The 72089-nt window shown below is 35.9% G+C and overlaps 2 protein-coding genes and 3 pseudogenes across 2 annotated transcripts; 3 read left to right on the top strand and 2 right to left on the bottom strand.

Moving 5' to 3' along the window:
• The first annotated feature begins 18442 nt into the window (after positions 1-18442).
• On the top strand, positions 18443-19634 carry LOC125819223 (F-box/kelch-repeat protein At3g23880-like; annotated as a pseudogene).
• Positions 19635-27164: 7530 nt separating this feature from the next.
• LOC125819222 (uncharacterized) lies at positions 27165-27629 on the bottom strand. The gene has a single exon (XM_049498689.1). It carries the CDS (start codon positions 27591-27593, stop codon positions 27165-27167), a length of 429 nt encoding a protein of 142 aa, XP_049354646.1. The 5' UTR covers positions 27594-27629.
• Positions 27630-31853: 4224 nt separating this feature from the next.
• LOC125819221 (uncharacterized) lies at positions 31854-33567 on the top strand. The gene is made up of 3 exons (XM_049498688.1): positions 31854-32047; positions 32303-32419; positions 33000-33567. Exons 1-3 carry the CDS (start codon positions 31854-31856, stop codon positions 33565-33567), a joined length of 879 nt encoding a protein of 292 aa, XP_049354645.1.
• A 41-nt stretch (positions 33568-33608) lies between these two features.
• LOC125819220 (uncharacterized) lies at positions 33609-34582 on the top strand (annotated as a pseudogene).
• A 1003-nt stretch (positions 34583-35585) lies between these two features.
• On the bottom strand, positions 35586-40553 carry LOC125819218 (uncharacterized; annotated as a pseudogene).
• Between the last annotated feature and the right edge of the window lie 31536 nt (positions 40554-72089).

The following is a 72089-nucleotide window of genomic DNA, read 5'->3' as shown; positions in this document are numbered from 1 at the left end:
CCACTTAGAAGGAAAGGGATGGGAGAAGGACATGTCCATTCCTCCCACGAGCATCAAAAGCCAAAGGATTTTGAGGGTGGCCGGTTTAAGGATATGTTGTCTCGTATTCTCAACAAGGTTTAGGGGTTTGATAAAATTTTGAAAGAAATGAAGGAAGATGTTTCGAACCTTATCCAGACGGTTACTTCTTAATCCATCTCTATCAAACAGTTGGAGACCCAGATGGGTCAAATTTCATCTCATTTAAACCCAAGACAACAAGGGGGGTGGCCTAGTAACACCAAGGCCAACCCCAAGAATGATGTTTGAGTGAGGACTTGCATCGTGCCACGACATTAACTAAGGCGCTGCTTGGGAGGAAACCCAAGTTTTATTTTCTTTACTTTTGTTTTAAACATAATCATGTGTTGATTGTGCAAGTTAACGTGTGGAATCTATTTGAAAAGTGCAAATTGTCGAGCCAAATATCCAGTTGGGGACTCGCCAAAGAGGTCGACGAGTCCGACTTGGACCGCCGTTGGACTCAAAGTTTTCTAACGTTGGAGTCTGTATAACTCGCGCGATCCCAGGAGCAAATTGGCGTGTCACAAAACAGGTCACCGATCGAGACTTTGTCCACCGTTTGGACCCTTACATTAATTGGAGCATATAAAAATCAGCGTGGTAAGTGCCCACTCAGAGTGTCGCCAAGTGGGTCGACGAGCAAAACTAATATTGCCAAGAGGGCGAGATCTGGACAGTTTTAAAGGTCAAAGGTTCAAAAGGTCAAAATCTTTCACATTCCCTCACTTTTTAACTTCCCAAACTCACACCCGCACTATATTTTCTTGTATTTTCACATTAATACTACTAGTTAGTCGTTGATTGTGTGTTCAGAGTTAGAATTCTTTGCCGCCTAGCTTTTCAAACTATTTATTTGGCATTAAAGGTTCGTTTTCCGAACCCCAAACTTGTATTCAATGGTTTTTACTCATTTGCAATTGTTTGATCTTAGTGATGTGTGTTGGGCCTCTCTGATTCCGTGTTTTTGTGCTAATGTGCCTGTTTTAATTTGAATATCTTGCCTAAACTACTAATATTGTTGATTTCCCGAATTTTCATGCTTAAAAATTGATCTAAAGTTTTGGGTTGTGCTAATTTGTTGTTGGGTCTAGTCGGGTAAAGTCTGAGTAACCTACATTTGTACCAAAGGACATGCTTTGCCTAATGATAGAGTTGTTGACGTCATTCTTAAGGGCTAAATTCGTCAAATGGCCAAATTTTGCAAAACCCAGAAAAGTCTGAGTATCGCGGGGGGCATGGGTAGCATGGGTCTTAGTCTAATTGAACTAGAGTGTGCTTTGATTTTGTTTTAGGGGGATGCGGGGTTGATTTTTGAAGTCGAGGTAGAAAATAGGCACGTTGGGCAGTTTGGTGAGTTGGGTCGAGCTCACCGAACCACTTGGTGGTTCGCCGAATCCCCCTTGATCGCCTTTAATTTTATGCATTTATTGAGTTTAGGTTCTGTAACTTTCGGCGAGAAGCCTGAGTTCGCCGAGTGCACTCGGCGACTCGCTGAAAGTCTTCTTTTATTTCACTTTCCGTGCCCCTAACCCTTAAAATACACTGTAACTTTCGGTGGGCTGGTCTGTGCTTGCCAAATACTATCGGTGATTCGCCGAAAAGCCCTTCGCATCGCCGACATGCCAATTTTTATGGGAAATTTTGAGGCAATCCTTTCGGCGAGCCCGATCAGGCTCGCTGATCAGTTCGAGAAGTCTGTCTACAACTATTTTTCTGCAACTTTTCTTGAAATAAATCTAACTCTTTTTTATGATTTTGCAGATATGGATAGAACCAACCTCGACATGCCACATAGTAAAAGAGCACGGGGTTTAATGATCAATGAAGGGGGAGCCAATCCTCCTAAAAAGGGAAGGACAGAGCCTGCAAAGGGAGGCAAGGGCAAGGGAAAGAGGCTCGTGACTGAGGTTCCGGAGCACAACTCGGACAGTGAGGGAGAGTCCTGTGACTCCCAAGATGCATTCTCGGAGCCAGATGATGACCACCCACTGCAATCCAGGTGAGGAAAGATTCGTGCTATGTCTCGTCCTGACTCATCGATAGCTCTAGCAGCCACCCCTCCTACAGCAGATATAGTGCTAGCTCCGGCACCACCTGTGGCCCCACTGCCACCAGTACAGATTCCTCTTCCCCAGCTACCGAACAGACTAAAAGCCGTTGGGTTGAGGACAATTCTAGAGGAGAAGCTGCTATCCATAGAGGGCTTAGTGGGTAGATATTCCACTGTGAGGGACACCCTCCAGTGTCACCGGTTCGAGCAGTTCACCAAGCCTCGAGGCCCCTATATTTTTACATGGGTCTAGGAGTTTACACAGCATACAGAGATTTGGTACCCAAAGGCAAGAAGAAGGTTAGTGCTTTCAGACAAGTGAAGTATGTCATAGTCCAAGGAAAGGAAGTAGGGTGCAACAGTGATTACATTATTATTGTACTCGACAGGGCTCTAAGTTCGACACTTGCATATGAGGGTTTGCCTACAACACGGTCCCTTGATGACTTAAATTGCTGGTTTGCACGCTTCATTTCTCATACAACCCCGAGGTGGAACGAGGCTGGAGCTCCCATTGAGAAGAAAGATGTAAATATTGCCGCTAGTTACTGGTTCGGGTTCATCAGCAACTCAATTATGCCCTCATAGAATGGGTCCATCCTTTGCCACCCAAAGGCGGCCTCTCTTGGATCCATCATTTCGAGGAAGACGATCAACTTGGGACTCATCATTGAGCAAGAGATGTCCATGAGCGCAAAGCAGCATCAGACACCCCTTCTATTCCCGATTTTGATTATGAAGCTATGTTAGTGTGCAGAAGTTCCTCGTGATGAGACAAAAGATAATAAGGTCATGATGTTAGCGTAATCAAGACATAACTTTCGATGCAAGTGTCTACGATTATACAATAGTTTAGTAACCCAACCAGGGGTTGGGATCGATCCAAAGAGAGTGGTTTTGAGAATTAATAGAAAAATAAAATTTCGTTCTAACTAGTCGTAGCTAAAGACATTAACGATTAAAAACATTGTAAATTAAAGGGGGACACAAAAGTGTCAATTAACAATGGGTTTTATCACTAGTAATTAAAAACAACAAAATAAACAAGGATTTCTAAGTAGTGAGAGGGGATCCTTGGGATGTGACGGGAATACGGGTTAAGCAAGATTATTGGGTACATGCTTTTAATAGAAGATTCATAGAATAATTGTGACTAGGCTAAACTTTAAGAGGGATAACCTCTCTCTCGAGCTACCTACCTCGTTTCAAATGCATTCCTCTAGGACACCCACTTGGCGCATGAAAACCAGCCTACGCCTTAACCCACTCACTCTCTCAAGCTGAGTGTGTGGGAATAAGGCTAGGATTAACTCTCTCGAGCTGAACCTCAAGTCAACCCACTCCCACCGGCCATCAATTTAGTAGTTTTAGTTTTACGACCTCTCTCTCGAGCAAGATGAAAACACATAAATAAACTTGTATTTGCAACTACTAATTCATTAAATTCATCGACAACTACTAAACGGAATCACAATTAAACTACGATTAAACTATCAACAAGAAAGACCCAACAATTATCTTAACCCAAATTCGCTAAATCACACCCCAAGAATTGGGGGTTTTAGCCACACCTATATAAGAGATAGAAATTTATACCAAATTGAGCTCGCATTCAACTAGGTATGAAGATTTAAGTCTGGATACAGGCCAAAATTGAAGAATCGAAGAGACCCAAATCCAAATCTTGAAGATTAAACCTTTTGGATCTTCAAGTCTTCAAATCTCTCTCGAACTTAGAGCACAAATATCAAAAAGTACTATTCTATACGAAAATTCTGATAATTGTTTGACTATTAAAACTACAACTCTAACTAGTATTTATAGTTTCCACATATTTGTGCTGCAGCGGATCATTTGGCGTCGTTAGTCGGAATTGTCGATCAACTCGGCGATTCGCCCTTTGGTGTAGTTCATCGCTATCTTGCACCAGCCTTCAGCATCGTCGTGCTCTGTATCATTGGGCAACATGGTACTGCTTTGCAGAACTTCTCGGCGATGCGTCGATTGCTCCCTTTTTCCGCCGACATGATCCTTTCCTTCAGGGATCAGTACACTAGAACAAAATGCGAAGTAAGACCATTCGGTGACTCGCCAAGTGTACTCGGCGATCCTCTGGCCTTTATTTCTTCGTTCTTTTCAGCCTTTTCATTTCTTTTTGCGACGTAGTGTCCATGTTTTCCTTCAAAATTCCAATACATAAAACTTAAGGGTTTTCATCAGATATTGAGATAAAATAAGCATTTAAGGACACAATTTCTATTTAAATATAGCCCTAAATGAGTCTAATTTGTGGACTCATCAACACCCCCAACTTAAACTTTTGCTTGTCCTCAAGTAAACTCAAGTTCAAAAAGGGTGTCTTGAACAGTACTACACAACACTCGATCATGAATGCACACAACAAGACTCAATTTACTTATTCAAAGATCAATTGTGCACTCAAAGATTCAAGTAGTGACTCACCAATATCAAAGAATCTCATGTTCACAATACTTGCCCCAAATTAAGTTCAAGCTCAACCAAAGTGTTCGACTGCCCTCACCAAAAGAATGATTCCATATTCGCACATAATGGTTTACACATTTAAAGTTCCGGAATCAATTTCAACGCTCACTATCCCAAAGACGAAAACAATGCATGCTTTCATCCATAGGTCTCCCCGTATTTTCCAATAGACATTTGTTTCAGCTTACTCAAGATCAAAAAGGTCTTTTTAAAGCTTGTAATGGGGCTAAGTGCGAAGGTATGGTCATTTAGGCTTAGTGTCTTTCATCCTCATGAGATGTGGTATTCACAACACTTCCCTTCCTTTCCCTTCATAATTTTGCTAGTGCTCGTAAGTCATCCCATTATTCACTTCACATGGATTGTTTGGAATCCCCATTTTTTGATACTTTATTCCACAATTTTCTCTTTCTTTTCTTTTTCTTTTTCTCTTCATCTTTGTTTTTATATGGAGGGGTTCCCTTTTTCTCGACACAACAGGTTAAGGGAGACCTTTCTTGCACTTCTTGACTTTTCCTTTTCGTTTCACCACACCCCCAACTTAGGCTTTTGGCCTAAGTTGGCTATTCAATTAACCACAACTCAAGAAGATTATAGGTAGTGGATAAAGAAAGGTTTAGTATTCATCAAGTTTCTTCCAAAGAAAGGTCAGGCTCAAGAGGTGTTCAACAGAGGTTCACACATGCTCACAAAGTAGGCCACAAAGGGGTATATGTCAAATTTGTTCACACTCTTTAAATCACCTAAGATCACATCAAGAGCTAGCCTTACTTAGTCGATTGGACCAATGGGGTAAATTCTAGGATCTATCATGCATGTTTTAAAGTAAGCTAATCACACTAGGCATCGATACAATAGTCAAACAAGACCCCAGTTTGCTAGTGTGCAACGGTCATTACAAGAGACTCGATTCGCTACTAGGCTAGTCAAAACGAGATGCAAAGAGTTCACATATTGACTATGAAACTTCATTTGGCCTCATTATAGCTGCACACTCATGTTCGTTCGATTGTAAGCACTATTCAAGTCATCGGTATTGATCGAAACCAAAACTCAAATTTGCCAAGGAATAGCCACAATCAACACACGAGAGGTGGCACAAATTTTTTGGACGGGTCAAAATCATTTTGCAATTTAAAATAAAAGGAGCCACAAGTTCAAACATCCACAGAAAAGCAGTATTAAAACCATTTTAAATAGAACAGCTCAAATATATACACAAAACACAAACAAAAGTAGCACACAAAAGGTGTGTGCCTCACTCCGCCACAAACAAAAACATTTGTCCTCAAATGCAAATTATCCAACAAGTCAATTAAAGAAAGACAGAGAGGGAGGTAAAGAGGGGATCATTTCTAAGTAGTCAATCCATTTGTCTGGGCAGTGTCTAGAGTGTCACTCTTGAATTTGATAATTGTCCCCGGAGTCTCTTTAAATTATTCAGCAGCAGCTGACTTACTACGATTATCCAAATCATGAGCCGCCAGAAAGGAGTGGATAGCTGTGAAGAATCCACGTCTCCATGAGGGAATAGTGGGGTTTCGGTGATTTGTTTTTTTGCTTGCATTGGGCTTCTTGCCCCCATTACCTGTTTTGAGAGGATCTATCGCCTTTATATTTTTCCTGAATTGCTTTTTTGCTCTTGTTTGTCGGGGTGACATATCTCTTCCAGCTACTTTTGGTCTAGCCATTTCTCTTGCGCTGACTAAAATGGACTTGAATCGCTAGGCCGAAATGTAATACAAGTTTCGAGCACAAATCAGCAATTAAAATAATCAAAAAGTGCACGAAATATAGAGACTAGAGTGCAGGTGTGAGTTTGAATAGATAAAAAGTGACGCAAAGTAAATGAATTTGAAACTTTTAAACCTTTGGCTTGTAAAACCGTCCAGTTGTCACCCATAAGGCGATATTACTCCCGATCACCAATCTATTCAGCTTAATGCAAAGTAGTCATTTACCTCGCCAAAGTTTATAGAACCCCCTATTTTGTGGGAGTCCAGAAGGCGGTCTCTATCGGGATCGCAAATACGGTCGACCGTTTGCCAATAATTTCCTGTGCTCGCCGAGTTTTACAGACTACAATGCAAGATGGTGTTGAGTTTAATGGCGGTCTAGTTCGGAGTCACCAAACTGTTCGGCGATTCAGTGATTGGACCTGTTGTTCACCAATCTGCACTTTTTGTTCACTCTCCACACTTCCATCTGCACAATCAACACACCATTATTTTATCAAAGAAAAAGAAAGCAATAAATGTTTTTGGGTTGCCTCCCAAACAACACCTTAGTTAACGTCGCAGCATGATGCAAGCTACTAGTCAAAAATCGTCTCTGGGTTTAGACCTAATGCCACTAGGAAACCCGCCTTTACTACTTGGGTAGAGATGAGGCAATATGTTGTCCAAGAGGTCTTCAATTAACTTGATTGATCATGAGTGGGAGACACTCATCTGATTCAGTACATCCATGCTCTCCCTCATCACCTCGAGCATTCCATCTTGCTCATGAAGCTTTTGGAGAATGATTAATAGTGTATCCTCGATACGTTTATTTTCATTGCTCCTAGAATTTTCTCGCTCATAAGGAGGTATGTGCCTCATTTGGCTCTTGCACTAGTTTTCCACCTATGAGGTTTTGGTGGCTAAGTCGTTCAGCTGAATTACCAGTGCAGCTAACTTGAAGTCACCCTCGACTTCTTGGTTCGCCTTAGCTAACTTGCCAACGCTTCCCTCAGCCATGCTGAGGGTTTATGCATACAACAACTTGGAGAAAAACAAAACTAAAAATAAAATTAGTAAACTACGACTAAGAAGAACAAAAATTCTACTAATCAAAGAATTCTCAAGTAACACCACTCCTCGGCAGTGGCGCCATTTTGATGTTTGCGTAATCAAGACACAACCTGCGATGCAAGTGTCTACGATCGTACAATAGTTTAGTAACCCAACCAAGGGTTGGAATCGTTCCCAAGAGAGTGGTTTTGAGAATTAATAGAAAAAAAAATTCAGTCTAACTAGTCGTAGCTAAAGAGATTAACGATTAAAAACATTGTAAATTAAAGGGGGACACAAAAGTGTCAATTAACAATGGGGTTTTGTCACTAGTAAGTAGAAACAACAAAATAAATAAGGATTTCTAAGTAATGAGAGGGGATCCTTGGGATGTGATAGGAATACGGGTTAAGCTAGATTATTCGGTACATGCTTTCGATAGAAGATTCATAAAATAATTGTGATTAGGCGAAACTTAAAGGGGGATAAGCTCTCTCTCGAGCAACTTACCCCGTTTCAAATGTGTTCCTGTCAGACAACCACTTTTCGCATGAAGACAAGACTATGCCTTAACCCACTCACTCTCTTGAGCTGAGTGTGTGGGAATGAGACAAGGATTCTCTCTCTCGAGCTGAACCTCATGTCAACCCACTCCCACCGGCCATCAATTTAGTAGTTTTAGTTTTACGACCTCTCTCCCAAGCAAGCAGAAAACACATAAATTAACTTGTATTTGCAATTACAAATTCATTAAATTCATCCACAACTACTAAACAAAATCACAATTAAACTATGATTAAACTATCAGCAAGTAAGACCCAACACTTATCTTAACCCATATTCGCTAAATCACACCCCAAGAATTGGCGTTTTTAGCCACACATGTATAAGAGATAAAATTTTATACTAAATTGAGCTTGCATTCAACTGGGTATGCAGATTTAAGTCTTCATACAGGCCAAAATTGAAGAATCTAAGAGACCCAAATCCAAATCTTAAAGATGAAACCCTTTGGATCTTCAAGTCTTCAAAACCCTCTCAAACTTATAGCAAAAAATATCAAAAAAGTACTATTTCATACGGAAATTATAATAATTCTTCGACTCCTAAAACTACAACTCTAACTAGTATTTATAGTTTCCACAGATTTGTGCTGCAGCGAATCATTCGGCATCGTTAGTCGGAATCATCGATCAAATAGGCAATTCACCCTTTGGTATAGTTCATAGCCTTCTTGCACCAGCCTTCAGCATCGCCGTGCTCTGTATCATTGGACGACATGGTACTGCTTCGCGGAACTTCTAGATGATGCGTCGACCGCTCCCTTTTTCCGCCAACTTGATCCTTTCCTTCAGGGATCAGCATACTGGAGCAAAAGGCAAAGTAAGACCCTTCGGCGACTCCCCAACTGGACTCGGTGATCCTCATGCCTTCATTTCTTCATTCTTTTCAGCCTTTTCGTTCCTTTTTGCGACGTAGTGTCCATGCTTTCCTTCAAACTTCAAGTACTTGAAACTTAAGGGTTTTTATTAGATATTGAGATAAAATAAGCATTTGAGGACACAAATTCTATTAAAATATAGCCCTAAATAATTCCAATTTGTGGACTCATCAGGTCACTCCAACATCCCCCACTGATATCCGACATATTGAGGCCTAGTACACTCAGGAGGAGGCAGACAGGAGGAGAGCGACTCTGGTGGACACATCCCTAGAGATTGATGTTGAGATTATTCCTGCAGAGGCACCTTTGCCTACCCCGGCCTTCGGGACTATAGGTACACCTGCTCCCACTTCTTCCTTCCAATCTCCTAGTAGTTTTTCCATTGCCCAGCCCGCCAGAATTACTCAGGCTATGATCCTAAGGATGGGTAATTCAGCTCATTTAGCGGATATGACGGCGACTCTATTAGAGGTTGCGGTACCATGGATGATCGAGAATGTTATCCTCATTGCACGGACACCCCTACGAGTATCTATTGACATTATCACAGCGAGAGTTGAGACTTGTGATAGTAGATAAGGGGAGACTTTAGAGGTGACAGCTTTGAAAGCCGAGGTGGCAGATTTGAGGAAGGATGTGGACTACTTGAAGTCCACAGAGTTCACTTCACTATTAGAGGCAGCGGATGATGTGGATTCCCCGATGACTTCTGAGATTCCTCTGGTCACCACCAGAGATGTACATCAGGATGATATAATAGCTGATGAGTCGGAGGCAGAGACCGATGAGAAGCAGATAGAATGTCGGTGGAGACCATCTATAGAGACCTTCCAGACCTTGTGGAGACGATTGTATGGTCAGAGACATCCATGGCAGGTCCAAGTGGATCGAGAGGTGCTGATGTGACACCAGGTACTAATGCCCCGACAGATGGAGTGATTACGTAGACAATATTCTCTTGACCTCCCTCTCTGCCTTCTTTATTGATATTTAATATTTTATTGCATTTCAGAAAAGAAATTTTTTTTTATTTGTGTTAGGGTGAGGTATTTCCATACCTACCTCTCGTGATTATTATTTTTGTTTATATATTGGGATTTTGGGTTGTAAATTTTGTTTTGGCACTATTTTATGGATGTTTGAGCTTGTGGCTCCTTGTTTTAATTGAAATGATTTTTGGACCCTCCTGAAAAATTTGGCCACCTCTTGATTGCATTTGAATATGGTTGTTCTTGTGCAAATTTGAGTGTCGGTCATGATCAATACCGATGACTTGAATAGTGCTCTTAATCAAACAAAAATGACTGTGCGGCTATAATGGTTCCAAGTTAAGTTGCATAGACAATATGTGAGCTTTCTGAATGTCGTTGTGACTAGCTGGTTATCGAAATGAGTCTCTTGTGATGAACATTGGACACTAGCAAAAGTGTGGAGTCTTGTTTGATATTGCTGCCAATGCCTTGTGTGATGAGCTTACCGTGAACTATGTGTGATGACACCTAGAATTTTCCCCGTTGGTCCGGTTGACTAAGTGAGGCAAGCTCTTAAAATGATCTTAGGAAACAATTTTAAAGAGTGAAACAATTTGACATTATACCCCTTTTGTGGCCTACCTTGTGAGTATGTGAACATTTCTTGAACACCCTTTAAGCCTTACCCTTTTCTTGGAAGAAACTTGAGCAAAAGCCTAAGTTGGGGTGTGGTGAAAAGAAAAGGTAAACAAAGAAGTGTGAAGAAATCCCCCTTTACCCATGGTTTTGAAAAAGATGGAACCCCTCCGTACAAAAAAAAAGAGAGAAAAAGAAAAAAAGAAGAAAAAAAAGAAAAAGAATGAAAAAGTTGTGGAATAAAGTTGTGAAAGTTGCAAAAGAAATGGGGTGTCCGGTATTCCATGGAAAGTGAATAATGGGGTGAATTTTGAGAATGAATGAGGATGATGAAGAAAAGGAAAGAAATTGTTGATCATACCACATTTCATGAGGATAGGAGACACTGAGCCTAAAAGACAATACATTTACACTCAGCCCAGTTACAAGCCTTGAAAAGACCTTTTTGATCTTGAGTGAGCTGAAACGAATGTTGGTTGGAAAATAAGGGCAAACCTATGGGTGGAGGCATTCATGTGTTCATCTTTGTGAGTGTGAGAGTTGTAAGTAATTCCGAAGCTATAAAGTGTTGAACCATTGTGTGTGAATATGAAATCATTCTTTGTGTGAGAGCTTTTGACTACCTTTGTTGAGCTTGAACTTGCATTTGAAACAAGTATTGTGAACTTGAGAATCTTTGGTAATGGTGAGTCACCACTTGAATATTTGAGTGAACAATTGATCGTTGCATGAGTAAGTTGAGTCTTGTTATGTGCATTCATGATTGAGTCTTGTGTAGCAGTGTTTGAGGTATCCTTGTTTAACTGCTGAACTTAAGGACAAGCAAAAGTTTAAGTTGGGGGTGTTGATGAGTTAGAGATTTGGACTCATTTAAGGCTTTATTTACAATGATTTAGTGTCCTCAAATGCTTATTTTGTGTCAATAACTGATGTAAGATCCTTGATTTCCATGTATATGTATTGAGGAACAAATGAAGGACACCAATTTGCAAAAAGGAACAAAGTGAACTGAAAGAATGAAGAAAAGTAAGCTTGGTGATCGCCATGTTTACTTGGCGAGTCACCGAATGGCCTCTTGATCGCCTAAAGTTCAAGTGTGCCAAGCCCGGAAGGAGAAAATCAAGTTTGCCAGAGAAAGGAGCAGTCGGCAAATCACTGAGTGGTTTCGCGATGCATTGTTGGATCGCCCAATGTTATAGACCTTTAGGATGCTAAAGTTCAAAGTAGAAGGGCGATGGAACTGGCCAAAGGGCGGATCGTCGAGCCCGACTTACTGCGCCGAAATGGCTCTTCGCAGCTCATTTTTGGCGACTATAAATACAGTTTTGAACATTTAGTTTAGGATATTAAATTATCATATTTTCATTACCTTGAATTTTAGTTTGAACTCTGAGTATTGAAACAAGTTTTCTCTAGTTTTTCCTAAGCTTTAATGAATTGAAGTTTTTCACTTTTGCGAAATTGGAAGTGGGTATTTCAGATTCTTCGACTTGGAGCATTGTAAGGACGAAATTAATCTTACCCAGTTGATGGAAACTCAATTTGGTAATGATTTTTATCTTTCTATGATGACTATCTAAAATCTCAATTCTTAGGGTGTGATTATGGGCTGATTTAGTTTATGGGTATTGCTAAATGTAAGTTTAAATGATGTTTAGAAGTGAGTTCAATCATTAATTATGGTTTAATTTAAATAATTGTAGTTGCAAATGCAGTTCTACCATTGTATTTTTGGCTTGCTCGAGAGAGAGCTTTTAAAACCAAGATTATTGATTGATGGTCTATGTGTATTGGGCTGTCGAGAGAGTGAATCCTATACCCTTTTTCACACATTTAGCTCGAGAGAGTGAATGGACTAAAGTGCAGGTTGTTTTTATTTTGCATGCTTGTCGATGTTCGAGAGAAATCAACTTGATTTGGGTTAAATTGCTTGAGAGAAAGTTTATCTCCTCTATAGTCTAGCTTACTCACTAATATGTAGCTATTTTCTAATAGTTGCAATTACCCATTTGTCTATATTAGACTATAATCGAATCACATCCCAAGAACCCGTCTCATTATTGTCATTTTTGTGTTATTTGTTGTTGTGTAATTGATAATTTCAAACCAAAATTCCTTTATTTGACATTCGTGTCATCACCTGATTTGAATTATGTTTTTATTCGATAATGTCTATTCCTATGGCTGATTTGAATATATTCAGACTTTCTTATTGAATCTTAAACACGTACCACTCCATGTGGGATTCGACCACAACTCATTTAGTTGGGTTATATACTGACTAGCGATTGTTGACACTTAGAATTGGATAAAGTGTCCTTGAAACGTTAATCAATATGCTGAGAGCATGCGTGTTGGATTTCACAGGGAATTGGGATGACCACTAGCCTGCTATAGAGTTTGCATATAATAACAACTATCACTCTAGTATTCAGATGGCTCCGTATGAGGCACTTTATGGGAGAAGGTGTAGATCTCCTATTAGCTGGTTTGAGGCTGGTGAAGCTCAGTTGACAGGACCACACATAGTTCATCAATCCATGGAGAATTTGAATATAATCCAAGAGAAGGAGAAAACAGTGCAACGCCACCAGAAATCCTATATAGATGTTAGAAGAAGAGGTATAGAGTTTGAGGTTGATGATTGGGTATATCTAAATGTTTCACCTGTGAAAGGTGTTAGGAGATTCGGTAAGGAAGGAAAGCTTAGTACCCGATAAATTGGTCCTTATTGGGTATCTAACAGAGTTGGTAATGTAGCTTTTGAGTTGGAGCTACCGCCAGTGTTAGTACAAGTCTATCAGGTATTTCACATCTATTTGCAAAATAAGTGTTAGGGTAATTACTATTATGCTAATTTCGATTGATTCATTAATAGTAAATTAATAAAATTGTCCTTCTTATTTATGATTTTTAAGGAAAACAATTAGTTCACTCCCTCTATTTCATACTCATATGTATCATACATTCAAATTCGATAAAGATAAGATATATAAATACATTAAAGCTATTGATGGAATTATCCAAAGAGGGATGAACAAGCATATATGAGATGAACATGACATACTGAGCAATGACATAATCTGAAAAAAGATATAAATACTGAAACATAACTTAAAAGTTAAGTTGAATGCAATGACCAAGTACTAATAATAAAATAACATGTTGAACTGCATCCTCATATAAATGGTGAAAACCTGGTCAATGCAATAAAAATCTGACTATGAGAGCTACTATTAACCGACATAAACCACATGAGCTAAATGTGGAGTCTGATGTATATGCCCCATCGAGAGGACCCAGTATACCTTGCCAGGGGTATAAAGGCATGATTGTGGCGTGATCACTAATAATGATACCCAACAGAGGAGACTTATAATCCTATGCGGGCACGTAGTTCTGGGACTTTGAGGGTACGCTGAACCCTAGTCCAACTCAGTGTTAAGTCTACTCCCAACTGAATGTATATGATGCTAAAATGCACTAAGTACTAAGTAGCTCAAAATATTGGCATACTAACTGAGAATGCAAAATTTATATATACTGAAAATTTGACATTGGAAATCTAACTGAAAATGCAAAATTTATATATACTGAGTATTTGATATTGGAAATCTCAAGCATGATTCTCTTTCTAACTGGCCTATAAAGTATAATTGATGAACTAAAAGAATTTAAACAAACTTTGGTTCTGAGTTTTATACAAGGAATTAAGAAACGTTTCCAAGAAAATATGTTATTTAGACGATGGCTACTATGGCAACTAAAATCACAACAATTTTCCAAGATTTTACAACCCTAAGTCTAAATAGGCTATGTAGAATCAAGGAACTAACTGAAATCTAGGGACATAATGGGTGAAAGGAACCCACTAGTGAAATCTGACATACCTGGTGACAGAATATATGGAGAAATCCTTTGGATTTTGGCACTGAACTTTGAAGAACACTATTGCTTGTTCTTGAAAGACACCGATGACTCTTTCTCTTCTTTTCATTCTAACTTGGATGATTTTTGCAGAATGAGGGTTCTGGGTATGCCTAACTATATTATTAGGCTTAGATTGAGTAAAACGACATAGTTTAGACATCAAACGACGTAGTTTAAGTGCCCAAAGCATAGGAGAAAAGACCAAAACGACCCTGAATTAAGATTGACGAAGTGCCAACTACTATGAGAGTGACGGACCGTCATTCGAACCACGGCCCATCAACTAGGTCATGGTTTGAGGTATGCTCGAAATGGATTCACTAAAATGAGCATAACTTTTTACTCTGAGCATGGATTTTAGCAAATTCGATGGTGTTTTTACAATGATTCAATTATTATTAATTTTATAGGTCATGGGACACCTAATTTATTTTTTGCTAAAAGATATGACCATTTGAATTTGACCCAATAACCCTTTCTTTCCATATAGTTGTCGGTCTCCATTGACAATCCTACCTACGGTCTGTTGGTCAAACCACGGACAGTCCTGATTGACCGTCGATGGTTTCAAAGACTAGTTCTCTACGCCTTAGAATGATGGGACCCACCAATGATCAGTGGTTCTACCTATGGTATATGGGTGGTTCCGTTGGTACTGGCACTGAAAAACTAGGATTTTCTCCATTATGAGATCTGAGGTATTACATCCAACATGAGGATTGTTGTCAATATTTACAGTTTGAGAACTGATTCGTTAAAAATACTCCATGGGCAGCTTCAGGGGATCTTTCTAATAAATCATTTGGGTAAATTTGTGAATGGGAAGCTTTATTGGATTGCATCTACAGGTATTGGTCATGATGATGATGCACGCAACAACATTCTTTTGATATAGCAAACGAGACATGGAGAAGCTTGGAGATTCCCATTTGTGGAGAAGACAATTCTAATATCAAACAGAGAGTAGTAGGAAGTGACATGTCTATGCTTTATACTTTTTATTTATCTACTACTACTTCTGATGTTTGAATTTTCAAAGATTCTAAAGTTAATGTGTCATGGACAAAATGGTTCACCATCAAATATCCTCAATATGTTGTGTTATTTATGCTTTGTCCACCCATTTTCACATTTCCTATATACCTTCGCAAGTTAAATAAGGGTTACATTCTACTTTAGCTTCCAGGATTAATCATGATATTACATGGTTCAACTAAAAAACTAGAGCACGTTGTTACTGTTGGGGAATGCAATCATGCAGAAAACATTGTTAATCCCTAACGATATCCAGTAATAATTCTGCTTAATTTTGTTGAAATGCTCTTTTTGCACTTCTTTTTATGTCAAATATAAGACGAGACATTGAATATGTTTTTCTTCCTGACAAACCATTGAATATATATGAATCCATCTGTCATATTTTCCTGTAGTTCTTGTATGCATTTCTCCTTATTATACTACTTTCTAGATACGTGTATTGCGCATAGTCCTCTATGGTCAATTATTGTATTACTGTTTGTATTCAAAAGTAGTAAATCATTCACAATATACATGTTTCAAAAGCAATTTTTTTTGAATTATTGATTGCTCAAAAATGCTACTACTAGTGGTATATCTTAAAACTACTATAGGAAACACGTGAATAAAAGTGTTCAATTGGATACCGTCAGAATGGTAATTCATTTATTGTTTTACCAAATAATGATTCTTAGAGAGTATATCTTCACGCATTTTCTCGTAAACATAAAGATTTCATAGCATTTTCTTTGAACTTTTATTTTTTTCTTGTTTAAAACATAAAATTCAACTGAACCCTCCACCTTCGAGTGTAGTTAAATATGATATAAATATATTGAGATACTTTTCGGAGATAACACGCCCCCGGTTCACGCTTACTAGCTAGGCTGGGAGCGGTCTGATTGTCTGGCGGCCTGGAATGATTTGTCACTCTTACTAGATGGGTTGCGAGTTTACTTTGGTCATGGTTACTTGGACTGGGAGCCCGACTTTCACTTCTTGGGTTCTGATTCGTGACATTTCTCTAATGGTCCTATTTTATTCTCTACATTCATACGCATTGCCTATCACCACAAGTATACTTGTTTTATTATTTTACCCTCTGATTTATGGGGGCTAGTTGGTTTATGTTTGTTATAAATACCATTCAGGCTGATGGGGTCGATTAGGTTATTGTTTGACTATATTTTGTTATATGTTATTATTTTCTTGTTAGTTGATAGGCTTTGACTTTAGAATTGTGATTGTGGGTCCTCCTGACCTTAGGTAGTTGACTTAGTATCTTAGTTGCTTGCAATTAGGTTATCGGCTCGTGTTCTAGGTACATTCTTTACTCAGCTTCTCACTCCTTGTATCCAGTTTCTAGTCTTTATTGTCTATGTACTATAGCATTCCTTGTTTAGTTACTTGCGTTATGCTCTCCTTATTTCTTGTTGATTTATGTTTGTGTTTATCTTTTGACCTCAGTTGGCTTGCCTACTGAGTACCCATTTGGTATTTATACTTTTTTTCTGCTCCCTGCATATCACAATTTGAGTTATTGGTGTTGATTTGATGTCGTGAGGAACAACTTGGAGTTTCAGAGACTAAAGTGAGCTCCTGACATCCGGAGCTATCAATTTACGTCTGTTTTGGCTACGTTGAGTCTCTATATCACATTAAGAGATAGTCTATACTTATGTTGTATTTGTGAAAGTCTTGTACTCTGTTTTGGATTAGATGCTCAAGTACTGACTGTTGTCAGGTCTTGAGGTGGTTTCTGTATTGTTTTATGTTGATTCTCCTTTTTTTGCTTTTCTTTAAGCATTTTGATTTTTGTGGTTGACTTTTGCTTTGTAGTTTGTTAGTTATGACTCTGAGCTAAGGGTTAGACTTACCTACTGGTGGGGTGTAGTAGGTGCTATCATGAACTAAAAAATCGATTCGTGAAGTTACCTAGTTTAATCTAACAAGAAAATTAGTATTCCTTAATTTGAGTGTACTTTCCTCTTATTAACGTATCACACATTTGTCTAGATACTATTTCAGCTACAATTAAGAGTGAATTACATCCATATAATTCATCTTTGCATTGAGCCAACAATAATAACAAACTCAGTGCAGTACCACAACGAGGTATGAGGAGGATAGAGTGTACTTAGATCTTACTCCTACCTCCTGTAGGTAGAAAAATTATTTCCCAAAGATCTTCGACTCAAGTAATGCACATCAAAGTAAATATAAATAAAACACACAAGTAAAGAGGACATAGCAAATAACGGTGAATGCATAACATAGCATTCCGAAAACATAAAAAAGCATTCTGAAAACAGGGGCAATAACAATAACTAAATAATGTGATGTTTAGTAGGAGTCACAAAAATTGTACGGCATGGAACTATGAGAAAAATGCTACTACTACTGGAATATCAAAATTATGTTCGGAAGCAAGTGAATTGAAGTATGTAAATGGATACATGTCTACTTTATATAAGTTTAAGTGTCTACATTATACAAGATTAAGTGTCTACTTGTGTAGAACAAAAGTTGCAGAAAAGAAATATGAAATGAGGCCAAGTTAAATGTCATATTTATGTATTATGCTAATTTGGATTGATTCATAAATAGTAAACTAATAAAATTATCCTTCTTATTAATTATTTATAAGGAAACACAATCAATGTATTTCTTCTATTTCCTACTTATATATATATATATATATATATATATATATATATATATATATATATCATACATTCAAATTAGCTAGAGATAAGATATAGAAATACATTAAAGCTATTGATGGAAGTATCCATTTGACATCTGAATATGTGGGGATCAAAGGTGGACCCAAAGAGGGATGAACCCCTTTAATAGAAAAATACTAACGCCATTTATACATGATTAATATTATTTTATATATAATAGATATTGGATCATGTTGAATCTCTTTAAATTCTTCCTTATATTATTTTTTGCATAAACAGAAGAGTCAGACAAAGTCATTTTAAGTGAACACAATTGTAGTGAAAAAATTCATAGAAGAACTTCCTCACTTCAGTGATAACATTCGACCATGTTTTCATTTCTTTCTTTTCGAGATTGGATTCATCAAAATTTTCTATTAAAATTCATTCTCTCGTGGTATCATTTCATTTTTCACTATAAATCATGATTCGATACTCCCAAATGAAATCATAACAAATATTCTCTTAAGGCTTCCCACAAAGTCCTTATTGAAATGTATGTCTGTTTCAAAATGTGGCATCAACTAATATCTAGCCCTCATTTTGTCAACACATATCTCAAATTAAACAAAAATCATAGAGTTGTATTTCCAGGCAGTGAAAAATACAAATTTTGTTCACCCCCTCACCTCTTTAACAAAGAACAACTCACTGAGGAGCTACTTCACACAGATCCATCTACTTTATCATCTCTTTTTGTGCCTTCTGCCAATGGGCTGATTTGTCTTTGCAATTAAGAAAGGGAGATATGTATATGGAATCCCACCATTAGCAAGTCAATGAAATTATTTAATTTTCCTTTGGTACCTCTTTCCATACTAAATATGGTTTTGGATACGACGACTCATGTGATGATTATAAAGCTTTATTTATTAATCATTATCATCATTTTTACAATGTTAAGGTGTACAACGTGAGGATTTTCATAAATATTTATAGTTTGAGGAATGATTCTTGGCAAACACTCCATGACCAACTTCAAAGGATCTTTCTAATAAATCATTCGGGTAAATTTGTCAATGGGATGCTTTATTGGATTGCATCTACGGGTATTGATGATGATGATGATGCACGCAACATCATTTCTTTTGATGTAGTAAATGAGACATGGGGAAGCTTGGAGATTCCCATTTGTGGAGAAGATAATTCTAATATCAAACTAGGAGTGTGGGAAGTGACCTTCTTGTGCTTTATACTTATCATATATGTGCTACTACTTCTGATGTTTTAATTTTGAAAGACTGCAGAGGTAATATGTCATGGACGAAACGGTTCACCATTGAATACCCTAAATATGTTGTGCTATATATGTTTTCTTCACCCAATTTCACATTTTCTATACACCTTCACCAATCAAATAAGGGTGACATTATACTCTGGATTCTGGGATTAATCATGTTATTTCATGATTTAACTAAAAAATTCAAATACATTGGTGTTGTTGGGGGATACAATCCTGCAGAAACTTATGCAGAAAGCATTTTTAATCCCCTAACGATATCCGGAAAGAATTCTACTTAGTTTTGTTGGTATGCTCCTTTTGCACTTCTTTTTCTGTCAAATATAGGACGAAACATTGAATATGTTCTTCTTGTAGTTCTTGTATGCATTTCTCCTTATAATTATACTAGTTTACAGATATGTGTGTTGCACATAGTCCTCTATCGTCAATTATTAGAGCACTGTTTATATTCTAAAACAATAAATCATTAACAATATACATGTTTGAAAAGCATTTTTTTTGAATTATTGATGGCTCAAAATGTAAACAGATAATTTTTCATCAAAGATAGATCTCGATTTAGAAATAAGTTGATGTAGTCTGCGACATCTTTCACCAATTTCATGTGAGTGTTTATATGGCATTCTTCGATCCTTGTGTAGGTAGAAGGATTGTTTTGAATCATACTTGACTCGAGGAATGCACATCAAAGAAGATAAAAGTAAAGCACAGAAGTAAAAAAGACATATCAAATAACAACGAAAGCATAACATAACAGTCAGAAAATAGGAGCAACAACAAATATTTTCAATACAACTACAAGAATATAGTATGCTAAAATTACTGAATTTTGATGAACACATTGGTGAAGTCTAGCTCCACCATTATCTCTAAAACTACATCAAGTTATATATGATAAGTAGATCCACTTCTTCTTGATTATAATAAATGAGATTATTTTCTCAGTTTGTAATTTAATTTAATAAATGATATTTACACAAGTATGTCAAATATGGGTCAGTTAGAGATCTTTTCTTTTGTGCATATATGTACATTGCAGTTTTGTTTCCTTAATCTCACGTACTCATTCAAATTGTTAGTACTTTCATCACAATATTTGTTAGAGTAAAACAAGATTCGACAATTAATTCACCAAAGAAGTAAAAAGAAAGAAAAAAATTGTCACAAAGAAAAATTAATAGTTTAATACAACAATTTACATCAACTAGCTTGAACTTTAAAAAAATAATATTCTCCATGACTTTCGTTACATGTAAAAAGTGACAACATAAAAGGAGGAATTCTTATAAAGCTACACACAGTCCAAGCAAATATGATTAGAGATTCATAGATATTCGTTGTTTACTTCTATGGTTGTTGTGACATCATTATAAACGACGCTAGTTAATGTTCCAGTCTGAAATAAAGTAGGAACTAATAATAATTTGTGTACAAAATTAGAAAATAATTACCATTTGACAATATAGAGAGCATTCACTTCAATTACAAAAATGACACGTGACTTAAAAAAATGAAATAGGGTCAAATATACCCATGTATTATTAGTAATAGTTTCAATATGTTCTTTGTTATAACTTTGTTCAAATATGTCTCTCTCGTTATACTTTGACAAAAAATTGTCCTTAATTTTGATGGAAGGACACATGTCGAGTTTAAACTCAAATGATACGTCCCTAATTAAAAATACCTAATTTTTTAGAAAAACTCACCAATTTAACCCGATCTTATAATAATATTTTCATCTCCTTCTCTTTTCAATAGACAAAGCATCAACGTTGTTCTTCCTCATTAATTCTCCATGTCAATTTCTGTCACGACCCGAGCCTACACCCTGGATGTGGATGGCACTCGAGAACCATTGCTACTCCCTAAGAAAACCCTCATCCTGGCTTACTATAAGTGGAAGACTAACACAAGCATACATAAGCATCAAATTCAAAGAAGCGCTATAAACCGTTTACTGAGTATGAAACATAAGTTTTAAATAAAATATATGAAACCGAAAAATCTCCAAAACTATCTATTTATGAAGCTTCTGCTATGCAAAGATGAGTGTTGGAACAAGACTCATGACTCGTAAAAAGAACTACTACTAGAAACTCATAAAATTGGAGTTCTCCGCAAGCAAGGAAACATCACTCGAAAGCTGACGAGCAGATGAAGTAATCTCAATAGACTCTTGTTGAGGTACTTAAGAACCTGTATCTTCATCATTAAAAGATGCATGTCATATGACATCAGTACATTGAATACACGAGTATGTAATATAGCTAAATAACAATTAACTGAAAGAAAGGACTAGAATAGATAACAACGTACTCAGGCTGAATGTAAAGAAAAAAAGGAGTTAAATTATTTAAAACTTTACTAAATACCTTCTAATCTCTGAAACTCAACATATTATGTGACATAAAAAACTACAGCTTTAACTCTATTTGGGAGATTCTCTAACCGACAACCATCACTATGAGCTATGTGATGATACAACGTCTCGCCCACGCTACCAGAACTATCATATACCTTGTCGGGGTATATAACACTTCAACTAAGTGGATCCACTAAGATATGCTTAAAAAGCAATAAAGAATCATCTAAAAAGTATGACTCTTTACCCATGCTGGCATACATGGTTTATGAGGACTTTTAGTTGTCTCAACTCGTCCCCATATCGGTACTAAGTACTACTCCCAATAATATATACTCATTCTCTTACGTTTAAAAACATAAATCTTCTTCTAGTTTGAGATAATTGCTCAAACTACCCTCTTAAAAGAGATAATTGCTCATGAAATATCTTTTGAACTCATAACTCAAACTACCCTCTTAACGAGTGTCGTCATCGAAAAATGGAGGGTGGAGCTCTGGGATTAGGGGCGGTTGATTATACTAACCTGGGGTTGGAGCCGACGAGGAAGGTGAATTCCATAGATCCGTTTGGGAAATGAAATGAGTAGGGCTCACTTGTTGCACTTCCTCCCCAACGTCCGGTGCAGGGGACATGTCCAAAAGTCCTCTGAAAAAAGAGGACAACAGGGGAGAGGCTGATGCGGCAGAGTCATTTTCCTCGGATAAGTTGAGGTACTTTTGCCAATTATCCGACCCCGACCCTGAATCCACTCCCTTCCTCCTACAGAATTATCCTCCATGTCAAAGTTGTTGCAACCGCCTACCAAAGTGATGAGTGAAAGAAGAAGAATAGGTATTTCCAAACCAAAGAGCCTAAAAAGAGCACGTAAGACATTGAGTAGAAAAGAACCTTGGAACCTCTCTATAATAAGGTAGGGATCAAAGCCAATCCAATGAGACAGGAGACAGGTAGTCAAAACAAAGGTAGAAAGGAGAATCATAGAATGAATAAAAGGGAAGGGTTGAAGGACTTTTAGAGATCCGATCTGTGTAAACATGATATAAAAAAATTGTCCTTTCTTAGCTTCCCCCAAAAAAAAGAGAAACTTGTAAGAAATCGCCTAATGGACGGATACATAGATAGTATTCAGAAAGATCTTGGGAATACATTCGTCATACCAAATATCTTTAGCAGTCGCAAAAGTAGTGACGGGGCTTAAATGAAGTAAACAAGTCATCTGTTATGGTCCCCTGCTATGGATTTGGTTATGGGGCGTTGTAGTGTGAAATCAAATGTTTTCTTCCTACGACCTATGATGCTGGTTCGTTAAGAGAGAACCTGCAATCTCTTGAGTTTGAAGTACTCAAAGACTTGGTAATTTTCTGCCTGACATTTCATTGAATTCAAATACATTAAATACAACACTGAAACAAAGAAAGTAACTGCCTACTGCCTACTACAACTAAATGAGAAAGTGGAGGAGTAACCTCCTTACTGCAATAACTGCTACACAGAAAATAAAAACATATATACCAAAAAGCTATAGTAAAATAACTTATAAGCTAAAGTAATCTATTTTCTAATTTCCTTAAATCTCCCATGTGTAAACCGTTGGTAGACTAAAGGGGTGCTAACATTACTCCCCCCTTTCAAATCACGCTTGTCCTCAAGCGGGAAGTGTGGAAAGCGTTGCTGCATAGAAGAAACAGTTTCCCAGGATGCCTCAGCTGGAGAAGTATGCTGCCAATGTATCAAGACTTCAGGTACATTACGAACAACCCGATGTTCAAGCACAATTATAGGATGGGGTAAGGGAGCTTCTGGAAAACTTGAAGGAAAAGTAGCAGCTGCTGGAAAGTCTCTTTCATGAAAAAGCTTCAATTTAGAGACATGAAAAACCAGATGAAGTTTTATACCAGGTGGAAACTCTAATTTATAAGCCACAGGCCCAATACGCTGCTCAATTTTGTAAGGACCATAAAACTTGGGCAACAATTTCTGGTGATGACGAGCACCCATAGAAAGCTGTTTATATGGTTGTAGCTTCAACAGAACTCTATCCCCCACCTGAAACTCAACATGTCGATGTTTGGAATCAAAAGTAGCCTTCATTCTCTGTTGAGCATGCAATAAATTCTGTCTTAAGGACTGCAGAATTTGATCCCGAGTACGTAACGCTATATCCACTGCATCTAGTTTGGAAATTCCAGGGGAATAAGGCAAAAGACGTGGCGGAGGACGCCCATACACCACTTCAAAGGGTATCATTTTCAAGGAAGAATGAAAACTGGTGTTGGATGAATATTCTGCCCAGGACAACCAGTCCATCCATTTGGTAGGATGTGCACTGGTAAAGCACCTCAAGTACATCTCCACAGTCCGGTTGACAACTTCAGTTTGGCCATCAGATTGAGGGTGATATGCTGAACTAAAACACAACTTGGTACCACTCAGGCGGAAGAGTTCTCTCCAAAAAGCACTTGTGAAAGTTACATCCCGATCACTAACCATGCTTACTGGTAAGCCATGTAATTTGAAAATATTGTCAAAGAAGAGTCGGGCAATACTTACTACTGAGTATGGATGAGCAGTTGACAATAAGTGGCAATATTTAGAGAAACGATCTACCACTACTAAGATTACATTTTTCCCACGTGAAGTACGTAAGCCTTCCACAAAATCCAATTAAATATCTGACCATATTTGCTCCGGAATTGATAAAGGCTGAAGAAGACCAGCAGGTTGCAAAGTTTCTGTTTTATGTCGCTGGCAAACACCACAAGCACGAACAAAGTCGCGAATATGACGCTTCATACCTGTCCAATGGAAATCCCTTGTAATCCGAAAAAGTGATTTTTGGTACCCCTCATGTCCCTGGTTATGCAAGGCAGTCATGACTGTCTGAATGGAAGGAGAGTTTGAAGCCAAGAATGTTCGGTGTTTATACAGAAGCAACCCATTTTTTACGCTCCACTGATCTGATGCAGTACCATCATGGACAGCAGATATTAACTGCTGGACATCAGGAGAGTTTTGTTGTTCATTTCTGATGTCATCAAAAAGGCTTAATTGAGGCATGGAAATGGCAAGAAGCATAGCTTCATCATTATCTCGACGGGATAAGGCATCAGCGACAGTGTTTAAACGACCAGCATTGTATTCAACTGAAAATGAGTAACCCAAAATCTTGGCCAACCAATGTTGTTGCGGAGGAGTTAGTGCCTTTTGTTCCAATAAAAACTTCAAACTGTAGTGATCAGTACGAACTATGAAGTGTTGCCCACATAAATAAGAACGCCAATGCCGAATAGCTTTCACTAGACCTATCAATTCTTTTTCATAAGCGGGCAGTGGCTGGTGTCTCCTTGCCAATACTCTGCTAAAAAAGGCAATGGGTTATTTATTCTGCAATAAAACAGCCCCAATACCCAGATCTGAAGCATCACATTCAATAACAAAAGGTTGAGAAAAATCTGGAAGTGCCAATACAGGTGTAGTTGTCATAGCAACCTTGAGTTTTTCGAAAGCTTGTGTTGATTGATCTGTCCATATAAATGAATTCTTGCGGAGCATGGCTATTAATGGTTCAGCTATGGATCAATAATTTTCCACAAACTCACGATAATATCCTGTGAGGCCTAGGAAACCTCGCAACCCCTTAAGAGTTGTAGGTTTGGACCATTCAGTCATGGCTGAAATTTTGCTGGAATCTGCAGAAACTCCATCAGCAGTGATGAGGTGGCCCAAATAAGCAATTTCATTTTGGGCAAATGAACACTTTGATCGCTTCAGAAAAAGATGATGATCGGAGAGTAACTTGAAAACAAGTCGCAGATGATACATATGTTCGACCCAAGTGCGATTATACACAAGAATATCATCAAAAAACACCAAAATAAATTCTCACGTGAAGCTGAAATACCTCATTCATTAATGATTGAAAGGTAGATGGAGCGTTGGTTAAGCCAAAGGGCATAACCAAAAACTCAAAATGCCCATGGTGAGTACGAAAACCAGTTTTCTCCACATCATCCTCTTTCATCCGAATTTGATAATAACCTTGGCGTAAGTCTAATTTAGAGAAATATTTAGCCCTAAACAATTCCTCCAACAATTCTTCAATTACTGGAATAGGAAATTTATCTTTGATTGTTTTTGCATTCAACTCACGATAATCAATGCACATACGCCAAGAACCATCAGATTTAGGAACAAGAACCACCGGGGAAGAGAATGGAGACTGACTTGGCCGAATTATTCCCTGCTTCAACATCTCTGAACATTGTCTTTCAATTTCATCCTTTTGATTATGTGGATATATATATGGTCGAACTACAACAGGTTTTGTTCCTGGTTCCAGAACAATTTTGTGGTCACAATCACGTTTAGCAGGGAGCCCTACTGGTTCATGAAAGAGGCAAGCAAAATCTTTCAAAATGATTTGCAGGTCTTCCTGATTATCTTTGTCAGCTAGCATAACATGAGTTGTTGCTCCTTGAGTTGGATCAGGAGACTTAACACCCTGTAACTCCACTTGTTTTCCATTTTTGAAGAATGGCATCCACATATCTATAAAGTCCCACAGTATGGGTCCTAAAGTTTTAAGCCAATTCACACCTAGAACCACATCAAATCCACTTAGATTGAGGACATATAAATCAATATGGAAAGCATAATTACCAAACCATATTGAAACTCCTTCGCATTGTCCCGGACTTCTGACCCGTTCTCCATTTGCCACCACTACTCGTAGCCCTTCTCGCCTCTCAACTTGAAGATTGAATTGTGACACAATTTTAGAGTTCACAAAGCTGTGAGTACTTCCAAAATCGACTAATGACACCACTGGATTCCCTGCCAGTTGGCCTTGTAACCGCATATTTTGTGGAGCTGTGACACCAATGATGGTTTGCAAAGAAATTTCAGGTTGATCTATATTAGGATTTGTCTCCTGTTCCAGAGATTCTTCCTCTTCGTCTATGGAATCAATCCAAAATAATTTCTTGCACTGATGGCCCCGAGTGAAGACTTCATCACAGTTGAAGCAGAGACCCTTAAGTCTCCTTTCATCCATCTCAGATCTAGTCAATTTCCTTACAAATCTGGTGCGCTGTGGAGGTGAGAAATCTGATGTTTTGGATCTGCGACCATCTAACAGTTGCGAACGAAAAGGTTGTCCCTTGCGTTCATAAAGCCGGGATAAACTCATCGTCGTAGCCAAATCTAGAGGATTATGTAACTCAACCTCAATTGCTATATAATCCACAAGACCACTACTATAAAGTTCTATCTTTTGCGATTGTGTGAGTGTACCAGCCCGGGAAACTAACTGCTCAAACTTTTCTTTGTAATCTGCCACAGACCCAATCTGGCGCAACTTAGCCAATTCTCCTAACTTCTGACTTCTGATTGGTGGTCCAAAACGAAGGTTACAATAACTTTTGAACTCATCCCAATATGGTTAAGGCAGATCTATCTCTAGTTGAAGAAACCAAAGTTGTGCATTCCCCTCTAAATGAAAAGAAGCAAGACTAACTTTTTCTTCATCCGGAGTCTGTTGATGTCGAAAAAAGTGATCACATCTGTTCAACCATCCCAAAGGGTCCCCTTGGCTAGTAAACCGTGGAAAATCCAACTTTGTATACCTAGGAATGAAGGAACTTCCTCCTGCATCTGATTTTGACCCTTCTGCCACTCCACTTTTACCCTTCCAGCCCCGATTCTGACTGGTATGATCAGTTGATTCAGAATCAACCTTCGAATTCGCTAGATCCTTTGTGAGTGCATCTAAGCGAGCATTCATTGCTTCCTGTCTCGCTATATTAGCTGCACGTTCTTCTTGAAATAAGTTCACCAATTGTGCCAGTTGATGTTGAATTTGATCTCCCATAACATTCGTCTGTGATACCAAGTTGTTATGGTCCCCTGTTATGGATCTGGTTATGGGGCGTTGTAGTGTGAAATCAAATGTTTTCTTCCTACGACCTATGATGCTGGTTCGTTAATAGAGAACCTGCAATCTCTTGAGTTTGAAGTACTCAAAGACTTGGTAATTTTCTGCCTGACATTTCATTGAATTCAAATACATTAAATACAACACTGAAACAAAGAAAGTAACTGCCTACTGTCTACTACAACTGAATGAGAAAGTGGAGGAGTAACCTCCTTACTGCAATAACTGCTACACAGAAAATAAAAACATATATACCTAAAAGCTGTAGTAAAATAACTTATAAGCTAAAGTAATCTATTTTCTAATTTCCTTAAATCTCCCATGTGTAAACCGTTGGTAGACTAAAGGGGTGCTAACATCATCCTTTGAAGCTAAGCACTTTTCATCTTTTGTAGGAAAATCCCCTTCTCTAGTCTTGGGAAATTGAGCGACGCATCCACATAAGCACAAGAATTTTGTTCTTTGAACAATCCTTCTAAATCCAAATTTTTTGTCCTTTAATTTGAGTTCATAATAATAATAACTGGCGAGTTTCATCACTATGAGCTACGTGATGATACAACGTCTCCCCCACGCTACCAGAACTATCATATACCTTATTGGGGTATATAACACTTCAACTAAGTGTATCCACTAAGCTATGCTTAAAAAGCAATAAGGAATCATCTAAAAAGTATGACTCTTTACCCATGTTGCCATACATGGTTTATGAGGACTTTTATTTGTCTGAACACGTCCCCATATCGGTACTCAGTACTACTCCCAATAATATATACTCATGCTCATAAGTTTAAAAAAATAACTCTTCCTTTAGTTTGAGATAATTGCTCAAACTACCCTCTTAAAAGAGATAACTTCTCATGAAATATCTTTCGAACTCATAACTCATTTAAGAATCTCAGTTCACTCTTTAAGCACTATAAAAATTGATACGTCTAGGAATACATAATCCCCTTATACTCTTCACAATTCATACTGAAAACTCGTTCTTAAAAATATATCAAAATAACATTTTAAGATGATCATTGATGATTCGGGAGGTCATCCTGCATAAACATTGATGGTATATCCAGCTACCATACCGCTCATACATTGATGGCATACTCAATTGTCATACTAATCATGTTTTAGAAACTTTTTTCTCAAATCTTATCTTTATTTTCTGAACACTTAGTTTAAGTACTCAAGTGCTGTCTTTAAAAAACTTTTCAAAATTTATAACTCAAATCTAGGGTTTATGTGGAATTGTTGAGATGAACGACTCAACTCAGTGTTCTTAATAGCAATAAGTAAACTCAGTACTCGGAATTCAAGACTCAAGAACTCAAAACTCATAACTCAACGATATTTCTCCTCTAAAAAATACTCAATATATAGGGTTCATGCTGAAATATAAACATGAACGAATAAACTCAAGAATTTTAATGCAAAACATATATCAATTCAATAATTATACATAGAATTTCAAAAAAAATAGACTCAAAAAAATCAACTTATCTCAAGAATACTCAAATCGATGGTAAGAATCTGTCGTGACCCAAAAATGGACGTGATGGCACTAGTCTTATCCCACCAAGACAAGTCAACCTAAAACTCAATCATTACAATAAAATGCGGAAATTTCATAATCCAACTAAAAAATACCCCCCAAAATCTGGTTGTCACGTGTACAAGACTCTAAAGTATTAGAATTGATTCAAAAGAAAACACAAGTCTCAAATGACCTTGTTTCTAGAATAGAACAAGATCATAATTAAGAAGAAAGAAGGTCCGCTGATATGAGAAGCAGCTTCCTCACAAACCTCCAAAAGATGTCTCAGACAAGGAGAAGAGAAAATATCACAAAAGTCTGAGCTAGTAACCTACAAAAAAAATGTAGTAGCAAGGGTTTAGCATCAAACCACATGGTACGCAATAAGCAAACCTCTAAACACAACCTAAGGGGGTAGAATACGGGTACTCCTTACACCCTAACCGAACCTCCAAAACTACAACCTGCATAAAACAAGCCCAATCTAACAGTTCACAATTTACAAATGCATATCTCTACAACAACATTCTAACAATCACATATTCTCAACAACAAGCTCAATATTCATCAATTACAACCTCCACAACTACAACCTGCTTAAAACTAGCCCAGCCTAACAGTTCATAATTCACATAGCACATAGCTCAACAACAACACTCTAACAATTACATATCCTCAGCAACAAGCTCAATATTCATCAATCAAAGTTCCACAGAAAGGCACTCACAAGCTCAGCAAAACGCAATATCAAGTTCACTAATGATAAATATGTGTAATGCAATGTAATACAATATCAAGTATAGTGATGCATGTCTGACCTAATGATACACACCTGTTGTCTCTCAGTCCGGGACCCATGGGGGACATATCTGTCCATTTATCCATCGCGGCACGTGATAGAACCCTAGATAAAAGTAATTAGCACGGCGCGCGGTACATCCTCCCAAATATAGTATCCATCGCTGCGTGCGATACGTCCCTTGAAATGGTACATCCTCTTTAATTTCTTATTCTTTCTCAATTCACATAATACTTGTCACAACCATGTCTCAGAACAATGTAAATGACATGTTCACACAAATAATGAGAAAATGACCATTTTCATAACATTACACAATTCACAACAACACAATCATGATACAACATCAACAATAATTCAACAAATCTTTCAAACCATTCTTAACTCATCACACAAACAATTAATCACATTGGCTTTTATTACCCCTTTTTCATCATTAGAATTAATCAATGTGGACAATTCAACCCATCACCAAGTCTCATTACCCCAAACACATATTACAAGGAAATACACGAATTTCATACACTTAACAAGGATTTAGAAATCCACTTGCCTCAAATAGTTGAACAATGACTCCAGAACTTGAGCCTTCCTCTTTTGGTTGACTTCCAAATCAATACAATCTATTTAAATAAATAATTACAATAAGATTTTAAAACTAACAACACTCATATCACTATAGGTCTAGCCTAGACCCAAAAACTCACATCAAATCTATAATCAAGTCTAAGGTTAAATCATAACATCTCCAAACACTACAACCTTAATAATTTTCATATAATATAATACATTTAATATTTAATTACATATCTCAATTTCTAAAAACTTGAATTGTAACTTGATAACTACAAGAAGACTTCCAAAATTGAAGCCAATACATAGATAGTACCCTTACGGAAACCTAACTCATATTTAAATCCAATCACCCCCTTATCATTGTGAAATTAGAATCCCTCACTAGCCACCAAAATAACAACTAATAATAATAATAATTAACTCCTAACAATGGATAAAAGTGACGCTGCACAGCAACAAACAAATTTGCCAAATTCTTGTAATCTCATGCCCCTTTTATGCACACAAAATATGATATAATAATATACACCTCTTTTCATGTAATCCATTCTTACTCAATTAATGATGGTTGTCAGAATTGTCTCCTCCAACCCCAAAATAATTGTCACCACTCCTATCACAATTCATGTGTATTGAATGCCCATTACTATAATATTATTCTATATTCATATATATTATGCACCAGAATTTATTTCTTATGAACATAGAGGTAAGCCTCTTACCTCGAGGTTCCACGACACTCTGCACAGGTAGTTTTTCCCTTCCTTTCTTTTCTTTTTCTAAATAAAATAATTAGGTATTCAAAGTGGCAAATTACACTAACTTAATCTAAATATATGGGTTAAGTGGTAAAGGTTATTAAACTAATTATAAACTTGGCCCATTAAGCATTAACTAAAGTAAATATTGAAGGAATCCCATAGTGTAGGATATAAATTACATCCTATCCCAACTAATTTACATTTTACAAAAAAATCCCTTAAAAAGGTAGGCGAATGATACATAGCTACAGTGTTTATCCATTGTCACTGATACACGCGTCTATAACTGAATGTCGCGCTAAAAAAGGGAAAAATGTAATAATTAAGTTTGTTAATTTAATTAGCTTAATTTACGCCTAACTAATCCTAAACATTCCTTATCTTAATAGGTAATCTACTCAGACATTACAAAATTTCAAATTTCAAATTTCAAAATTATATCTTCTACATTGAAGAACAATTTGTGAACATCCATCCATTTAGAAAAAGCTAGAAATAGGAATAAAACTCTGATTTTTTGCTGATACAAAATGAATATATCAATTTTACTGAGGCATTCAGGAATTTGGGTCAGCGAAGTGAAATATGAAAGTTACAAAAGTGACGGAATCGTTGTTGGACAATCAATTTCATTTTTGAATCTCAAAGTAGCAATTTCAGCCGAGTTGGATATCGATGTATCAAGGAAAAACATTGAAATTAGTTACATCATAGAAGGTAACTCGTCTCCAATGAAAATGAAGAACGACATGGGTGTTAAACTTTATTTAGAAATGAAAAAAGTGAGCCAGGATTTGCAATGTATCCATTATGCATTGACACAAATGAAAAGATTGGCGGTGATGTACATAACTTTGATGGAACATGTAGAAGGCACAACACAGGATACAAAAGCTCTTGCGGTGGTCGAATCAAGAATTTGTGATTCGTATTATATTCCAGAATTGGAAGTTACAAATTACATAATTGATTCAAATAGTATAGAGGTGAAGACATGTCAGTTATATAACGATAAAGCAACACTCGTAGATGTGATGGAGAAATATAAGATAAAGAACAACTTCAATTGCAAAGTAAAGAGATCTGATAGACAAAGGTATGCGAGTATTTGATTTGTTTTGTGAAGAACTGTAGTTGGATTCGTTAGATTTATAAATAGTGATACCATATTTTGTTTTAATGTATGATACATTATTAAATAAAAAGTCATTGATTTTAATTTTTTGTTTAGTTCGTTGAATATGATTTGTGGTAGATTGATAATGATACATTATTTGTTGATACATTAAGTTAATATTGTTGATACGTTCAGATTAGACTGTTTAAAAATTAAATAATCTAATCGCAAGATTCATGTAGCCGATACATTCCGTCATTTTGTGATACATGATTCATTATTTATTTATTTTTTGAATCTGATAAAAAATAATTGTGTTGGTTGTTAATATTATTGATACATTGAGTTAATATTTGTCATACGTTAAGATAATATCGTTGAAACAGTAAATAATCATGTAGCCGATACATTCAAAAAAATTGTGATACGTGGATAAATTATTATTTTCTGAATCTGATACAAAAAATACATCATTCTTTGGTTACTTTGAACTTTAGTGTTTTATAAATTATAACATGTAACTGCTATATGTATTAATATGATGAAAAAAAATGTACAGCTATGTGTTGGTATGTTTTTCGGATGAATGTGGCTCGACTATAAAGGCTTCCTTCAGAAAAAAATATGATGTTTTCAAAGTTAGATACTTCAATAGTGAACATACGTGTCCAATGCAGGATAGGGTACTAACCAAAGTCCAAGCAACAGTCGGGTTTGTTAGTGGTGTGACTGCTCCCAAATTGGTCAACCATAAAATAATTCATACTCCGAAATATATAATTGTTGATATTAGAGAATTCTATGGGGTTCAAATATCTTACCAACAGGCATGGCGTGCTAAAGAGCGTGCACTAGAAATGATAAGGGGTAAACCATCTGCTGGATATAGACAGATGCCGAGATACATATACATGCTAAATACTATTTATCCAAATTCTTATATAAGGATGCAGAAGAATGAGGAAGATGAATTTATGTATATGTTTGTAGCCTTAAGACAATTGATTAGGGGGTTCGATTACTGCAAACCAATAGTTGTTGTCGATGGTGCACATCTAGGTGGAGCTTACAAAGGGACATTTGTATCAGCAAGCACACTTGATGGGGCAGGAATATGTTTTTTGTAGTTGTGAGGTGTTTGTAAATGTTATGTATCAAATGAAATAATATGTGTTGCTCTGTAATTAGGTTGTATATTTCTATTGGCATATGGTGTTGTGGACACTGAAAATGACTGTTCATGGACATAGCTCTTCAAACAATTCAAAAATGCATTTGACGAGCGCGAAGAAATGTGTGTTGTATCAGATAGGAATGAGAGTATTATGAAGAGTGTAAGGATTGTGTTCCCAAATATACATCATTATGCATGCATATGACATCTTTGGAAGAATGTATGTGGAAACATCAAAAGGAGAAAAAACACCCTAAGTGATCTATTTTACTCTATGGCCAAGGCATACAGAAAGGAGGATTTTGATAAATTGATGGCTAAGGTTGATAAAATTGATCACAGGGTTAAGGAGTACCTTGATGATGCAGGGTATGAGAAGTGGTCGAGAGTTCATTCAACAGTAAATAGAGGTAGAATGATGACTTAGAACATTGCGGAATGTATCAATGGTTGTCTTGTTGAAGCACGTCAATTGTCTATATTAGAATTCTTGGAAGAAGTTAGAATTCTATTTCGTTATTGGCATTGCAAAAATAGAGAAATAGCCTCCAATACAAAGGACACATTGGGGAGAAGATTTGAGGAGGTATTGATTATAAACGCGTCTAAAAGTTCGAAGATGGAAGTATGTGTCATAATACATTATTTTATATTCTATGTATATAATTCGGTGTATCATTCTGTTGTTTGAACATGATTTCTTTTAATATACGCAGGTTGTTCCATCATATGAATTTATTTTCTTGGTTTATGAAGTTGGAAGAAGATACATTGTTTGTCTTGAGCGGAAAGTATGTTCTTGTGGAAGATTTCAACAAGATGAGATACCTTGAGCACATGCAATCATTGTTTTAAAGGAAAAGAATGTTAAAGATATGCATCCATATTGCTCTGATTACTACAAGCCTGATGCATTAGCAAAAACATATGAGATTCCAATGGTTCCAATGCTAGATAAGGAAGATTGATCAGCTCCTGAGGATGTTGTAGCTGAAACTGTGTATCCACCTAGATACAGACGATTAGCTGGATGACCAAGGAAAAGAAGAAAAAAGAATGCAGATGAAAAGATTACAGTGAACACAAATTGTTGTGGACAATGTGGACAAGAAGGTCACAATAGAAGAACTTGTACTTTCTTTCCAAAAGAAAAGTGAAATCATCATAATGTTTATATGACATTAATGTTTTTGTTGAACAATTTTTCACGTAAACAGTTATCAATGTTATTAATCAGTATTGTTGTTCAAAAATAATTAAACTGTATTGTTCATTTTTGTTATTAATAAGTATTGTTGTTCAAAAAAATAGTTTGTTATGATTTGTGTATCATTGTTAATTCTGATAAATAAATTTTAAGGTGCAATTATAAATAAAATGTTGGTTAACGTATAAGCTAATGTATCATATGCATTAAATAATAAATAATTTCAGTAATGTAAATTCCTACATCAAATTATATAACATTTGTTGTATCATATATATTAATTGGTTACTATATCATTTACATTAAAACATACACAACCTATATGTTAGCAATAAGCTATTAAACGTGTATCATATACTATATATATTATGATACATACATTAAACAATTAAGTTTGTAAACAGTTTATTTAACACAATAGTTATGAATCGTGTATCATATACTATATATATTATGTTGCACGTATAATATTAATTATAAATAATTAATCATATACGTTAAAGTTTCAAAAATCTATTTTTTAGTAATATGTTATTATATCTCATTACTTAGAAGATACATAATAACAATGAAAACATGTATCAGCTAATATATATGTTATATACTACACTTTTCCTTTATGTAATGCAATAATGTGTCTGAAATTTAACTTTTTATAAGCAAAGTATGTTGGTCCATACTGTATCAAAACAGACTAAAACATGAGTGAAATTGTCAAAAGGATAAAAAAAATAAAACATTATATATGCATAGATACTTAATTACTACACTACGTGAACCAAATCTTCTTCTGGTAGTTGTGTGACTACACTCTTAGGTTTTGGTGGATCATCATTCTCACTAACGTATGCACCCTTAGCCTTCTCGCTGCCATAACTCCACAACAATGCTCCATATCTTTTCCGTATGTATTCAGGAAGAAAATCAACTAATGATGTTTCGATTTGGTCGCTCAGATACTTCCCAAATGTAGCAACATATAACCCACAATCTCTACAAAAATGCAGAATATCAGTTATAAACTTAAATCAGACATGATTCAAAAACAATAAAAGCACAATACTTACAGGCTGTCACTCTTTTGTTGCATAATGTCTTGGGCAAATTTAACCATGGAAGGAACTTGTGCCTCTAAAAGTGAACCAGAATTATTGTCCTTGTACGCATCACAATCAACAAAGTTTGTTCGCGCAGTTTTTTCAAAGAATCCACTGTCCATGAGGTAAGAAGGAAGCATTTTAGACAACATTTTCATCTCGTACATAATTGCTTTTTTCCTTGAGCCTAATGAAGAGTCATACACCCTTATCACTCTATTTTTCAGTTCAACAACAGGCAACACCCAATGAAATTGTCCATCGCAATTAACCGGGATGTAAACATCGTTTACAAGATGCCATGGTAAAGCAGCTAGGATTTCAAAACCTTTGATGATGTTAGTGATTGATCTCTAATATACAGATACAGCTGAAGCGCGATCAATGTGTTCTTGGGTACTAATAAGATCATCATCATTAGCAAAGTAATACCTTTCATAGGTATTTTTGATGTGTGAGATGAACAAGCAGTTGGCTGTTGTGTATCTGTATTGATTCATGCTCCAGAGTTTTGATTTTTGGAGGTAGTAAAAAACAACATCGATGTGCTATAAAAAACATGATAAACAAAATTAGAAACTTGTAAAAAAAGGTCTATGATAGAATTGATACATTAAATGATAATCTAAACAAATACTAATTTGATCGTTTATTTGATTGTATCCGGGATGATTTTTTGTAGCATGTTGTTCTTTATCAGTGTATCTGATACATGCTTAAATTGTTTCATTAAGAACTTTACCTGATCAGTCCAACATTTATTTGGCTGTGACATGGCATAGAACCAGTTCTTGTTAATTGGAAATGCAACAACAAAATCCATCATCTCAAATTCAAAAGAAGAGGCTTTTGATCTGTATTTATCCTCTGATGGTTTCCTGTGATATATTTGTATTATCAATTGGTTACATCAAAATAAGTTAATCCAAACATTTACAAAATATATGTATTAAACTTACTTATTGGCATGATTTTTGAGAAGCCCCTTGGTTAACCATTGCATATACTCATCAATTAGTTTAGACGAAGGTTGATATGTAATCCCACATCCTTCAAATGGAAAATACAGACGAACATCGTCATCCAATTTCTATTTTCCCTTATCGCTTGAACCAAAAGAAGTCACGTATGGAGATTGAATAATTCTTGAAGGCATCCTATTTCTAGGCGCAGGAGTCTTTGAATGACTTCTAACAACAATCTCGATGGTTGGAATATCATTGGGTAATTGACTATCAGACAACAAATCATGACTGCCATTTAAATCCTGTGGATTGTAAACACACAATGGTTTAGCAGTAACAACAACTTTTCCTAGATCGGATACAAGTGCATCTATTGCTGCTTCAGTTGAGGGCGATATTGTTGTTGATGTGGAAGAATCTTGTATAATAAAATATTATATTTTTTTTTAGTATCATTGCATATAATGAATATTAGTGTAATGATGCATAATTGATAAATATACTGATGTATCAACTGTTATTCTAAAAGGTATAAAATGACGAATGTTGTGTTGAACTGTGTCAGCACCATCTTCATCCATGTTTACTTCATTTAAAGCTTGACGGGGCTTGATGTGCTTCATCATCCTGAATATAAGCATGTTGTATGTATCAGTTATCCATTATACTAATTATGTATGATATATATATATATATATATATATATATATATATATATATATATATATATATATATATATATAAGAGGATAATGTATCAAAGAAAATTGTAATGTTTAAAGTTTTGATCATACTGATACCTTCTTAGGATCATTTGCTTCAGTATCAACATGAGTACTTTCATATGTAGGCTAGAGCTCTGAAACACCCTTCATTTGTTGTTGGTTACTAATATTTTGATCAATCTATATTTGAATTTATAATAATAAAAAAGGTGTTAACATAATTGTTACTGAAACATTATTTAACATAAGTAATGAATATAAAGTTGAAATATATAACTGATTAATGAGATAGAAGATTTGGTGAATCACCTTTACTATATATATGATCTATATATGCTGATACATATGATTAATACATACTTAATGTATGAGGTATAACGACAATTACAAACAATGTATCTGATACATACCTCTGCATTGACATGAACTTGATGTCCACCCTCATTAACAGATACACCAACCTCAAAATCAGCTACACCAACTGCATCAGCAAAATCAGTCTGTATATGTGAAGATGGTTGTTTATTGCTTGATTGAGGATCGACTTTGTTGTTTTCCTTGTGTCGAGATAGCATCAACTGCGAGTGGTTTTCCTTTATCAAGATTACAAGTTCCTCAAATTTCTTGTCAACCTATCAAAAAGTTATAAAAAAACAACTACAATTAGAATTAATATAAAGAAAAAATAGTAAAATCGAAATAATTACTTACGTAATTTCTTCAAATGATCTTTCAGTTCTTCAATATCTGGAATTACATAGTTGACTTTTTAAGCATCTGCAGAACCGTGTACATTAGCAGCCGGTGTCGAAGGACCATCTGGAATAGAAAATGGCTGATTAATCACACATTGGACTGATCTGGTTGACTGGGTTCTAACACCTTTGTTGTAGGTGTATCCACTTTCTTTCTTCTTTTTGGTGGTGGTGGAGATGATGTATTAGACACTCTAGATGATCTCCTTAACAACTGTTCGGGAGGTCTTGTGGAGAAATCATCAAAATCAGCAATGTCATTCGGTTGAACTATCTTGGGATTGACAGATGTTGTGGTGGGTGAAGAAGGAGGATCATGTTCATCTTCAGTTAAATCAAAAGCTGCAAGTTCCTCCGGTGTTGGCACAATGTTTGAACATGCATTCTGGAAAAACAATTCTTTTTTAATATTAAGAGATAAAATTATGTATCCTAACACAAAAAAAAATGATTTTAAAAATACAAACTTGCAACCTTACAACTATATACTTAATTATGTATGAAATGTAATATAAAATGGGATTCAATGTTACCTCTTGAAAAATGCTAGTCATAAGCATTTCAAACTTTGGCTTTAAAGCCACTACCCTCCAATTGCAAATTCTAGGGATGACATTCCGTTCTTTCACAACAATTTTAGGATTTAATTGGGATGCAAATTCATATGTCAATACGTTAAGTGCATAAGGCATTCCGTTTAACCGATACAACTGTTTGCTAAGATTGAAATCCTGTCGGAGTGAATCCATGAGCTTTGTGAATGCAATCTGTCCCCAAGGATATACTTGATATCTACCATCTTCAACCATTAAAAATTCATTAACAGATATTGAAGATTCACCAGTTTGAGCCAAAATGAATGTATGGAGAAAGTATAGGATAGCCATCTGGAGTGCATCGTGATTATTCTCCCAGTTGCCCATCAGAAATCGTTGGACTAGATGATTCTTGCTTACACTTTTAACTGCACTAGGAAAATATTTTTGGAATAGCCTATAGGGAGTTGATTCTGGGTATTCAAATTCTTTGTTATTGCCTTTACATTTAAGACCAGTTATTATTGCAAATTCTTTGATACCAAATTTCAAGATAACCCCGTTTGCATGTCTAATATGCAACACCTTTGAGTTGCCTTGTTCCAATTCTAACAACAACAAACATTTATTGATTTGACCCTGAAAATTACATTTAGGAATGTCTAAATAGGGTCCAAAAATTGTAGCTCTAAACAGTTCAATTACGTCATCCCCTATAGACTTCTGGAACTCCTCCAAAAAATTTGTGTTAAAAGGGACACCAAACCTTATGGCATGTGTTGGTACCTTTTTTATAACATATTTGATTGACTGCAAAATGAAAAAGAAAATTATACTAAATAAAAACACCAAATCACACTACACAACAAGTAATGATACATAGAAAAATACATGCTACCAGACTTTAACATAATCGTATTATAAAACTTGATACATTATATAGAAGGATGCCATGTATGATATATTATTAATGGTGCCTTTTTTATAACATATTTTATGATACATACATAAAAACACCAAATCACACTACACAACAAGTAATGATACATAATAAAAACAAGTTGATACATAGAAAAATACATGTTACCAGACTTCAACAGAGTCATATTATAAAACTTGATACATTATACAGAAGGATGTCGTGTCTGATACATCAACGACTTTTTTGTTAAATTTGACAAGTCTCTTTTTCATATTGGGGTTTCTTATGTATCATTTTTTCGATACACATATAAAATAAGGCTTTTATAAGTTTCGACTAAATCTCAAATCAGTATGTATCAAACTAAGTTAGGGTTTTTGAATGTATCATGATTTAACCCAATAAACAATATTACACATCCAATTAATGTATCAGTCAATTTCAGTCTACGGTATCAAACGCAATACAAATCACAAACAAGTTTAATAAAGATTAAAAACACATACTCTAGGCAATGCAGGTATGGAAATAGTGGGTGCTGCTTTTCATCCCCTTTTTGGGGGGGTTTTGCAACCTTTGGATTAGTCGATTTTGGCACATCTTTGGTCGACTGATTAATCAAGTTTAATGGGTCATGCAAACTTTTTGATTTAATCTCTGCCCAATTTTCATCATCAGAGTCGTATATTGTTCGATTAGTATTAGAAAGATTTGATATAGGATTAGGATCCATATGTATCAAGAAGAAGAAATCGAAACAAAATAAAAATTGAAGGAAGAAGATGAAAGCTACAATGGTAGACTTTGGGAGAGATGACGGAGAAGACGAAGTTTGAAAAGCGTTGGATTGAGAGATAAAATTAATGAAAATCAATTTGGGATAATGATCTGTAACTGAAAAAATATTGGAGTGAATTTAGGGAGAAAAAAAAGGAGTGACATAAGGAGTGGTGAAACGTGGGAGGTAAAAAATAATCATGTATCTAACAAATTTGATATTTAAGTGAAATAAGGGATTTAAGTAATTTTTTTAAAAAGTAGGGAAAAATAAATAATAAGGAACTTAAAGTTGTTTATTTAAGTTATTTTTCCTTAACTAAAATTAGTTATTTAATAATTAACCACCAATGAATTCACTGTAGTTAAACAAATATTCTAAATTTCCAAAAATGACATTCTGGGTCATTACATGACCCACCACTAAAAATCATGTTCGTCCTCGAACATAATGAAGAGAAAGAAGAATAACCTACGTTTCCAAAAGCCTAAGGTATGATCTTCGACAGTTGGTATTCATCTCTCCAAGCGAGCTCCTCCTTAAGAACATTCCATCAAGATCAACTATTAAAAACTGAACTTTCGAATCAAATTTTGCAAATCTACAAGCCAAGAGTGATTACCAAACCAAAACTAACCCATGAACTCAGTCTGAACTAAAATCCTCATACTATGACACAACCATCAAGACGAATCTTCTCTCACATAACCGAGAAAAAATTATGAACCAATATCGGCTATAACCAGAAGTGAACCTGAACCAATCACTAGACACTCATAATGCACAAATCATCATCGATCTTATAAAGATTCCTTTCTCACAATACATTTTTTCCCCGAACTTAAGTTATAAAAATCTGATCTTTAGGCATCGGGTACTCATCAAGGGAGGGTTAAACTTATCTAGGCCAAAAAAGGAAATGATCAAGTAACCACCCATCAAACGATACATCTAATTATAGAAAACTTCTAACAACACTATCGGGATGCTAGATCAGTAGATGTGACTATAGGCAAACCATAAAAAAATTAGTAAAACTTGACCAAATGGTCCCCACATCCAATCAGACCTAGTCGAAACGTGACCTCGACGATGAGACGAATATTAAAACTATAGTACTACAATAACTATTCATGGTAGCTCTTCTATAAGTTTCATAAGTGAGGTCGTATATGTAGAACCAGTGGTATACTTCTACTGTCCCAAACCACACTAAATCTTTCATAACTGAAATGACCAAGTCTGTCCAAGGATCATACCCTATCAAGAGGACATAAGAGGATCGGTACATCCGATCCACCACTAGGAATTCACCATAGATGTAGAAACACACGTGAGCATATACAACGAATTATACTCCAAATCATGTCCGGAACGAAATAGTTGGGTCACATAAGAATGTATGGAACCAAAATAGAATAACACAATATACTCCCTCCATAGCGCCCATATCAAACATTTACATTCATATGACTCTATCTCTTTGAGTTTTAGTCACCCAGAATTAATCAGTATGATCCCCATTACAATATTACAAATACTTGATTCATCAAACCCCATATAATTCTCATAGTGCTCCATTGAGGCCAACACTCTTAATACCAACAAGCATCATAACCACACCAGCCATTTACCTTACTCTTAAACTATCACTAGTATCAAAGTCTTCTTAGCAAACACATTGTAGCCTCTAAAATTTTTAAAAAATACGACTCTCTATCTTTCCATTTAACCATTTCATGACAAATACAGGTCACACCCAAGACTGATAATACTATTTCCAAATCTAAAAGTACTTTCCCATCACGATACAATAATTGAATCACATCCAATGTTAACTTCACGTGAACTTTCACATACAATTTTTCAACTACCATTCATACATCATGTACCTATGCCAAATCTTAAAGAAATCCTTGGTCACTCCAATAATTCTGTATACTATAAGCTCATAACCTCTACTCACCATCAAATGCCTATGTAACACATCATAACAGTCTATATCTTCCCATCAACAAAGTAGTTTCAATCCCCTCAAAAGATACATCATTGGCCATTCCAATTAGAGTAAATATCATTGCTCTCTCCTCCTATAACTTTCTATGCAACAACGTTACTCACCAAATAGTAGCAAACCGCAACCTTAGGTACTCATTAGTCTTCCTTACAGTTCAAACAAATCGTTTAACCAACATTCCTTATTATATAGTTGCATCATCACAATCCATCGCGAACTCTTATTATCATCATCCTTAATTAGCTCTTGTCATCACCACGAAGTAAACCTTTTCATCAATATGACACCTTAAACCCAGTTATACCAATCAAATTCAAAGGACTAACCCACTTTTATATGCACTTTTTACTAAAATTTTCAACTACCTTCACACAAGTATACTCATTGAGACTTCCTTTACTCATAAGCTTGTTATTCTGGTATCTATCCATTCCCTTGGACCTTAAGATGAAATCATAGGTCCTCATTTAGAATCCTAGAGATACACTTCACAACCTAAACACATCAATATCATACCAAAGATCCACCACTAAAAGCTTCCTTATAAATAATGCTTAACCCATTCGTCCGTAGTAACAAGCTAGTTGGTTTTTCAAATATGAATGCAACATCAAATCTTATTAATTATATGAGCATGTGATACAACTGATAACTCTTTAGGCAGTTAGTATTCGCACTTGACAATCGACGTATCCATTTCCATGTACCACTAGTACCACATCGTGAAAGTCCGTTAGATCCACCACTAGAACACATCATATCTACTGAGAAGATTGTACCCAAATAGCCCATACATTTCAATCCATTGAATAACCGCAATACACTTCCAAATCTGTTCGATCTCTCATCCAAAGCGCTATCCATTTCTTCATATACCAGGTCGGTAGTTGAAATAACACACTCCATCACTCTAACCAAGTAAGAATTGGTACCATTATAGTAGTCGTATTATGACCCCTTTATTTATAGATACTCAATCTATGAAACATTCTAACCTTGATTGGTGCAACATCATTCGTTAAGCAACCCATATATGTTATGACAACTATACCAATTGTATTTTCCAAGATTACACTATTCATTATCTAACCATCCTTTAATCATTCTACTTCCAATTGTCAAACCACTCCAAATATTGGCTATACCACACAAGTACTAATCCCACTAGTAGTTGACTAGCCTAAAAAAAGTATAAGATACTCATGAAGTCTCTTAAAACATTGTTAAACCTAATTGTTTATTTATCCTCAAAGTAAATCATCAAAACATAAGCTCACGCAACTCCTTCGAATTATTGAACATTCTAAATCTGACCACACATCATCTCCATAAGTATATCATTTCAACCTTAGTACCATATTTAGCATCCAAGCCATACACGACACCAATTATTGACATGAGGAACTACACACGAGTCATCACATAAGTGAGAGATAAAGGAATGAAGTGATAAAAATCATAACAGACAAAGGATGCACGATAGAGATTCAAGGAGTGAAGATTTTTCCTAAAAGTCAATATAGCCTCTTAAAGATAAATACAGACGTTTCCATACTGATCCTCGAGACTCTACTTCGACTCGACTTGTATACCCGTGAGACCTATTAAACTGGGCTCTGATACCATTTTGTCACGACCCAAAAATGGACGTAATGACACTGGTCTTATCCCACCAAGACAAATCAGCCTAAAGTTCAACCATTACAATAAAATGCGGAAATTTCATAATCAACTCAAAAATACCCCCAAAATATGGTTGTCACGTGTACAAGCCTCTAAAGTATTACAATTGATTCAAAAGAAAATGCAAGTCTCAAATGACCTTGTTTCTAGAATAGAGCAAGATCATAATTAAGAAGAAAGAAGGTCCGTTGAAATGACAAACAACTTCCTCACAAACCTCCACAAGAAGCCTCAGACAAGGAGAAGAGAAAACATCACAAAGGTCCGAGCTATTAACCTACAAAAAAAATGTAGTAGCAAGGGGTAAGTATCAAACCACACAGTACTCAGCAAGTAAACCTCTAAACATAAGCTAAGGGGGTAGAATACGGGTACTCCTTACACCCCAACCGAACCTCCCCAACTACAACCTGCATAAAACCAGCCTACCCTAACTGTTCACAATATACAAGCGCATATCTCAACAACAACATTCTAACAATCACATATTCCAACAACAAGCTCAATATTCATCAATTACAACCTCCATAACTACAACCTGCTTAAAACTTGCCCAACCTAACAATTCATAATTCACATAGCACACAACTCAACAACAACACTCTAACAATTACATTTCCTTAGCAACAAGCTCAATATTCATCAATCAAAGTTCCACAGAAAGGCACTCACAAGCTCAGCAACACAATATCAAGTTCACTAATGATAAATATGTGCAATGCAATGTCAAGTATAGTCCATGCATCCATTGCGGCACGCGATACGACCCTCGATAATAGTAAGCATCGCGGCGCGCGATTCATCCCTCGAAATATAGGATCCATCACGTCGCGCGATAGGTCCCTCGAAATGGTACATCCTCTTTAATTTCTTACTCTTTCTCAATTCACATAACACATGTCACAACTATGTCTCTGAACAATGCAAATGACATGTTCACACAAATAATGAGGAGATGACCATTTTCATAACATTGCACAATTCACAATAACACAATCATGATACAACATCAATAATGATTCAACAAGTCTTTCAAACCATTCCCAACTCATCACACACAAACAATTGAACACATTGTCTTTTATTACCCCTTTTTCATCATTAAAATTAATCAATGTGGACAAGTCAACCCATCACCAAGTCTCATTTCCCCCAAACACATATTATAAGGAAATACACGAATTACATACACTTAACAAGGGTTTAGAAATCTAGTTATTTCAAATAGTCGAACAATGACTCTAGAACTTGAGCCTTCCTCTTTCGGTTGACTTCCAAATCAATACAGTCTATCTAAATAAATAATTACAATAAGATTTCAAAACTAACAACACTCATATCACTAAAGGTCTAGCCTAGACCCAAAAACTCACATAGAATCTATAATCAAGTCTAAGGCTAAATCATAACTTCTCCAAACACTACAACCCTAATAATTTTCATATAATATAATACATTTAATATTTAATTACATATCTCCATTTCTCAAAACTTGAATTGTAACTTGATAACTACAAGAAAAGTTCCAAAATTTAAACCAATACATAGATAGTAACCTTACGAAAACCCTAACTCATATTTAAATCCTATCACCCCCTTATCATTGTAAAATTAGAAGCCTTCACTCGCCACCAAAATAACAACTAATAATAATAATAATTAACTCCTAACGATGGATAAAACTGACGCTGCACAGCAGCAAACAAATTTGCCAAATTCTTGTAATCTCATGCCCCTTTTATACACACAAAATATGATATAATAATATGCTCCTCTTTTCAGGTAATCCATTCTTACTCAATTAATGATGGTTGTCAGAATTGTCTCCTCCAACCCCAAAATAATTGTCGCCACTCCTATCACAATTCATGTGCATCTAATGCCCATTACTATAATATTATTCTATATTCATATATATTATGCACTAGAATTTATTTCTTATGGATATCAAGGTATGCCTCTTACCTCGAGGTTCCACGACGCTCTGCACAGGTAGTTTCTCCCTTCCTTTCTTTTTTTTTCCTAAATAAAATAATTAGGCATTCAAAGTGGCAAATTACACTAACTTAGTCTAATTATATGGGTTAAGTGGTAAAGGTTATTAAACTAATTATAAACTTGGCCCATTAAGCATTAACTAACATTAGTTATTTAATAATTAATCACCAATAAATTCACTCTAGTTAAACAAATATTCTAAGTTTCCAAAAATGACATTCCGGGTCATTACAGAATCCTATATTACTCTTTTAATAATCTGGAAGTAGATGTAGGGCATGTTGATGAAATAGTCCAACACTCTGATAGCCTTACATACTTGGAAGAATAAGGTTCTTGATGTATTTTGAAGTAGAACTTTATTAGAAGCCTTGAAACCCTAGCCTAAAGGAGAAAAATCAAGAAAACCTTTCTTGATATTTCTTGAATTAGTTTCTTGAAACTCTATGGCCAAGAATTATAATTTTCATTAGTGATTCATAATTGTATGGAGGAATTTGAGTTGGAAAGAATGTAATTCTTATAGAAAGACTTACATTGAAGAAGAATCTTGAAAAAGATTGAAAGTATCTTGAAAAAGATTGAAACAATCTTGAATGGAAGTCTGATTGTTTTGGGTCATTAATTAGTCAAGAAGAGAGATGAAAATATGTTTGTTTTGGATCATTAATTAGTCAAGAAATTTGGTTAAGATTTTCTTAGAGGTAAAAAAATAAAATCAATCCTTTTTAATGTTTCCCGTCGACTTATTCATCACATTCTTGTATCAGGTTACTAAAATGGTCATAACTTTTTACTCAAACTTTAGATTTTTGCGAAATTGGTGGCGTTGGAAAGAACATTGAAATACCTTCTAATTTGATAGGTTATTGGCCACGTAACTCTTTTTATTCTAAGTGATATGGTTATTTGAAATCGACCCAAGTAGAATCTTACATCAAAACTTAATCGATTCGAAAAACTTTCAACTCTACTTTGTGCTAGGAGTTTCTAGTGACTTAATTGATATCCAAAATCATTTCCACAATGAAGAATTTATTTTTACACATATGAGTAATTTAAGAACCACCCGATATGACCCTACAAGTAAACGAAGAATAGTTTGGATCTAACTAAATTTTTTTTGGGGTGTTACAATTTCAATCCAATAATTCCAAAAGATAATAGTCCATGGAAAAAATACACACAGGAGGAATGTATTGTCTCCATTTTTTGTGAAATACAAGATGCTTATTGAATGCGATTTACACCCATTATATCAATTTTTGGATCGAACTAATCCATTGATCTCGATCGCAAACATTTCTTGAACATGTACACCGCAATCTTAGCCAAATAATTGTCACCATGTGAAGCTTTGGGGAACAGTCTTCGCAACTTGCTGTAACCAGCTGAGGATGAAGATGAAATCAACGACCATAATTCGATTTTCTAATTCTTTCTCAAAATTGGACGGATAAAATCAACTAACCATGAGTGAAAACTTATCTTCTTCAGAATAGTCCTCAATAGGGATTGCCTAATATTCGTATTATGAAACTTTCTCTAGAGTCTCCCCGTCTTGGTCATCCAGTTGTCTGCTTTGAGATTTACTAGTCTCAATAAAAATTTTGGCATGAAATCGTTCCCTTCATTTGCTTCTTCCTTTCAAGAGTGGTACATATGTCATTAAAAGACTTGACACCCAAGCTAGTAATTCGATAAAAAAATATTGATTATTAGAAAAGAGAAATATATATGCAATATGAAAATTTTATAAGACTACTCAAAGAACATAGATATATACGTTACAACATTTAAGTTGATCCAAATTCATTTAGAAAAACTTTTATATTCTTAAATAATTTAAAATTATTAAATTAATATTGAATAGGAAAGGGCATGAAGAATGCGACACAATTGCATTACCTTTTCATGTTGCGAAGAATACTTTAAAGTTACGAGTGATTTTTTGTTCTATACATGTCTATATACGGAAGAAGAAAACAATAATGTGTAAAAAAATACATTTAGATAAACTAATGAATTCCTTCAATAGTATTACGTTTAATGTGCACTGATAATGTATACTAGTTAATCTCTTCTATACATATAATAAAATTAATTAATTCTTTCACATAACAGAACGTTTTTAGTGTTGCATGCAACAAAGTGATTCAAGAATTAATTATTTAAATTGGAGGTTTGAAATACAATTGTGATATACTTGAATTCCGTTGTTAGAAATCATATATATCTCTGTGTGAACTCATCTCCCCACAGATATGCTTACTGCAAATCACCATATAAAGAAACAATAATGAATATAGGGTTTCCTCGTACGAGTGAATAACCAAATTTCAATAGAAATGAAATCTTAAAGAGAAATTAATGCAATTGCAAAGGAATCACAAAAAGTTGGAAAATAGTACATCAGTTTCACTTTTGTTGATAAAGTATATATGCACACAGACGAGACTTTTGTTAAAGGAAAGGAGCGAGGGAGACACAATTAGAAATTGGGTAGCACAACACATTAATTTCAAGTACAAAGGCGACGAAGGGTGCTAACTCAACAATCCAACCGTGTACATTATACATTAAAAGAACTTTAAGTTTTTTTTTCTAAACCTAAAGAAAATAACTATAAAAAAATGTTTACTCAAGATAGGTCTAATTAATAGGTCATCGTAGGTATTTATGATAGATACTCATTGGTAATCTAGTGCAAATGTAAATTAACATGTCATCATAGATTAAATTACGTTAAAAGTGTAAGAAATGTGTATACATTGTTGATATATATAAATTAAAACAGTTTCAAAATCACCTAGGCAACGAAGTGTGGAAGGACCACTATTGACCCCCGATGAGAGGGATTGGGTAGCTACATGTAGTTTAACAATTTAAAAAAAGAAGAGGATTAAGGTTTATAGAAAACATTTAAACTATAATAAAACAGAAGAACAACATTTAGTCAATGATTAATATCATTTTGATACTAAATATAACATATAAAATAAGCAAAACACTACATTGTTCATTCCAGTAAACATCAAACAAGAAATGGCAATTGTAATTAGCACCAGTGGAGACATCCAGGCATACTAATACAAAGATCAAAATAGGATAGAAAGGTCATTAAACAAATATCAAAATCAGAGATATCAATGCTTCATTATTTCGATCCATTGAATCTGAGTTCAGATTAGTCATACACATTAGCTTTGACTTACTGAAAGTTCAAGAATACCCGATAAGTTAATAAGTCCACCAATTATTTTGTGCATATGCATACATAGTGAAGAACATAAGTTTGCAGATCTACTTCTTGTTGATTATAATAAACATGAGATTATTTACTGATTTTGTAATTTAATTTAATAGAGCTTCAATCAAGCATGGGTTAGTCCAAGTCCTTTTCTTTTGTGCATATGTATACGTTGCAATTTTGTTTGCTTAATCTCTTGTTCTCGTTCAAATTGTTAGTGTTTCATCACACTGTTTGTTAGAGTGAATCAAAAATCGATAATTAATTCACGAAAGAAGTAAAAATAAAGAAAAATATTGTCACAAAGAGAAATTTACAATCTAAGACAAAATTTTATATCATCTAGGTTGAACTTTGAAAAAATAATATACTACAACATAGTATTCAATAACTTCTGTTACATAAATAGTGACAACATAAAAAGGAGGAATTGTTTATAGGGCTACCTACAATACAAGAAAATATGATTAGGGATTCATAAAAAGGGTTGTTTTGGCATCCTATGTAGAAAGTTGCAGGAATACCAACACATCAACAACAACATACCCACTATAGTCCCAAAAGAATAGTCTAAAAAGTGTAAACATTCTGTTTTTCAAAGACCCCTCCATAGAAGAGTATATCAAAATAAAATTTCATTCTCTAGTGACTTACATCGGTAAAAAAAGGTTCATTCCCCAGGGAATCTAAATCATCTGGTGAACTAGAGTATTTGTAAAACTTCCCACTATTACAGTAAGCTATATATCACAGCTACAGTGGCATCAAAATAATACCATGGCTGTTGTATTAGATTAGTTTTTACAAACTCGGAACTTGAGATTAAAGCGAGCCATGTTTTTGAAACAAACCTGAATTACAACAAGGCCTTCATAGAAGTACCTCCATGTTGATGTCTTCAGGAAGTTGTTTTCTCATCTTTGAAGCTCTAGTTTCCACCACTGAATTTGAGATGGATATTGTAGTTTGGGATATGATGTTGGTTGCGGCTTCTTTAAAGTTTTATATTTTAAACAATTGCATAAAAGGGTCACTTTTTCAGAGTTTTTAACCAAAATTGTGAATTGGTTTATTTTTATATTTTACATATTACTTTAAGCATCTTTAGTCCATAGTGGAACATTTATTTTCAAACTAATAGATTTAAACTAGTAACTTAAAAATAGGCTATTAAAAACAAGCTAAAACCAATTGACTAGGTCGATTTGATCCAAAAAAGAAACTAATGATGCTCGAGAGAATATTTAAAGGACAAGATAGATATTGTGCATCTTTTCTTCACCTGTTCACCATAAAAAAAATTACCATCAGAAAGAAATAAAATTTAGTATTAGAAATATTAGTGTAATGACATTAAGTTTGATGTTATTAGGTGCATAAACCAATTTGCTTGTTTCTCATTCAATATGTCCTTATAAACAACTTTATTTATGTTCCACTCTAAAATAAAGTAGGAACCAATACCAATTTGTGTAAAAAGGTGAAAAAAAGTAGTGTTTGACAATATATAGATCATGCACTTCACTTCAAAAATTACACATTGCTTTAAAAAATTGTGTCACTTCCACCATGGTATCTATAGGATAGGTGGACAAAGTATGCGACCAAAGAAAAGGTTGATGACATTTCAAATACAAGATTACATGTGAATGAGTTGAAGCCTTCCACCGTATGGCTTAATAACTGTAACACCCTAGAGAATTTTCGAACTAAGACTCGAGCCGTCCTTTATGTGGAGTGAGATTTTACCGAGGAATAAAATTTCTTGAGTGTTAAGTTAAGATCCCTAGATGTAGCACATTGAGTTCCAAGAAGAGTTGAATTGGAAATAGTCATTTTGGAAAGAATCTGGAAAATTTGGCTATGGAAAAAAAGTGAGTTTTTGGTCAACTTTGAGCAGTCGTAACTCCTAGCTCAGAATGATTTAGGCGAATTTCCAGTTATGTCTGGAAATCCCTTGGAATGATCTTTCCAACGCCGCCGAGTTTACTTGATTCCGAGTTTGTATGAGTGACTTATGCCCTTTGGAAGTTGGGTTGTTGGCACAGTCGCACAGTCGCACAGTGCAGTTTGTTTAGTCCGAAAATTTTAAGGGTATTTTGGTCTTTTCCCTAATCTTTTCTTTGGGTTATATTGAGGTGTTAGACTGATGTTTGGATCATTTTTGTCCCATTTTAAAGAGTGAGAGTAAGAGTGAGAGTTAGGGCTTGGAAGATAAGAGAGAAAGAAGAGGAAAAGAAGAGGAGAAAGAGAAGAAGAAGCTAAGGATCGTCGTGGATTTTTGTCGGGGGTGATCCCTAATCAGGTATGTGAGTCTTTAGTGTGGGTTTATCCTTTCCCCCCACATACCAAGCTCGTTTTTATGATTTGAGAAGAGATTGGATTTGTTGTTGAAGTTGTTAGTTGTTGTTGATGTTGTTAGTTGTGTTGTTGAAGTTATTGTTGGTTGTGGGACAGGATTGGGCTGTGTATTTGAGTTGTGACCTATTGTATATTGAGGGATTTTATGATCCTTAGTGTTGGTTGGTTCATACCCCCACACACCAACTCGTTTTTAATTCCAAGAGAAGATTTATTGGTTGTTGAAGTTGTAGTGGTGTTGTGTTGAAGTTCTTGCTGATTTAGTACAGATTTCTGGCTGTGATTTTTGAGTTGAATCTATTGTATAATAAGGGTCTTTATGATTCTAAGTGTTGCTGCTGAAACCTTGAGGTTGAGAGGGTTTAGAATTGGAAAGAAACAAGGGGAAAAAGAAGGATTTTTGGGGAAAAAGGGGCTGGGCTGTCGCACCTCTCCTAGTGCCAAGGACACCAATCCTTCCCTTTCATTTAGCATTTTTTTCATACATGTTCCTAGGTATTATACCTATGTTTCCTAGTTGTTTCCAACACTCCAAGGTACTTCCAAAAGTCAAGTAAAACTACAAGTCAAGTGAAGTTAGTTTCCAAGTCAAGTGAAATTAGTTTCAAAGTCAAGTGAAGTTAGTTTCCAAGTCAAGTGAAGTTAGTTTCAAAGTCAAGTGAAGTTAGTTTCCAAATCAAGTGAAGTTAGTTTCCAAGTCAAGTGAAGTTAGTTTCAAAGTCAAATGAAGTTAGTTTCCAAGTCAAGTGAAGTTAGTTTCAAAGTCAAGTGAAGTTAGTTTCCAAGTCAAGTGAAGTCAAGCTTAGAAGTAAGTAAGTCAAAACAAGTCTTTAAGGTTTTCCAAGAGTCTTCATTGATCGTTTTAACTTCATTTTAAGGCTCAAGTTAAGTAAAGAATGAAGAGTTCCAAGTTAAGAGTTTCAAGTTGAGTCAAAGTATCGAGTTTCAAGTAAAGTAAAGAGTAAAGAGTTGAGTTCATTTCTCAAAGTTATTAGGGAACTATGTATTCCCAAAGAAGTTTTAAAGAAATGTTTTTACATTTAAACAAGGTTGGAAATTGAGATTTCCAAAAGAACCTTCGGGCTAGTTTTTGAGTAATTATCTCATATCAGCAGGAATAAATATGTTTTAAAAACATAAGAGCCAGTACATTTTTGGGAGTAGTATCGAGCACCGAATTGGGGGAGCGTTCAAAGAACCCACAGCCCCCATAGAACCATGTTAGCCACCATGGGTAGAAAAGGATCATACTTTTTAGATGAATCCTTTTCAGATTAGACTAGTGGATCCATTAGGCAGTTCAGGTCTTATACCTTTGGCCGGGTATAAGATGCTCTGGCAGCGTGAGGTCGATCGCTGTATCATCACTATAGCTCTTATGTGATGGTTGTCGGTTAGAGAAACTCCCACAGCAGTTATTGTATTTTCATACACAGAAATTATTGTATTTTATATACATCAGTTCAATTGTATTTCTATATACATCTCAGGCTTATTTTATCCTTGTATACACTCAGAGTTTATAGCATGTTTTAAACAGTCTTTCTTTATATCGCACTTGTTTTAAATTGCCTTATATTGAAAGAAGTCAGTCAGGTTGAGTTCAGTTATTCAAGAGTCGAGTATCCTTGAGTTAAGTATCTTTGAGTTAAGTATATATCTTGAGTTAAGTATATATCCTTGAGTTGAGTATCTATCTTTGAGTTGAGTATCTGTCTCTGAGTCCAGTATCTATCTTCTGAGTTGAGTAAGTTTGAGTAGTTTTGGGTATTCCTTGAGTTGAGAAAGTTTGAAAAAGAGGTAAGTTATTCAGTTTATTCCAGTGTTTCTTCTAGCCTATGTTGTTTAGATTTCCAGCTTACATACTCGTACATTCCACGTACTGAGCCATTTGGCCTGCATCTTTTTATGATGCAGACACAGGTATTCAAGATCATCAACAGGAGATTCGTTGATACATCCGGGAGTTCCAGTTAGCTATGACAAGCCTCTTTGCTTCCGGAGGATTTCATTTACCTTTCAGTTGTATCAGTTGTTAGGAGGTCGTGGGTCTTGTCCCGGCTTCCATCATTATCAGTTAGAGGCTTCATAGATAGACAATAGAGTTTCAAAAGTCTCTTCATTTATTTTGTTAAATGTTTTGAAGACTAAAGTTTCCTTTTATGGCGAGTTGTATATATATTCTATTATCAGAGTTTTCTTTTGAGTTAAAGATTTGTAAAGTTGAGTTTATAAACTTTTTTTTCAGTTTTAAGCTCTTGTATGCTTAAGTTAGTATTCCGCTTGGAGTCAGCCAGGATGAGGGTTCGCTTGGGGACCAGCATGGTCTTCGAGTGCCGGCCACGTCTAGGGTGTAGTCTCGGGGCGTGACAAACTTGGTATCAGAGCACAGAGTTCAAGTGTCCTAGGGTGTCTATGAAGCCGTGTCAGTAAGATCTTGTTTATGGTTGTGAGGGCCCCACTTCTATAAATGAGGGACTACAGACATTTAAGAAAAGTCTCCCTTTTTTTTTTTCACACTCTTAATCGTGCAATAGAGCTAAGTCATGGAGATCTAATCTAACTCGTGCGTTCTTAGAATCTTTCAACTACCCATCATACTGGAGGTGGTTGAAAAGCAGAGTCAGTTTTTTTGTCGATGAGTTGTTCTTAGCAAGAGTCTTGAGAAAGTCATGAGGATTCAGAGGGGCTTAAGAGAAGCCCAAGAGTAAGTTAAGTGTTCAGTTTCAGAGTAATGCCTTCATATGAATCGTGCATTTGAGATAAAAGTGAGTTGTACTTTCTTCTCTAAGTATTGTTTCAGCTGAGATCCTTACGAGGAGGTATGTTTAGAGCTTGGGTATGATTTTCACTCGAAAGAGTAGCATGAGTTACGAGATCATGAGCAGTAGTAGAGAAAGAGCCTAGAGTTAGAGAGAAAAATATACAGAAGTTTAGTAATTTAAGTAAGGGAGATAGTGATGAGGCAAGCTATGTTATTGTAGTCATGCACCCAGTAAGTTATGAATGAGGAGTTGTCCCTTATGGGTAGACTAAGAAGTGATGAGTTGTGAAGATTACATCATAAGAGGAAGAGTGTGTTGTAGCTAGATAGGAGTTAGTGATGAAGTGTTATTGTGTAGAAAATGACCAAGTGCGAGTGTTGAAAAAAGAAAGCAGAGTATTCATGAGGTGTTAGATCTACGCTAGGCTTATGATTTTGAGGGAGGTCCCATAACATTCAAGTGGTATAGAATTATTGGGCATTGATGTATAGTGAATGAGTAAATAGTACTCAAGTTGTGAAGGGAAATATGATAGTAAATTGTGAGTATGAATACTAAGAGGTGAGGTTTGACTTTTGGCCATAAGGTCCTAGTGGACGAGAGTTTCTGAATTTGTACCTAGTATTTGTAAGTTAGTGTAGTAAGCGAGCAATCATATTAATATTCGGGTTTAGTCATAAACCTTAAGCTTGAATTTGAGATGAGTGTCTTGACCAAAGAAATGGCAACATGAGAGTGATGATGCTAGTCTTGAGATTTGATCTAGTAGACTTGACATAGAGTAAGTGAGGAATTAAGGTGATTAGTCGCAATAAATATGAGTGGTACAAGTGAGAGACCCTAACCTTTAGATAAGGGCAATGAAGTGTGATTAAGTCACCAGAGTAACAAAAGCGTTAAGAGGTGTACCGAGAGTGTATGTAACCAGAAGAAGTTAAAGGAAACACCTTTGAAAGAGGACTTAGCACCGCTTATAGAGAGTTTGGTAGGCATGAGATAAATTTCTCCCAAGTGTTAGATTAAAAGAAGAGGTAAACAAGTTAAATATGTGGAATAGGTCCATAGCTTTCAAGTGTTAGCTTTAGACCTAAGGGGGAGATGTCAAGATGAGAAATGGAGTCAAGTGTTTTAGATTAAGATGGTAATGAATTCAAAGAGTTTGCGAGATATCTTTTCAGAGGCCATTTTAGAAATGGAGTGGTGTTAAAAAGAGGAGGTTGATGTTCTTATCGTGTTGTGATGGTGGGATAGTTCCATTTAAGTTTTTTTTTTTAACACTGAGGAAGAAAAGGATGAGGTTTTACTATGAGAAATATTCAAATGAGAGCCCTTAGTTGGATCTAAAGGAGTGGTTAGTAAGAGTCCATGGAGTGTTAGAATACTAAGCTTTAATGTGGTGTTAAAGAGTTATAGTCTTGGGATAAGATTCCCTATAGAGAGGTATAGAATCCGAACCTAAGGATTTGGGTTAAGCTTGAATATGGTAAGAGCAGACCATTAGACGCAGACCTTAGTAAGAGTAGACCCTTCCATACCAAGACTAGCCGTCATTCGAGGACGAATGATTCCAAGGGGGAGATATTGTAACACCCTAGAGAATTTTCGAACTAAGACTCGAGCCGTCCTTTATGTGGAGTGAGATTTTACCGAGGAATAAAATTTCTTGAGTGTTAAGTTAAGATCCCTAGATGTAGCACATTGAGTTCCAAGAAGAGTTGAATTGGAAATAGTCATTTTGGAAAGAATCTGGAAAATTTGGCTATGGAAAAAAAGTGAGTTTTTGGTCAACTTTGAGCAGTCGTAACTCCTAGCTCAAAATGATTTAGGCGAATTTCCAGTTATGTCTGGAAAGCCCTTGGAATGATCTTTCCAACGCCGCCGAGTTTACTTGATTCCGAGTTTGTATGAGTGACTTATGCCCTTTGGAAGTTGGGTTGTTGGCACAGTCGCACAGTCGCATAGTGCAGTTTGTTTAGTCCGAAAATTTTAAGGGTATTTTGGTCTTTTCCCTAATCTTTTCTTTGGGTTATATTGAGGTGTTAGACTGATGTTTGGATCATTTTTGTCCCATTTTAAAGAGTGAGAGTAAGAGTGAGAGTTAGGGCTTGGAAGATAAGAGAGAAAGAAGAGGAAAAGAAGAGGAGAAAGAGAAGAAGAAGCTAAGGATCGTCGTGGATTTTTGTCGGGGGTGATCCCTAATCAGGTATGTGAGTCTTTAGTGTGGGTTTATCCTTTCCCCCCACATACCAAGCTCGTTTTTATGATTTGAGAAGAGATTGGATTTGTTGTTGAAGTTGTTAGTTGTTGTTGATGTTGTTAGTTGTGTTGTTGAAGTTATTGTTGGTTGTGGGACAGGATTGGGCTGTGTATTTGAGTTGTGACCTATTGTATATTGAGGGATTTTATGATCCTTAGTGTTGGTTGGTTCATACCCCCACACACCAACTCGTTTTTAATTCCAAGAGAAGATTTATTGGTTGTTGAAGTTGTAGTGGTGTTGTGTTGAAGTTCTTGCTGATTTAGTACAGATTTCTGGCTGTGATTTTTGAGTTGAATGTATTGTATAATAAGGGTCTTTATGATTCTAAGTGTTGCTGCTGAAACCTTGAGGTTGAGAGGGTTTAGAATTGGAAAGAAACAAGGGGAAAAAGAAGGATTTTTGGGGAAAAAGGGGCTGGGCTGTCGCACCTCTCCTAGTGCCAAGGACACCAATCCTTCCCTTTCATTTACCATTTTTTTCATACATGTTCCTAGGTATTATACCTATGTTTCCTAGTTGTTTCCAACACTCCAAGGTACTTCCAAAAGTCAAGTAAAACTACAAGTCAAGTGAAGTTAGTTTCCAAGTCAAGTGAAATTAGTTTCAAAGTCAAGTGAAGTTAGTTTCAAAGTCAAGTGAAGTTAGTTTCCAAATCAAGTGAAGTTAGTTTCCAAGTCAAGTGAAGTTAGTTTCAAAGTCAAATGAAGTTAGTTTCCAAGTCAAGTGAAGTTAGTTTCAAAGTCAAGTGAAGTTAGTTTCCAAGTCAAGTGAAGTCAAGCTTAGAAGTAAGTAAGTCAAAACAAGTCTTTAAGGTTTTCCAAGAGTCTTCATTGATCGTTTTAACTTCATTTTAAGGCTCAAGTTAAGTAAAGAATGAAGAGTTCCAAGTTAAGAGTTTCAAGTTGAGTCAAAGTATCGAGTTTCAAGTAAAGTAAAGAGTAAAGAGTTGAGTTCATTTCTCAAAGTTATTAGGGAACTATGTATTCCCAAAGAAGTTTTAAAGAAATGTTTTTACATTTAAACAAGGTTGGAAACTGAGATTTCCAAAAGAGCCTTCGGGCTAGTTTTTGAGTAATTATCTCATATCAGCAGGAATAAATATGTTTTAAAAACATAAGAGCCAGTACATTTTTGGGAGTAGTATCGAGCACCGAATTGGGGGAGCGTTCAAAGAACCCACAGCCCCCATAGAACCATGTTAGCCACCATGGGTAGAAAAGGATCATACTTTTTAGATGAATCCTTTTCAGATTAGACTAGTGGATCCATTAGGCAGTTCAGGTCTTATACCTTTGGCCGGGTATAAGATGCTCTGGCAGCGTGAGGTCGATCGCTGTATCATCACTATAGCTCTTATGTGATGGTTGTCGGTTAGAGAAACTCCCACAGCAGTTATTGTATTTTCATACACAGAAATTATTGTATTTTATATACATCAGTTCAATTGTATTTCTATATACATCTCAGGCTTATTGTATCCTTGTATACACTCAGAGTTTATAGCATGTTTTAAACAGTCTTTCTTTATATCGCACTTGTTTTAAATTGCCTTATATTGAAAGAAGTCAGTCAGGTTGAGTTCAGTTATTCAAGAGTCGAGTATCCTTGAGTTAAGTATCTTTGAGTTAAGTATATATCTTGAGTTAAGTATATATCCTTGAGTTGAGTATCTATCTTTGAGTTGAGTATCTGTCTCTGAGTCCAGTATCTATCTTCTGAGTTGAGTAAGTTTGAGTAGTTTTGGGTATTCCTTGAGTTGAGAAAGTTTGAAAAAGAGGTAAGTTATTCAGTTTATTCCAGTGTTTCTTCTAGCCTATGTTGTTTAGATTTCCAGCTTACATACTCGTACATTCCACGTACTGAGCCATTTGGCCTGCATCTTTTTATGATGCAGACACAGGTATTCAAGATCATCAACAGGAGATTCGTTGATACATCCGGGAGTTCCAGTTAGCTATGACAAGCCTCTTTGCTTCCGGAGGATTTCATTTACCTTTCAGTTGTATCAGTTGTTAGGAGGTCGTGGGTCTTGTCCCGGCTTCCATCTTTATCAGTTAGAGGCTTCATAGATAGACAATAGAGTTTCAAAAGTCTCTTCATTTATTTTGTTAAATGTTTTGAAGACTAAAGTTTCCTTTTATGGCGAGTTGTATATATATTCTATTATCAGAGTTTTCTTTTGAGTTAAAGATTTGTAAAGTTGAGTTTATAAACTTTTTTTTCAGTTTTAAGCTCTTGTATGCTTAAGTTAGTATTCCGCTTGGAGTCAGCCAGGATGAGGGTTCGCTTGGGGACCAGCAATGGTCTTCGAGTGCCGGCCACGTCTAGGGTGTAGTCTCGGGGCGTGACAATAACATTATGATACATTCTCCTGGGCTTTCCAAATGACCTACTCGGTCTGAGAATCATTATAAATTTGTGTATTAAAGATTGTTGCAACTATGTGATGATTTTGATGAACTTTATATGAAGTTGATAATGATAATGTATGTGACCGTCAAGTTAATGAGTCAAATTTAAATATTAACTTAAGCGAACAAAGAAAAAATATTACTTTACTTGACCCTCCATGTGTGGCTACTAAAGGACATAGCTAGTTCTTTAAGAACGAAAGGTGGTCTAGAAAGTCATCAGAACGTGAATAGAAGCTCTTCTTAGAAAAAAAAAAAAAAGGAAAATCAAAATTATAAAAAAGAGCAAAAGAGTAAGGTAATTATATACTTGGTATTTAATTATCAATTGGATTCAGTAAATTAAGAATTTTAAGGCATATTCATTGATTCATTCACATATTTCGACTATTTGATTGATGTGCAGTTCAAGCACTAATGTTGAAGTGGAATCTAAAAGCATAAAAATATTCATGAATATACTTTTCCAGGATTTTATGAGAGAAGCTTCTTATCAATTCCAAAGAGGTTTCTAATCAACAAATTGGCTTGGAGTTTTGTAGTTATAAATTATAGTAGATGCATGGAGATAGAATTATGGAGAGTGTAGATTTTTATTATTTTTGGAAGAAAATAATTCTAGGCATAGTTTTATAGCATAATTTATTGTTCAAAGACCTTTGGCTTTCATTTAGTTCCAGTTACAATCTTTATCACAGTTTAAACTTGAAGTTTTAGATTTATATTGTTGGTTGTGTTTATTATTTTCATAATTTAGTTACTCTTCATGAATTTTCTTGAACTGGAGAGTGGTGCAATAAGTCCCATAAAATATTTATTGAATACTTAGATACAATTTGTGATGTAGCTATATAATCATGCTATAAATAATCTTAACAAGGAACTTGATCCTTTGAAGAATCGGTTTGAGGGTGAGTTGGACAAAAACATGAGGGACTACTAATCTGTCGATACTGATATTTTTGTATTCAACAATGGCTGTTGTGACATCCTATGTAGACGGTTGCACTATAACACCTCAAACATTTCTAAGTTAAGACTCGAACCATTCTTCATTTACTTGTAAGGTCATATCGGGTGATTCTTAAAATTTTCCATGTGTAAAGGTAAATTCTTCAGTGTTGAATGATTTTAGATATCAATAATGGTCACTAGAAACTTCTAGCACAAACTAGAGTTGAAAGTGTCATTATCGATTAAGATTTGATGTGAGATTCTACGTGGCCCATAACCTATCAAATTAAAGGTATTTGAATCTTCTTTCCAACACCACCAATTTCGCAACAATCTGAGGTTTAAGTAAAAAGTTATGACCATTTTAGTAACCTGATACTATGATGTGATGAATTAGCCGATGAGAAAATATTAAAAAGGGTCGTTTTTGTCTTTTTACCTCTAAGAAAACCCTAAATAAATTACTTGACTAATTAAAGACCTAAAATAATCAGATTTTCATATCTTAATCCATCATTCTCTTCTATCTCAAACTCTAAGGAAAAACCCTAAGGAAAAATCAAAGTAGAAGACTCTATTCAAGATTATTTCAATCTTTTTTTCAAGATTCTTCTTCAAGATAAGTATTTTCGAAGAATTCCATTATTTCCAACTCAAATTCCTCCATACAATTATGAATCACTAATGAAAATAATTATTTTGGCCATAGATATTTCATGAAACTAATTCAAGAATTTCAAGAAATGTTTTTTTGATTGTTTAACTTCAAAGCTAGGATTTCCAGGCTTCTAATCAATTATTCTTCAAGATTCTTCAAGAACCTTACTCTTTCACGTATGTAAGACAATCACAGTGTTGGACTAGTTCATCCTCACACCCTACATTAACTTTCAAATCAGTAAAATAAAAATCTAGGATTCTACCCCTAGATTTGAGTATTCTTGAGATGAGTTGATTTTGAGTTCTCAAGTTCCTGTTTCTTTTCAAAATTATTTTCCTAATTATTGACTTGCTATATGTTATTCATTAAGATTCTTGAGTTGATTCGTTCATGTCTATATTTCAGCATGAACCCTATGAATTGAGTATTTTTTAGATGAGTAGTATCATTGAGTTCTTGAGTTCGGATTATAGAGTTTCCATATTGCTATGAGGATCCATGAGTTGAGTCGTTCATGCCCATAATTCTGCATGAGCCCTATGAATTGACTTATAAATTTTGAAAAGCTTTTTAAAGCCAACACTTGAGTTTTTAAACTGTGTTTTTGAGGAAGTAAATATGAGTTTTGAGGAAGAGTTTCTACAACATGATTTGTATGATAATCGAGTATGCCATCAACGGTTAAACAGTACGGTATATAGATATATCATCAATGTTTATGAAGTATGACTTAACGAGTCTTCAATTGTAACACCTCTGATCTCAAAATGAAGAAAATCCTAGTTTCAGAAAAACTGGTGTTTGTACCAACAGAACAACCCATGGATCTTACGTAGGGTTCCATCATTAAGGTCCAAATTTTAATGGTCTCTGATCCCACCCATGGTCGATCACTATAGTCCATGGTTGGAACCACATAGTGTAGGTCTGACCGTAGGTGAGGCTCAACAACCATTTGGAGGGAATTGGTTGTTGGTTGAACTTTAAACAGTAATATCTTTTAGCATAAATTGAATTAGGTAGCCCATGACATATCAAATTAAAGATAATTGAATCCTCTTTCCAACTCCACCGAGTTTGCTAAAATCCAAGCTCAGAGTAAAACATTATGCTTGTTTTAGTAGAGCCCTATTAGGCATATCATGAATGATGACTCCTAAAGAAGGTTGGCAGTTCAAACGATGACCCGCCAGTTTTGTAGTAGATGTCACTAGTCGATTTTAAGTCAGGGTCGTTTTAGTCCTTTCCCCTATACATTAGGCACTTAAACTATGTCGTTTGATGCCTAAACTATGTCATTTTAGTCAGTCTAAGCCTAATAACCTAGTTAAACATACCCAGAACGCTCATTCTCCAAAAGTCATCCTAATTAGAACGAAAAGAAAAGAAAGAGGCATCAGTTTCTTTCAAGAACAAGCAACATTGTTCTTCAACTTTTAGCCCCGAAATTCAAGGTATTTCTCCTTAAATTTCATCACCATGCATGTGGATTTCACTAGTGGGTGCCTTTCATCCATTAGGTCCCAAGAATTCAGTCAGTTCGTTGATTCTCCATATCTTGTTTAGACTTAGGGTTCTAAAACCTACGATATTTACTGTGATTTAGCTGTTGTAGTATCCTAAATCGAAATTTCTTCTTTCTTGTAAAGTTTCCTTAATTCCTTTTATGAAACTCAGAACCCTAGTTTGTATGAATTCTCTTAGTTCACAAACTATACTTGTTAGGTCAGTTGAACAAATATCATGCTCCATATTTAGAATGTGACATTATCACTATATAAATATTCTATTCTCAGATTGCATGTTAGTATTTTGAGCTATTCAGTATTTCAGTTATATTTGTGTCATATACATATTCAGTTGGGAGTAGACTTAGCACCGAGTGGACTAGGGTTCAGCATACCCTTATAGTCCCAGAACTATGTGGGCACGAGTATAAGTCCCATCTATTAGGCATCAAATTTAGTGATCATGCCAGTTATGCGTTTATACCCTAGGCAATGTATATTGGGTCCTCTCGATGGGGCGTATACATCAGACTCCACGTTTAGCTCACGTGGTTTATGTCGGTTAATAGTAGGTCCCACAGTCAGACACCTAGTGCATTTGACCATGTTTTCAGTATATACTTCAACATTCCATTTAACATGTCATGTTTATGATTAGTACGTGGTCGTTGTATTCAGCTTAGCTTTCAGTTATATTTTAGTATTTATGTTCTTGCTCAGTTTATGTCATTGCTTAGTTATGTTTTTTTAGCTTATATATATCTGTTCAACTTAGTATTTATATCTTGCATGCTCGGTACATTCCAAGTAGTGACGTATACTCTACGCTACATCATTTTGTGATGTAAGTTTAGGTACTTAGCATCCAGATCACGCATAGATCGACTCTTGGTCCGACTTTAGCAGCTTCAGTTGTGAGTCCTCACACTTCGAGGACAATTGACATTCTTTTAAATTTAGTCTTTTTATTTAGTTTTAAGTTTGTTAGAGTTAGCAGGGGGAGCATGTCCCAGCAACTCAACTCAACTCAATTAGAGGCTTTTCAGACATAGTAGTAGAATCAGTTTAAGTTGTTAAGTTTATCTTTCAATTATTACTAAAATCCTAGTATGTATTTTATATTCAGACTAGTTGTGTTTTTCCAACTTTTAGTTATCCATTGTTTTAGCTTCCGCATAGTATGTAACGACCCTAAAAATGAAATAGGAAGAACTAGAGCCTCACATGTGTATTGAAGTTGGTAACTTGATTAAATAATGTAAATCGGCTTTTAGAGTTTAGTTCAAAGAGATTTGGGGTCCGTAGATGCTGCTAGTTTTTGACATTTTAATTTTTAGTTGGGGCTTTGGGAATTAATTAGTTATTAGATTAAGGGCTTAGGGGGTCGGTTAGGAGTTAATTAAATGACTTATATAAGGTTTTAAGTCTTTTAACAAGTCATTTACTCTCTTTTCCCAAAAACAAAATCCCAAAGTCTTCCCTCTCTCTATATTTCTCTCTAACTTAGAAGAAGATGAAGTGGGAGCTAGGGTTGAGGATTTCATGGTGTTTCTTCTTCAATTTTCGTGGTATTCATGAAGGTTAAGGTATGAGAATTCTTTATCCTTGATTCCTTTTCCATTCAAGCAGCCAAATCAAAGTGTTTTGAAAGCTCTTCAAAAACTCAATAAAGTCCTAATTTCGGTTCTAGCATGGGTTCTTGCATTAAATGATTTTTAATGATGATTTATGTTATTATTGATGTTTATTGATGGTTTTAAGAAAGAAAAGTCCATGAACCCATGTCTTTCCAGGTTTCCTAAATTTGGCTTATGAAGTGGGTTGAATGTTTATGATTGAATGACGATGGATAAATGCTTAGGTTGATTTGAGTAGTTGATTTCTATTATTATCTATGTTTATCTATTGAGAATTGTTGAAAAATTGAGGAATGGTGATTGTGGCTTTGGAAAAGGGTAAGTTGACCTAACTTCATTGTTAATGCAGAATTGATATAGAATTGTGATAGACTGATGTGTGATCCACTTATGGTGGAGGTGTTTAATTATTGAATGTATTATGATTATGGCCTTGAAGGCATTATATGAGGAATTGAAGTGTTGACGTGATATCATATATGTGAATGTGATGTAAAGGATTTGAATGAGAATCTAATGAAGTAAAGGTAATCATGTTGTGAATATAAATGTGTTCATGGGATCCCAAGGTGTGCTTGAATAAAGTATTATTGTTTTGTGATTAAAAGTATGTTCTCTCTTAACACTTATGAATGAAGATGATGGAATGTGAAGTGCCTTATATTGTTCAATGTCATCTCTTGACTTGGTAGACTTAGGTGTTCTTCTTGATAAATGAAAAGCTATGTTGAAAATAAATTGATAGGCTATGCCATTCCTTTCATATGTAAGTGATGAAGTTTGTTTCTGAGCTGGGTAGTGCTTGGTAATTTATGCATATCTTGTTCTCTAGAACTTCATTTACAATGAATAAATATGATTTGGAAAGGTAACTCGTATACCTACAACTCTTATGTTTATGTAAAACTCTAATTTAACTATTATGGACACGAAATATGGGACGCAACATAGGGAAAGTTCTACCCAGATTTCGGAAATTGAAATCCTACATGATCAGCTATAGTGTTTTGAATATATATTTTTGTACAAAATATATTTTGCGGTGATTCTTGTTTATTTGCAACCTTTAGAGATGTACCTACATCTTTCATGAAGGTTATAAAGTTTAGTTTTGCCGATTTACTTTTCAAATCTAACTTGTGACTTGAGGTGCCAGGCTGGACAAATTCACTGTTTTGGGAGCATAGTTGTATTTGTACATGCTAGGCTTACTTGTGATGATGATCCTAGTTTACGTCAACATTACTGACCTAATAGAAGTTAAAGAAGTTATTTAATTGTATTTTTAAGGTTGTATATACTCGTGAACAAGTTGAGGACCTTGAAACGTTGGTTGGTCTACGGTCTGAACTCGCAAAATTGTGTTAGACTGGTTCCTTCCTAAAGCATTGAGTTTGTGTATAAACTTGTATTTGCACTCTTTTAACTTTGGAAATATTTGAAAGTTGATCTTGGTACCTTGGCTACCTCTTGTCACTTTGGATTGTCATGTTGGTATCCTTTAAGACGTTAAAGATACTCATGTAACTCGCCCACTTGTTCGGACTGTTTGATCACCTGGCACTCTTGTTGGGACCTTATCCTTCTTGTGGCTGTGACTTTGTCGCTCTTGGGATGCCTCTTGATTCAGATCACTTGCCATCTTGACTTTGGATTTTTGGTCTGTCTTATGAATGGAAGTTGTCCATTTTAAGTACGAATTAGAAAGCCATTTTTAATATAGTTCTTGGTTCTCTTGATTATTGGGCTTTGATTGATACCGGGCGTCGGGCCTTCTTGATACTTGCTTGTGCTTGGTGTGACGACATGATGTATTTATTGGGCGAGCCTTGTTATTGAATCTCTTAGAAATTTGTGCTATGAGCATTCTTGACACTTGGATCTTTAAATGTAGAACTTGATATCCTTAGTCTGAACTCTAGTTACTTGATAGGTTCTACAACGTGTAGATAGTAGTATGGGATGCTATCTACACATGGCACGAGTAGGCTTTGAAGGTGCCAAAATGAGTTCCCTAAGTCTATAAGACTATAGTGTGAAGTCCCCTAAATGCATGAATGTGTCCTTAATGACTTTAAAGAAGAATGTTGACTTATTGTCTAAGTGATTTGTTGAATGAATAGCTTATGTTAATGAAGTGAGTTACTTAGTATGCTACCTTGAAGCATGATGGTTCTTGTCTATAGTAGCCTTGAGGAACACTTAGGTGGGTATGAAGAGGTTGTATGGGCGGCCACTTCATGTCTCACTCAAGTGTGTCTTAGGGTAACTTTAGATAAGGGTTCTTGGATGATAAAATGAGTTACATGGTGAAAATGTTGAGTATGTGTATAATGTGGTTAATGTATTATATGTTGGTTATGTTCTATAATATGTTTAATATGTCTATATTCATAAAGTTTTACTAAAATGGCATAGGGCATGACTTTCAACCAAATGTCCTTTTTAGCATGTTTTTGCATGCTTTCCATACTTAGTACTTAATTGTGCTAACCCCTTTCTTTTCCTTTTGACTAAAGTGTAGGGATTTTTGGAGATGTTGATATTCCATGGTTGATGGATAGGTTTCTAAGGTGTTAGAAGATGAAGACTTGGTGAGTCCTCATATATTCGAGGACAATAACCAACATGTTCCTTTATGTCTTGTAGTTTTGTTATAGTTTTGAGTTGGCTTAGTCCCATTGTTGTATTCAAGTATTAGATGGTTTTGAGACATCTTGGATAAAGTCTAGAAACTCTTCTGCTTGCTTTTTATTTAAAAGGTATTCTTTCGATTGTAAATAAAGCTTTAAATTTCTCCTCTATATTTTTTTTGTATCGTATTTTAATGAATGATCCATGAGGCTTGTATTTGACCTCCTCGAGGTCGAATACGCTGGTTATGACTAGAGGGTGCTCTCGGGGTCGTGACATAGTACATGTCTTATTTAGTTATTCTCAATATGCTTAATATATGCCTGACATAGGGTTAGCTTGGTGTCACTCGTGATCCTAGGTCACGTGTTACGTCAATGGGTAGCCTCAGAGCGTGAGAAACTTAGTATCAGAGGATTAGGTTCAAGAGTCTTTGGATGTCTGAAAGCTGCACTATGTATAGTCTCTTTCATGGGTATGAAGCGTGCCACATCTATGAGTGGGAGGCTAGGATGTGTTTTAAGAAAACTTAACTTTCCTTGTTATTCTTATCGTGTATGGGTATGATTCAACTTCTCCTTTCTAATCCATCGTTATGCCTTTCAGATCATGCCTTCTCATAGAGCTAACACATGAAATGTTAATTCATGCAATTCTAACATAGTTCTTCTAGTCTCTAACCATGAAATTACGAATGCAGAATTTTTGGATGCGTCCAACTCTTGGCTTAGATTGTGGCCAATCAGAATAATCAACAGGTCCTAGTTCCTACTAACACAAATTGTTGATCAGTTGCAGCTAGGGTTCCAGACTTTGTTCGGATAAATCCACCTGAGTCTCTAGGGTCGAAGGTTGGTGAGGACCCACATAACATCATTGATGAGGTTAAGAAAATTCTTGGAGTAAAGCAAGTGACTGGAACTGAGAGCATTGAGTTGGCATCCTATCAACTTAAGGATGTGGCTCATATCTGGTTTACTTAGTGGAAAGATAATAGGGGTGCAGATGCAACTCTTGTGACTTGGGATTATTTTGCTGGAGCTTCCCAAGATAGGTTATTCCCAATAGAATTGAGAGAAGATAATGCACAATAGTTTATGAACTTAAAGCAGGGATCAATGTCGGCAAGAGAACAGGCTGAAGTTTACCCAGCTCTCCAGGTATGCTTCACACATGGTTGCCGATTCAATGGCACAAATGAGTAAGTTCTTGTTTGGGGTATTCGATATGGTGAACACTGAGTGCAGGACTACTATGCTTCTAGGGGATATAGATATCTCCAGACTAATGGTTCATGTTCAATAGGTCGAGGGAGATAAGTTTAGAGAATTGGCTAAGGATAACAAAAAGGCCAGAAAAGGAAACTATGAATACTCATAACAAAAGTCGGATGGTGGGAATCACTCACAGTTTCAGCAGAGGTCTACATCCCATCACCTTCATCAGCTAGTGCTCCATCCCCCAGGTTTCGATAGGATTAGAAAGATAGGGCATCAGGGTCTAGGTCTCGAGGGAGTACTTTAGTTAACAAGAGTTACCCAACTTATCCAAAGTATGGTAAGAACCATCAAGGAGAGTGTCTTGCATTCAAGGAAGGGTGCTTTGGGTGTGGTCAGTCTGGCCATAGGTTGAAGGATTGCTCTTCTTCCATGCAAGGGTAAGGAGGTAACAACATTAAGGCTTAGTCTATAGCTCCAGTAGCACCAATAGGTTACCTAACTCAGCAGGGTGTTTCATCTGGTACATGTGGCGGTTAGCACTAGAATAGGTTGTACGCTCTCTAGGCTTGCAAAGACCAGGAAGATTCCCCTAATGTGTTGTTCGTGAAAAAGAAATATGGTTCTCTTAGAATGTGCATTGACTATTGGCAGTTGAATAAGGTAACAATAAAGAATAAATATACCATCCCCAGAATTGATGACTTGTTCGACCAACTTTAGGGTGCTAGTTTCTTTTCTAAGATACACCTCAGATACGACTATCACCAGCTCAAATTTAGAGATAGTGACATTCCAAAGACAACTTCCAGAACTCGGTATGGTCATTATGAATTTATAGTTATGTCTTTTGGACTAACAACTGCTCCTGCAACTTTCATGGACTTAATGAAGAGGGTGTTCAAACAGTATTTGGACTTGTTCGTCATCGTCTTTATTGATGATATCCTCATTTATTATTGGAGTGAGGAGGAGCATGTGACTCATATGAGAGTTGCTCTGCAAACTCTCGAAGATCGCCAGTTATTCTCTTAGTTCAATAAATGTGAATTCTGGTTACGGTCCATCGCTTTCCTTGGTCATGTGGTATCCAGCAAAGGGATCTAAGTGGATTCTCAAAAAATTGAGGCAGTACAGCACTGGCCGAGACCCACCTCTCCAACAAATATCACGTGCTTCTTGGGTTTTACCGGTTATTACAGTAGATTTATTGAAGCATTTTCACCCATAGCTTCCTCATTGACCAGGTTGACTCCAAAGAAGTTCAAATTTTAGTGGTCAGATGAGTGTGAGAAAAACTTCTCAGAATTGAAGACTAGGTTGACTACAGCTCCTCTCGTGACTCTACCAGATGGCTCAGAGGGTTAAGGGACTTATTGTGATGCATACAGGGTCGGCCTAGGTTGTGTGTTGATGCAGTGAGGTAATGTCATAGATTATGCTTCTAGACAACTTAAGGTCCACAAGAAGAACTACACGACTCATGACCTCGAGCTTGCATATGTAGTATTTTCCCTAAAGATTTAGAGACACTACTTGTATGGTATTCATGTTTATGTATTCGCATATTATAAGAGCCTCCAGTATGTGTTAACCTAGAAAGAGTTGAATCTTCGTCAGAGGATATGGCTTGAATTCCTCAAAGGCTATGACATGAATATGCTTTACCATCCTAGTAAGGTCAATGTAATGGTTGATGCTCTCAGTAGGCTGTCTATGGTAGTGTAGCATATGTTGAAGAAGAAAGGAAAGAGCTAGCTAAAGAGTTCACCAGTTTACTCGCTTAAGAGTCTGCCTTACGCACATATCAGATAGTGGGGTGATAGTTCAGAATGGGTTAGAATCTTCATTAGTAGCGGAGGTTAATGAAAAACAAGATAGTGATCCTACATTAATTCATTTGAAAGGTGCAGTGCATCAGTAGAAAGTTGAGGTTTTCTCCCAAGGGGGAGATGGTGTGCTTCGTTACCAGGGTCGCTTGTGTGTTCCTAAAGTGGGTGAGTTGAGGAACCAGATCTTTACAGAAGCTCATAACTCCAGGTATTCCATTCATCGAGGTGCCACTAAGATGTACCATGATCTATGGGAAGTCTTTTGGTGGAACGACATGAAGAGGGTCATAACAGACTTTATGGCTAAGTGTCCTAACTGTAAATAGGTTAAGGTAGAACATCAGAAACTAGGAGGTATAACTGAAAAATTAAAATTTCTACATGGAAGTGGGATGTGATAAACATGGACTTCATGACGGTTTTACCGCGTACTCGCAGACAACATGACTCTATTTGGGTGATAGTGGACAGAGTTACTAAGTCCGGTCATTTCTTGTCCGTTAAGACTACAGATTCAGCAGAGGACTATGCCAAACTTTACATCCATGAGAGAGTTAGGTTGCATCGGTTCCCTTGTCTATCATCTTAAATAGAGGTCCTCAGTTTACCTCTCATTTCTGAAAATCTTTTCAGAAAGGTCTTGGTACCTAGGTAAATCTCAGTACAAACAGAGCGTACCATTCAGACCTTAGATGATATGCTAAGATCTTGTGTGATCAATTTCAAGGGTAGTTGGGATGACACTTACCTCTAATAGAGTTCGCCTTTAATAATAGTTTTCATTCTAGTATTGTGATGACCCCTTAAGAGGCCCTATATGGGCGTACGTGTAGATCTTCAGTTGGTTGGTTTGAAATAGGTGAAGCATCCTTGATTGGGCTAGATTCGGTTCATAGCTATGGAAAAAGTTTAGCTCATTTAAAATTGACTAAAGACAACCCAGCATTGTCAGAAGTCTTCTGTAGATGTGAGAAGAAGGGACTTAGAGTTCAGAATCGATGATATTTTTTCCTGAAGGTGTCACCTATTAAGGTAGGTGATGAGATTTAGCAAGAGAGGGAAGCCCTAAGAGTTAGAATTGCCAGTAGAACTAGCAGCGGTTTATCTAGTCTTTCACAATTTCTTATTGAAGAAGTGTGTCAGTGATCTGACATCGATAGAACCAATAGAATTTGTGGCTGTGAATGATAGTCTCACTTTTGAAGAAGTGCCAGTTGAAATTCTTGCTGTCAGGTTCGTATGTTGAGGAATAAGGAAGTCATTTCAGTAAAGGTTTTTTGAAGGAGTCAATCCGTAGAGGGAGCTACTTAGGAAGTAGAAGCAACGATGGCCAAGTATCCTCATGTCTTTCCTTCCGATTCCATTTTAACTTGAGATTATAGTTCCTCTACAGTCTCTCAGTTTACTCTTATGTAAATCAGTCTCAGTATCTTGTTCCCTCTGTTATCCTTGCTCTTCAGCCTCTTTGCATATTCATAGAACTCATATCAGTCAGATATGAGTTTCTAGTACTTAGTGGTAGGGATTGCAGCTCCTTCCCTCCATACTCAGCTTTTTTAGACTTCATTCGAGGAAAGAATGTTCCCAAGTGGGAGATAATGTAACACCGCGGATCTTAAAATGATGAAAATCCTAGTTTTCAAAAAACTGGTGCCAGTACCAATGGAACCACCCACGGATCGTAGGTAGAACTACAGACTGTAGGTAGGGTTTCGCTGTTAAGGTCCAAAATCTGATGGTCTCTGATCCCACTCACGGTCGGCCTGTATGGTCCGTGGTTGGACCTACGGACCGTAGGTAAGGGTCAGCAGCCAATTAGAGGAAAATAGATGTTAGGTTATCTTCAAACGGTCATATCTTTTAGCACAAACTGAATTAGGTAGCCCATGACCAAATTAAAGATAATTGAATCCTCTTTCCAACGCCACCAAGTTTACTGAATTCCAAGATCGGAGTAAAAATTTATGCTCATTTTAGTGAAGCCATGTCGGGTAGAGCATGAATGACAACTCCTAACTAAGGTAGGTAGTTCAAACGATGGAGCGTCAATCCTGTAGTAGATGGCTCTCGTCAATTTTTAGTCAAGGTGGTTTTAGTCCTTTCCCATATGCGTTAGGCACTTAAACTATGTTGTTTGATGCCTAAACTACAACGTTTTACTCATTCTAAGCCTAATAACCAACCCAGTCAAACATATCCAGAACTCCCATTCTCAAAATGTCATCAAAATTATAATGAAAAGAAGAGAAGGAGGCGCCAGTTTATTTCAAGAACAAACAATGTTCTTGAAGTTTTAGCCCCAA

Source organism: Solanum verrucosum, unplaced genomic scaffold (assembly GCF_900185275.1).
Source record: "Solanum verrucosum unplaced genomic scaffold, falcon-dt-bn FXZP01000249.1, whole genome shotgun sequence".
NCBI lineage: Eukaryota > Viridiplantae > Streptophyta > Magnoliopsida > Solanales > Solanaceae > Solanum > Solanum verrucosum.
The sequence above is the reverse complement of the archived record's forward strand: the minus strand, read 5'-3'. Positions and strand labels throughout refer to the sequence as shown.

Bases quoted from the DNA above. Each gene is read 5' to 3' on its own strand.
- LOC125819222 (XM_049498689.1), bottom strand. From the start codon at position 27,593: ATGGGAGATCAAATTCAACATCAACTGGCACAATTGGTGAACTTATTT.
- LOC125819221 (XM_049498688.1), top strand. From the start codon at position 31,854: ATGAATATATCAATTTTACTGAGGCATTCAGGAATTTGGGTCAGCGAA. The intron at 32,048-32,302 runs GTCTCCAATGAA...TGATTCAAATAG, and splicing joins TACATCATAGAAGGTAACTC to TATAGAGGTGAAGACATGTC. The intron at 32,420-32,999 runs GTATGCGAGTAT...AAAAATGTACAG, and splicing joins AAGAGATCTGATAGACAAAG to CTATGTGTTGGTATGTTTTT.